This window comes from Lygodium microphyllum, chromosome 20 (assembly GCF_053477565.2).
Source record: "Lygodium microphyllum isolate KBCC chromosome 20, Lygodium_microphyllum_v1.1.10, whole genome shotgun sequence".
Lineage (NCBI taxonomy): Eukaryota > Viridiplantae > Streptophyta > Polypodiopsida > Schizaeales > Lygodiaceae > Lygodium > Lygodium microphyllum.
The window spans coordinates 38,848,493-38,920,581 of NC_141154.1; the positions used below are offsets into that span (position 1 = coordinate 38,848,493).

The 72,089-nt window shown below is 40.9% G+C and overlaps 1 protein-coding gene across 2 annotated transcripts; it reads right to left on the bottom strand.

The window, feature by feature from the left end:
• Nucleotides 1-37,028: 37,028 nt before the first annotated feature.
• Nucleotides 37,029-49,136, bottom strand: LOC148018853 (GDSL esterase/lipase At4g01130-like). Of its 2 annotated transcripts, none has more exons than XM_087701150.1 (5): nt 48,712-49,136; nt 40,483-40,701; nt 40,119-40,279; nt 39,264-39,537; nt 37,029-37,355 (listed from the first exon to the last, which is right to left on the bottom strand). In XM_087701150.1, exons 1-5 carry the CDS (start codon nt 49,037-49,039, stop codon nt 37,099-37,101), a joined length of 1,239 nt encoding a protein of 412 aa, XP_087557276.1. In that variant the 5' UTR covers nt 49,040-49,136; the 3' UTR covers nt 37,029-37,098. The 2 variants fall into 2 exon arrangements, with proteins under 2 accessions (XP_087557276.1, XP_087557277.1); XM_087701151.1 differs by having other exon boundaries at nt 37,152-37,355; nt 39,264-39,422; nt 48,712-49,126.
• Between the last annotated feature and the right edge of the window lie 22,953 nt (nt 49,137-72,089).

Sequence of the window (72,089 nt, forward strand, 5' to 3'; positions counted from 1 at the left end):
GTGTGAGCGCTTCACAAAGCATGTATTTTATGTATATTTCCATCTTCATGCTCAATAATAGCCCAATTTACAAAAATATGACAAGCTTTTAGCTTTTGAGTTTGCTTTTACAAAAATAGGAAATAAAGCTAATGGATGGTGCCCATGAAGTCTGGCACGCCCAACACAATGTCCAAATAGAAATAACATATCCGTGCGCATAGGCGCATACAAAATAATAAATAATAATCGATGCCTCAATAGACATGACAAAATATAGGCGTAGCGCCTATCAAAATATAATCCATAGGTCGAATACTTGCTAGACTCCAATGCTTTCCTCCGCCACTGCTGCTATCTCTACACATCAACTGAAGCATTCACAATCGTTAGTAAACTAATACAATTAAACCGACAAAAGTGAATACCTAGCAGTCTTCAGCTACATAAATAAATCAACTGGTTAGAAATAAATCCTAACCTTAATTTATTACGAGTGCACACTCTAAACTCATAAACGTTTATTAATTTAACATGTATTTTGCGGAATCACCCGCTATGGAATCACCCATGTACACACTAAATTAATAAAACGCCCGAAAAGGACAGGCGTCCCCATCAACTTCTCGCACAAAGAATCCACTTTGTGTATGAGCCCCGGTCATCTAAGTTTACGGAATCCACCGTAAAACCTCACGGAATCCACCGTGGAATATGCCTCCTGGCATCATTGCAAGCTCATTCTCAGCTTGATTCTTGCCTTCTCTCTTCTCACATACCTCTGGACTCGTTCTAGCGCTTATCTCCTTATGGCATAATTCATGAGGGGGTTGGCTCCATCAAGTTGTTAGTGCTCCACAGAAGGATAATGGAAGGCTTTAGTCTCGAAGTACTCCCTTGCCAACATTTCTTCTACTTCTTTCTTCTCTATGTCTCTGACTTTAGCTTTCAAACCACTACAGAGGGGGAGATATTCCGTTTTGAAGGTATCAAAACTCATTCTTCTGAGGATCGTTGTTGTGCTATCATCATAATTATGCCAGCTTCTGATAGTTTCAATAATCTATGTTGTGAATAATACTCTATCTACCAACTTCCAGTGGGTTGCTAATTGAACAAACAATAGATTTTCAGTGCACCAGGCATCCCACATGTCCTATTGTTGAGCATCCACGAACAAATTCCAACTCTTTTATTTCTTGTTTTCCTGAACCTCCACTAACTACAACTCCTGAAGCTTCTTCATGATCTCCCACTTGATGATGTCTAGAAACTTCTCAATGAATTACAAATCTTCCATGGATGGTCATTCTCTATGTTTCTTCACTTCAGTATGTTCTCGAACAATTAGCCACCAAGATGCAAGTCTTTGTCACTTCAACTGAAAGAGGAAATAGTCCACCCTATAGAGCTTGCATCATGATGGTAATTTGTTTCCGCCATTGTGGGATGAAATTCCGCCATAGGAAAGTGGCTTTGGAAATAAGAATCTATAACTCTTCAATGGAAGAAGGAACTTTGCAAACATCCATTAAATTCTTCTCTTCTTGGCAATGTCATTTCCTTCATTTTCAGCCCCTTTTGATGCTTATTGATGGCAGTTTTCCCCGGCTGCACACCAAAAACATGGAGCCCCATGAGAGACACCAAGGAAAAGGGGTTTCTACTGCAAGAAAATCTAACTTATAATATCAACAAGCTTTTGTTTCATTCTTTAGAAAACCACAACAAGGAAAAGAACAAATCTTCACGCAACATCATAGTAGATATCTCCCATAGATTTAATAGAATCGACCATAAACTTCAGCATCTTCATAGAATCCATCAAAACTAACAAAAACACAAAAGAATACACCACTTTTGAATTGAAATAACCACATATTATTCATCGTAATTGTCTTCATAGTTTTCTCTCTCAATATCTCATAGATAGATACATTATTTTTCATAAAATTGGCTATCTCTGACTCTCTCTTTCTCTCTCAATCTATAATACATCATCTCCTCACTACAATACTCAATAATCACTCAATAATAATCCTTCTTAGGTCTTGGATGCACCTTCCAAGAGATGTGTCTGATATAAAAGGTCACCACAACCAACTCAGTGACTCTTCATAGCTCATCACTGTCACTTCACTCCAGTCTTCTCTTGATTCCTCAACAGCTACTTCTTCCACTTCCTTGAGCTCTTTTGAACTTACATTCATCTCTTTCCAAGGCTAGAAAACTTTTCCAAAGTCACACATATATTCAACAAAACATTTACAGAAGCATATAGAACAAAACAAAACAGAAACAAAGCAGGAACAAAGACTCTACAGAAGCTCATCAGAGGGTTACAGAAGGTCAACAAAAAACATCAGAACCTCATAACTCATACTAAAACCATTCCAAACTATCAAAAACTATTTAATAAGCTTTCAAAAGACCTCAACCTTCATCAATCATCAATCCATGCTTCATACAAAAGAAAATTAGAACAAAATAGAACCTAAACAAAAGGTATCTAAATCAATCAGAACCTCAACAGAACCTATCACAACATCACAGAACCTCATATTTCTATTGAGAATCATCATGCGCTTCCAAAACATAATCAATATCATCCAAAACACTCTCAAACACTTCTGAAACAACTAATCATCACTCAAAATCCATCAAAAACCAACCATTCATGCCTCAAAAATAACAAAAATCAACCAAAAAATCTAGTCATTTCAGCATTCAACACGATTATACAAGACCTATAACATAGAGAGCCTCACACTCCTCATGGGTCAATAGTTTGAAATCAAGTGCTATCCATCTAGGAGATAGTTCTCTTTATACCACATCAATGCAATGCAATGCAAAGTGTATGACTTTGAGTACACAAACATCTTACTTAAAAGAAATCAACATTATGAATGTGCTCAAATATTCTTTCCATGATTTTCTTGCACTAACGACTTTGTTGCGATGCTAAGGCAGTGTTGTTGGACTATTCTATGCCACTATACCTCTTAATATTTAGAATAAGATCAAAGCCTATATGAAAAGTACAACAAACAAATCGGATTTTGAAACATATTCAGTATAGAAAACCCTCTCTCTTCCTATTGTTTAGGGTTTTGCATGCCATGGGTAGGTCAAGAGACCTTTTCGTGTATGTTTTTTTATAATGTAAGCAATAAATATAAACTAAAACATATAAACAAGGATAAATTGAGGAAAATCTTCATGCTTTATCTCCATTATACTTGCACAAACATACCCCTAATTTTTATAATTTTTTGCATATAAAAACTTTTTTTCCTATTTTTAAATCTCAAAACCATATTTTTTATATTTTTTTTATTTTCTTTATGTATGTGAGGTGCCTCCTACAACAGACCCGGAGGAGTCCTCTCAGTAGTCGACTGAAATTCATATCCATGCACATCACCATCATGTCTCCCCATGGGAAACCTTGGACTTAGTTGAACATGGGAATCTTAGTTGTATTTCATAGGGGAAGCGTGGACAAGTCACCCCTAACAGCAATCCAATGCCCACCTATGAAAGACCACTTTGTAATCAATCAAAGGTAGGAGTGAGGTTAACACCGCACTTGGTTCAAAGAGTGAGAGACGGGGGAGAGTGTAACTCAATCCCCCTACCCATAAGGCAAAATCTCAGCTCTGATCCCCTAAAACAGTGTTAAACTTGGTAACTAATGCTACCAGTATTGGGAGGGTCATGATTTAACCAGCTCTATCTAGTGTTGGAAAGTCACTCGACTTATCAAGTTCACCCATCCATAGGCATCCAATCATCAAGATTGAAGCCTCCCACTTTCCTCAATGGGTTTGCTTAGTTTTCTAATTAGCAAAGCATACTACCATACTATTTGGACATATAAAATCAGCTTCCTTTTATTACTCTGTTAAATTGGGTTTGTTAAACTCAATCTTTAGCACATAACAAACAATTTAGAAATCAAATACTTTATTTCATAATAACATCCAGAATCATCACTCCGCAAAGTGATACAATATCATCTTTCCGTAGAAAGACACCGTCCGACCTTCCAATCCCTTAGGATTGGGTTGTATGTGATTGTACTCTATCCATGGTCAATAGGGAATTTACTGGCTCAAAGCCTCTCTAAGCTTCCCTGAGCCTCCGAAGCCGTCCTATACATAACAGGGGCAGTTACCACTCAACCCTTTGTACTCTTAGGTGCTTGAGTGATCAAAAAGTAAAAACACCTATCTCCCTCAGGAGCATAGGACCCCCACCCGCATGTGAGTTATTCCACACTCTAAGAGTGTTAAGGAGCGTTGGGTTGGGGACCCCAATGTCCCTAACCACCATAATCCTCAACTCGTCCGTCTGTGCAAGCACGGAATCATAAAAACCATAATTCATCATTCACAAATCCAAAAGCAGTCATAACCATAAGACATTTTAACAGAGTTATCAATGTGATGCATGGAATCTATCCCCTCCATCAACTTTTGTGTTTCTTTCTACAAAGCAATTGATATTACTGACGTATTTTTGTAAATTTAAGTACATTTAAATTGATCCTAATCTATGTAACAAACTAGCTTATCCCTCATTAGAAAATTGTAGAATTATTAGCTTAAAAAGTAATCCTTCTTTTATGTACTAAACTTGACTATCTCCGTTCGTCCATCCATCATGATTACGGTTTATGGCCGCGTCCTCAATTTGTTGTGGGATGGCTGGTTCTTTGATTTGAATGGTTTCGGGGTTAACCTCCTCTTGCACTTCAATATTGTGTTGAGTTCCCTCAGTATAGCAGCCACTTCTTCGCGTTGGGGAGCTCTCTGAGCATGAACTCGCTCAGCATCTCGATGTCTCTTAGGAGCCATGGAAGAAGCATAGGTTCGAAGAGAGAGAGAGAGAGAGAGACGTTTAGCTGGTTGTAGCAGAGCTTCGTCACGTCAACCAGCAAATAGACTTTTGTGTCTATGTGTCTTCCTGACATGACGCTCTACCCCTGTTGATATAGTAACCGGGGGAGGGGGAGTAAAAAGATTACATTTTCTTTTTAGCATTTTTTATGACATCATCAATGATAAAGAGATTACACTTTCTTTTAGTATTTTTGATGATGTCATTGATGATGTTAGAGAGGGGCTCCGTTTTCGTAGTGCGAGGATACCAATTTAACGAATGTATGGGCGAGCATCACACGTCTCGTCATCGGGTGGCATCACTCCAAGGCTCACGACCAAAGTAGCGACCAAAGGCATAGACCTTGGCATCTTGGCCTTGGCATACTTGGCAACAGGCTACGAAGGCTTTGTTGGCGGGCAGACAAATGAGAAGCTCCCACTAGCTTGTAGGAAAATCTTCCCGAGAGGTCACCCATCCTGGCAGTGTGATTTCCTAAGGGCACCTAGCTGCCAAGTGATTATCCACTAGGCTAGCTCTTTTTGTTGTTCTATACTACAAACACAGTCTTAATAAGCCAGACTTGGGAGGGTTTCCCAAGTCTTCCTTCCATGAACTGGCATATAATACCTCATTAATAATATCAATTATCTTTATAATGAGATTCAATTTCATAATTAGAGTTATTTGTTAAAAATATGCAACATAAATCAATTTTCTTTGGAATGTATATGCATATTAAAATAAACTAAGTAATGGGGACATTACATTCTTCCCTCCTTAGAGAAATCGAGATGTCCTCATCTCGAGAGAAACTAGGGGTATTCTTTTATGAGGGTTGCCTCATCGACCCAAGTGGCATCCTCTTCAGGATAATCCTTCCATTGTACTAGGTGTTCTCTTAGGATTCAACTTCTTAGAGGTTTCTCCCTTGTATCTAGAATCTTCTCGGGTTGCATTTCCAGAATTCCTTGGGTAGGCATAACTATTTGTTCGTCATTAAGCACATGATCGGGGTTTGGTACATAAGTTTTCAGTAGGCTTACATAAAATAGATTGTGAATCTTGAGATGGGGTGGTAATTTAAGCTTGTAGGCTTGCCTTCCCATTACTTTGATTACTTCATATGGTCCACAGTACCTTGGACTAAGCTTTTTGTATTTCCCTAAGGATGATGAGCTCTTGTCGGGCCTTACCCTTAAAAACACCATGTCACCTTCCTTGAATGTTCTTATGGATCTTTCAATATCTACATAGGACTTTTGCCGATCTTGAGCAACTTGGATGTCATGTCGGATCAATTGTATTTGTTGGTCCATCTCTTCAAGCATATCCTTAGAAGCCTCTACCTTGAGAGTGGGATTTGAGAAGTTTAGAGGTGTACGACATTCTTGCCCATACAAAGCTTGAAATGGCAACATCTTGATTGTTTGTTGAAAGCCAGTGTTATAAGCAAACTCCACCAAAGATAAATGTTCAATCCACTATTTTAGTTATTTGCCACAATAAGACCTTAGAATATCTTCAATAGTCTGGTTCACCCTCTCAATTTGGCCATTAGTTTGAGATAATAAGCAGAACTGAAGCATATCTGTGTTCCAATTGCTTGGAATAGGCAAGTCCAAAACTTAGAGGTGAACCTAGAGTCTTGGTCACACTGATTATGCTCTTTGGCAATCCATGTAGCCTAAATACTTCTTTGATAAATACTTGAGCAATGTCAAATGGCTTATAAGTTGTTTTGACTGGGATCAAGTGTACAACTTTTTTCAATCTATCAATCACTACCATGATGGAATCATATCCACCAACAACAATAGATAATCCAACAACAAAATCCATAATTATTGACTCCCATTTCATTTGTGGAATGTCCAAGTGTTGTAACTCTCCAGGCATCTTGATCCTTTTTGCCTTGACTCTTTGACAAGTCAAGCACTGAGTTATGTATTTTAATACATCCCTTTTTAATCATGGCCAGTGGACAGCTCTTACGAACTGCATTGAGTGTCTTGGCATACCCCAGATGTCTTGCAATGGGGATGTCATGTGCTTCCCATAAGATCTTGGTCTTCACTTCTGATCCTTTTGGGACACAAAGGCAATCATGGTAATACAGACAATCATTGCTAGCACAATAATCCTTAATCTTAGACCTTTCTTTGTCAGAGATTTCTCCTCAAAGTACCTTATCCCATGAGTCCTTCATATTCCTTATCCTGAGAAATAGCTTGGCGTACAAGCTCAAGTACAAGGTTATCAGATATGGATACGGTTCTTAAGCTTCGAACTTCTACAACACTATTAAGAAAGGATTTTTGGCTTAAGACATCTGCAACAACATTGTTCTTCCATGGACGATATTTGATTTTAAAATCAAGTTCTTGCAGTATCTCTATCCATCTTCTTTGCCTTATCTTTAGATTAGCTTGGGTGGAGATCCACTTAAGGCTCTTATGATCTGTCACTAAAGTGAATTCCCTTCCCGATAGATAGTGTCTCCATAGTTTCAAGGGATGGATTACTATGAGTAACTCAAGCTCATGAGTGGCATAGTTGGACTCATAGGATTTCAATTTTCTAGAACTATAGGCCACTGGTCTTCCTTCTTGTGTTAGCACCCCACCGATCACAAGTCCACTTGCATCAGTGATCACCTTAAATGGTTCGCTGAAGTCAAGGAGTTTTAATACAGGTGTAGTGGTTACACCTTCTTTAATCTCATCAAAGATTTCTTAATGCTCATTGGTTTAAATGATTACTGTATTTTTCTTCAAAAGATTTGTCAAGGGTGCAGAAATGAGGGAATAATCCTTGATGAAGATTCGGTACCATCCTGTCAATCCCACGGATTTCTTTTACTATCTTGGGTATTGGCCATTCTAGGATATCTTTCACTTTGGCAGGGTCTACAAAGATTCCATTAGTGGAAACAATATATCCAGGATATTCAATCCGGTCAGTGAGAAATACGCATTTACTCATCTTGGCATAGAGCTGATTTTCACATAGCGTTACTAGGGCGATCTTTAAGTGACCTTCAATCTGTTGAGACGTTGTCATTGGGGATGCATATTTGGGCAGAGTCACAAACTTAGAATAGTATCCTTCCAAGGTTAGGCTTAATTGTTGTATAATTCATTCATCTTAATTGATTCAAAAGATGGGGGAAGATAACGTCCTTTCACAGCTTCTTTGATCTCCTTCCAAGTTTGGGAAGCTTTTATTACCCCTTTATCTTAGCAAAACTATTTCCACCAAATCTTAGCTTCTCCAGTAAGACGAAGACAAGCAGTCATGGACTGATTTGCAGCAGTAGTTTCAAAGACTAGGAAATAGTCATCCAAAGCCTCAATCCACACTTCTGCATCTTGCTCCACCTTGGGTCCTTCACCGCTAAACCTAGGTGGTGGTGTTTGCTTGAGAAGAAACTTCTTCTCTTGGAGTACCTTATATGTTTCATCAATTTGCACTAATTGGCAATTTTAATTATCACACAAGCTGAATGTTAGATTTGATTTTCCAAGAGTTAAAGTACATACTCTCTCTTAGTCAACTATAGAAATTAAGGTACTATTAATTTATCAAAAGAGAAATACAATGGAGATCGGTCATGGACTTTGTGTAATGGTACATTTACAAAGTAAGGGGGTTTCTTATCTATCTCTAAGGCTCTATAAACTAAGGGTAAAGGATGGTATCCTTTGACAAAATAGCCATTTCGGGCATGTCTTCTATGGACTAATATATGGTCAGGAGGTATAATTTGGATGACTTATTCATACAACCAACGATGTAGGGTCATTATTTCCCTATTAATTTTCACAATATCATTAACCCTCTGCCCTTCAAATAAGAAGCATTGAACTATTTTTAGTTCTTCAAGCCACTAAATTCTCTTGAGATAGATCTTGAGGTTCCCTGTATGATCAGGGTTGATCGTGAAGAAGTTTCGAGCTATTCTCCATGGCGTTCTTCTAAACCAACCCCGTTGGATTCGGGTGTAATGAGGATCTGTCATATTCTCAAGAATTGTCATCATGGATTCTCGAAACTCAATGTTCAAGGATTGACATGCAGTGGAATACATTATCTCAAAAATCAATCATATATGGTGTACTTTACCATTTATCTATCAAAGCAACTCAGTTATCAGCATAAGCTCATAACTCATGCTGTTCAAAAAATAATAACGAGACTTTATATTTATGAAAAGTATTTACAAAGATATATTGATCATATTTATGATCTACCAATACACCATCTCATGGATTCTTTCGTCATGAAAAGTATCAGGGTCTATGCTCTCATATCTTGGGGGATTCTCATGTACATGGCAAACAACATAATATGGTGGTTCCTGGGGATAACCAAAACATCTCGTACCAAAATAAGGCCTTCTTGGTACTACAACAACTCTCTCATGTGGTACTATTTGTAGCACTTTCTGATATACCCACAAGGTTTCATGTATAGGCTCATTCCCAATGTATAGTAACCGTTCAGCAAAGGTATTGACCAAAAGTTATATCTTAACTATCCTTAATCGTTCAGCCCATCGAATCATCCATAGTTCGTAATGAAGAAGGATGTTATTCCCACAATATATCCCCATGTGTGACCTATTCCGTGGCCAGAAATCTCTCATGTACCATGAGTTAGGATGAGGTTGCAATATAATTGGAGGAATAAAGATCATCTCCATTATCTCAAATATAGCCTTGCGGTATGCAAAATTATTCAACTCTAAGGCTACTTGATACATGTTCGGAAAAATATCCCGCAAACGTGTAGCTTCCTCATCTCTAAGTTCCTGTGGGCACAATGTGTATTCTAGTGTTAGTGCAAGATAGTTAACAACAATTTTCTTCAAACAAGTGTGATTATTTTATTAACTCCTTTTATACATTGACTACTTAACCTTACACTAAAAGCTCATTTGAAACCTGGCTCTGATACCACATGTGAGGTGCCTCGTCCAACAGACACGGAGGAGTCCTCTTAGTAGTCGATTGAAATTCATATCCATGCACATCACCATCCCGTCTCCCCTTGGGAAACCTTGGACTTAGTTGAACATGGAAATCTCAGTTCTATTTCATAGGGGAAGCGTGCACAAGCCACCCCTAACAACAATCTAACGCCCACCTACGAAAGACCACTTTGTAATCAATCAAAGGCAAGAGTGAGGTTAACACCACACATGGTTCAAAGAGTGTGAGAGACAGGGGAGAGTATAACTCGATCCCCCTACCCATAAGGAAAAATCTCAGCTCCGGTTCCCTAAAATGGTGTTAAACTTGGTAACTAATCCTATCAGTTTTGGAAGGGTCATGATTTAATCAGCTCTATCTAGTGTTGAAAAGTCACTCAACTTATCAGATCCACCCAGCCATAGGCATCCAATCGTCAAGATCGAAGCCTCCCACTTTCCTTGATGGGTTTTCTTAGTTTTCTAATTAGTAAAGCAAACTACCACACTGTTTGGACATATAAAATCAGCTTCCTTTTATTACTCCATTAAATTGGGTTCGTTAAACTCAATATTTAGCACATAACAAGCAATTTAGAAATCATATACTTTATTTCATAATAACATCTAGAATCGTCACTCCGTTGAGTGATACAAAACCTTATTTCCAGATAAAGACACCGTCCAACCTAAGATAAGACCTTCCAATCCCTCGGGATTGGGTTGTATGTGATCGCACTCCATCCAAGGTCAATAGGAAATTTACTCCCTCAAAGCCCCTCTAAGCTTCCCTAAGCCTCGGAGTCGTCCTACATAAAAAGGGCACTTACCACTTGGCCCTTTGCACTCTCAGGTGCTCGAGTGATCAAAAAGTAAAAACACCTATCTCCCTTAGGAGCATAGGACCCCCACCCACAAGTGAGTTATTCTACACTCCGCAGAGTGTTAAGGAGCACTAGGTTGGGGACTCCAATGAATTGCAGGGTGCCCATTCTCTTTCTATTCTCTGGTGATACCTTATTTTTTATTTAAACAAGTTCCCTTTGTATCTCTATAAGGATGCTGTAGTCAGTCCCCTTGTGGGTTGACCATCTCCCATCTAAGTAACTATAACACTCCTTTTCGGGAAGCCTATATATCCACCTGTTTTGAAGCCTTTTGGTCAGTTCCTTACATGCTCTTTCTTCCAAGGACTCCTCATCGGTTAGCTCTATAAATCCACCTTTTTCTCCTTGTTTCTCTAGTTTTTGTAATAGATCCTCTTCTTTATCAACATCCAATGGTGGGCGGCAGAGAAAGCGCGATTGAAGCAGCAGGGTTTCTTTAGTAAGGCCTTTATTTCCATGTATCTGCTCATAGAGGCTGTTCCATCTTTGGCCTAAGGGAATGATATCCCACATTTCAAGGGCATTATTCTTCTTTGCGGGCTACAGTGGTGATGGAATGTCCCCCAGTTGTCTGAGGGGGGTCCATTTTAGCAGGTTTCTCCCATGACCTAGTATAGTAATTCTCCCTTTTGCCAAAAGTATTCAATGCTAAATCTAGCTAAACAGAGGCCTCTTTGGGGATATATTCCTCTCTTTTTCCCCATATGGAAGGTCTATATGACTAGCCAAATAAAGCAAATTATCACTAATACGCATGGGTGGATCTCCCTTTACTTGTACGGTGATTTTTCCCTCTCTAAAGGTCGCCTCATTTTCTTCCTTGGATATCCGGCTATATCAAGAGGACGCTTCATTTCAAAGGCTCCCTTTCTAGTGTTAGGATTATTCATTTGACCCTGCCCTTTTCATAGATTGGTATTAGGAATATTTTTGCGCCCGCCTTTCTTACGAGAACATAGAAGAGGAACTAGAGGGGGGGTTCCTCATATTTTCTTGAATTAAAATCTACAGCAGGGACCCAGCCATGAATTGTGAGTTTTTTTTATAATAGATGCCCTTTGCCCCCCGGTACTTGTACGCCTTGGGCCAGCACAATGCCAAACCATTCTTAATAAGGTGGTTGAATGCTTGAATGCGTGCATACGGAATATCATACATTATGCATTGTTGTTTATAACATGTTTTTGTAAATTTAAGTACATTTTAACTTATTGTAATCTATGTAACATACTAGCTTATCCCTTATTAGGAAATTGTAGAGATAATAGCTTAAAAAGTAATCCTTCTTTTATGTACTAAACCTAATTATCTCTATTCGGCCATCCATCATGACTACGGTTTATGGCTGCATCCTCAATTTGTTGTGGGTTCTTTGGTTTGAATGGATTCGGGGTTGACCTCTGCTTGCGCTTCAATATCGTGTTGAATTCCCTCAGCAGCAGCCACTTCTTCGCATTGGGGAGCTCCCTAAGCATGACCTTGGTTAGCATCTCGACGTCTCTTGGGAGCCATGGAAGAAGCTGACAGATTCGAGCAGCACTCCCGCATAGGTGTGAAAAGAGAGAGAGAGAGAGAGAGGCTCGACTGGTTGCAGCACCAGAGCTTTGTCGTGTCAACCAGTAGAGAGACTTTTGTGTCTATGCGTCTTCCTGACGTGATGCTCTACCCCTATTTATATAGTAACCAAGGAGGGGGGTAAAAGGAGGACATTTTCTTTTTAGTGTTTTTGATGATGTCATCGATGATAAAGAGAGGATGCTTTTTTTTAGCATTTTTTACAACGTCATTGATGATGTCAAAGAGGGGCTCCATTTTCGTAGCGTGAGGATACCAATTTAACGAATATATGGGCGAGCACCACAAGTCTCATCATCGGGCGGCGTCACTCCAAGGCGGCGACCAAGGTATAAACCTTGGCATCTTAGCCTTGGCATACATGGCAACGGGCTATGAAGGCTTCATTGGCTCTATTGGCTGTGCGTGAGAAGCTCCCACTAGCTTCTTGTAGGAAAATATTCCTAGGAGGTCACCCATCCCGGAAGTGTTATCACCCAAGTGCACTTAACTACCAAGTGACTATCCACTAAGCTAGCTCTTTTTGTTGTTCTATACTACAAACATAGTCTTAATAAGCCAGTCTTGGGAGGGTCTCCCAAGTCTTCCTTTCATGAACTGGCATATAATACTTCATTAATAATGACAACTATCTTTATAATAAGAGTCAGTTTCATAATAATTAGAGTTACTTTTTAAGAATGTGCAGCATAAATCAATTTTATTTGGAATGTATATGCACATTAAAATAAACTAAGCAATGGAGACATTACAATTTAAAATACTGTATTTTTTATTTTTCAAATTCAAAATTTTAATGAACACTCTAATCCATCTTCATATTTAATATCATCCCATATGAACATGATTTGATAACATGAAACCAAGAAAAACATTATTTTTTCTCTTACAATATGTACTTTGGGTTTTCTAAAAATTAATAACTCATGATTACCGATACGGGTTCTATATTTTATGATTCAAAGCCCTCAAACACATCACAATCAAGCTTCAAACAAATTTACATCACATATAAACAAGATTTGCACCATGAAATGTAAAAAAGAATCCAAATTTTCATTAAAAAAGAAGGCTTACCGTCATTTTTCGTGTTTCAAATCTCAATAATTGATTTTATGATAGTGATTAGACCCACCATTGGTCTCCAACCATGCATTGATCATCACTTCTCAGCATCAACATAGTCCCACATCGATCTAGTTCAAGCCGAACAATCGAGGATATTCTCTAAATAATTCCCACATGAACTATCCATTGGAGAAGAGAGCGGGAAAAGAGAGAAAGATAGTTTTTCCATCTTCTTGATAAGCCCATCATTCTTGAAGACTAGGCTTGCGATATGAAGTGAAAAAATCAAGGAATTGGTGGGTGTGATTGGTTACCCTAGTTGTTCTTGACCTCTTTAGTCCCCCCCCCCAATCTTCATCACGTCGCCTTATAGGACATTCTTTTTTTTTCACATCGAGAAAAAAATGCCCCCCTCCCCCATTGCGTGAATTTTTGGGGGGCCTTGGGCACCAAGGGTCACAACTCTTCCCCATAAAGTCACTTGTACATTGCATTTTACCTTTGGCAACTCTAGTTTCCAACGACGAAATTGTGATATTTACATGGATGTCTTAGAGTCCCGCACTACCTTGAGCTTGTTCCACTTCATTCCACTATCTGAAAAATTTGCTAAAAACCTTAGATTACTGCAAGATCCGTCTTCAGAAGCACTTTTAAATCCTACCTCTTCGGAGGTTGCTTAAAATCGTCGAATCTGGATTCCATCACTTCTAGTGAGGTTTAATTTTTTCCTCAAATTAACAATGTTTGGTACATTTCTGGCTTCTTTTTGGGCTTAAAATCCTGCACTTATTGGCGATCATGGGATAGGGCGAGGACCATAGTTGAGAAATACATCCTCAACAAAGGCATAATTTACCAATGAATTTGCAAAGTGGTTCCATTGATGAGGAACTAGCTGACAAGTCTCTGTCTCAAAAATCTAAAGTATATCTAGGACTACACGATAATACATCCGCAAAATAGGATCCCTCACACTGTAAGTCCCATTCAAGTGATTGATCACTAATTTCAAGTTTCCTTTCATCAATAAATGGTGGATACCACCATATCGGGCTATGTTCAACCCCATGATTAAGGCCTTGTAGTCTGCCATGTTATAAGTAAAAGTGATGCTTAAATATACTCCCGTTTTCATAATGACTCTCACATGCTTAGTGGGCCCTTGTGAAGCTCTGTCAAGATACAGAGTATAGATCCATGCTTCATTGAGAGGCCATGCTATATAGATAAGCCTACTTGTACTTATGGTAGTCAAAGTCGAGCTGTGAGAGAGGGTGTATGACATGTACAATTCCTCCTTTCTCACTAAAATCAATAGGGACACTAATAAGAATCCTATGACAATGGTGGTAGTAGACCTTAATATCCCAAGTAAAAGATCCATCTTGCCACCCAGTAATAAGATAATTGTTACTCTACCAGATCACTCAACCTTGGTGATAACGATGCTCTAAATACGAATGTTCAAGATAAAGAATGATTTTTCCTATTGGCTTGGCACCTACTACAAGTTTACACTAAATCTTGGAAGACCTGCAAAGGTACCAAGTTCGACATCAACCCCTACACAAAATAGGGCTCCAACTTATTAAATTTTACTTTATTTTTAAACTATTTTCCCTATAAATCTACTAAAAGGGATGTAGATCCATACTTTCCTATGTGGACAATCTTATAAGGGCCATCTCATTTGGATTCTAACTTGCCAGGAAATAACTCATGACGAGCATCATAATATAGGACCAATTGATCCTTCACAAATTTATATCTTTTAGCACAAAGGTCATGAAGCACTTTCATCCTCTTCTTCCCTACCTCTTAATGTAACAAAGTCTGCCAATTGAATCTTATCAAGTTGTGCTAAGGAGGTCAGCCTTTCTTGCTATCCTTCCTCTTCACCCAAAAAATGGTTCAATGCAAACCTCACAGTGGGTAACTCAATCTCCAAGGGCAAGACACACTCTTTCCCATATACCAACTTAAATTAGGTGTGGCCTATCGCTCTCTTGAATGTAGTATTATAAGCCCAAACATCCACATAAATTTTCTTATCCCAGTCGCGCTTACCCTCATATACACTCTTGGCGCCCCCCCCCCCCCCATCTCGTGATGAATTTTGCTTTGTTCTCTCTTAATAAAGGTTTAAACTAGAACATCTAACTTATCTAGTTCAAGTTTTGGCTTTTTATACTTACCCAAAGTGGTTTCAGCTGGTTGGAGTGGCAAATGACCTTGAAATCACAATCTGATTGGATGAGTGACTTTCTAGCATCAAAATCTATCACCTGGACTTTGTCACATGGTTTTTGGCTTTGGAATCTAGTATTTACTTCATAACACTAAACCTTGCGCAGCATTAAATGGTGGGGGGTCAAACAAACTCCGATTGATGAACAAATACTTGTGTTGGATTCCCAATGTCGAAATGCATCTAGGAAAACTTCTACTTCTTGGTTTGTAATCATTTCATTTTGCACCAAAAATGCCTCTGTTACGGCTCTTAACCACTTTTGCTCTTGAATTCTGGCTTTAAAATCCACTATCATCCTTATAAATTTTCATTATTTTGGTCCATAAGAGCAATACATCATAATAAAATTAACCCTATTCTTTAAGCCACAATCATCAAATATCATAAAGATACTAATTCCACTTTTTGATATCATGAAGAATGGCTAGTGTTTCTGGATTACAAACATTCACTTGCATCTCATTGTCACTTAATTTGCAGCTCTAAAAGGCTATAATACCTAGACCTTAGAGTAGGCCTACACAAATATCTCTTCCACTTGTATCACATTGGATAATGATCTCCTTTAGAGAATTTTAGATAAGCTAATATGGGGGCTAAAGACAATTCATTAGGCTCTTTAAAGCTCTTGGCTAAAAGAATGCTTGTAAGAAACTAGAAAGAGATTTATATTTCTAATCTATTTGGAAAATAGTGCCATGTCACATTGACATAGGTAAAAATATGTAAGAGATATAATTTTTCATTATTCAATTATACACAAAACAATCTCTTCATATCTCCAACTTCTACAAGCTTTCATGGCTTCTTTCACCATGTCAGTCTTTCTCTCACCTATTTTCTCTCTCATCTACACTCCTCTCTCCTCCCCAATCTCCTTCATGGAAAGTGGTAATAGAGATTTGGTCTTTGGTCCCATTTAGTCATAGCCTAACCAGACTTTAATACAAGGTCACACAAGTACAAGTGATTCAGATCTTGAAGGAAATTCATGGTGGAGAGACAAAAGGTTCTTCGAGTGAAGAAGACAACTTAGTTAGAGGCTATTTATGGAGGCAAAGTTGGAGGAAACATGGAAAAATTAGCAAGTTTTCATCAAGATATAGGCTATTTTAAATGTGTTTTAGTAAAAGAAGAGGTCATTGGAGTTATTCATGGCTAAAGTCTCTATTACTTTTTGGAAAAGGCTTTGTCTCTCTTCTTCCTATTAGGCCTATTTCAAGCTTCCATGGTGGATAGCCCTTGAATCTCATTACTTACTTAGTAGAACCATAATCTCTTTCTAAAACCGGGGACATGCATTCTTTGAAGTTTGCTCAACACATAGACAACACTTGTGACCAACATTAATAGTAGTGTGAGATCTAGTTTATGCTTGGAATTCGCCATGCATTTTGCATTGATTTTCCTACTCTTATAGCTCCATCTCGAGCAAAGATCATCACACTAATGGTGCTTGTCAAGGCTTCCAACAATCATCTATTGTATATTGCTTAAGTATTTGACCTTTCTTCTTCAATCTTTGAAGCTTCTTTTCTTTGAAAACCCTAAATCATAGGAAAGTAGCCCTAGCCAACAACCTGAGGCTCTCATATTCTTTAAGATTTATCATTCCCTGGCCTTTAACCTTTCTCTACATTGGTTCTACTCTAAGAATGCACCAAGATTGCATGCGCTAAAGAGGATTCAAGCATCAAAGGGCATTATGGACCAACATTTTGAAGGTTTTATGTTTCAACCTCAAATTTTTTTTCAATGAGCTTTCAAAAGGATTGAATACTCTTTTATTGCAAGGCCTTTAAACTCTACAAGCATTGGGAGTTACCGATTAATGGACATTGAAGATGAGCATTATGAAGTTATTTGGGGCATTTATTCCAACTTGATAGCTGAAATTTCATTCATATTGGTTCATCAATCTTTGAAAGAAGTAATCCACTAATCTAATCGCTAAAATCTCTCTATAACATGCTTGATTAAGAAGCCCTCAGTGGCATGATTCTAGTGCCCCATGAAGAGATAATCATAAGTGATGCCTCCCAATAGTCTTTAGAATAACATGATTTTTTCCACCTAGATTCACTTGATTCCACCTCACAATGGAAGTTTCTAACTATAGCCCATAAGGATTGACCTGAATCCAGGTTTCTAATTTGATACTAAGATCATCTAATAGCTTAACTAGCATTTCTCTTTGAGCCATTATATTGGCAAGTCAACTCAAATCAATGCAAATCAATGCCACAATTGGTTCATAGTGCATGAGAAGCAAGCGAGAGTGATAGGCATCAACCCCTCTACCCATAAGGGATAGTCTCAACTTTGGTCTCCTAAAATGGCATTGATCAAATCCTAAGGATACACAATAGATGGTTAATCATTTGGCCTTTTCCTAATTATAGCACCTTGAAAGAAAACTCTCAACTCGCCAAGACCACTCATCCATAGGATGGACCCATTTGGGGTCTCGCCCTCTCGCTTCCCTCGAGGGTGTGTTTTAGTTATCTAATTATCCTAACACATTTACTTTGGTATGCAAAGATAGCTTCCTTGATTAGCCAATAAATATTGGTTCCTTCACATATAATCTATTGTCACAAAAAAAGACAATATCAAACATTCCTTTGAAAGTAGTTGCGAAACAATGCATTTATCTTGTGCCTTCTCTAAGGTGCAATGATAACTTGGTATTCTATTCTCTAATTTGGGACTCCTATCCAAATCTCATAGCACACAATCCACTAATCCACCCTTATCTAGCATCAAGCCCTTCTAGTAAGTCCATCCTAGGCTCATAAGGGTTAGGGCGGTCTTTGACAAACTTGAGGGATTTATGGCCAGAGCCCCCATGGCACCTTTGTTGTCTCCTGGCCTAATGTTGTCCTTCAATGAAGAGACCTCTCACATTTGGGGTTGGTCCTAACCTCTACTGTGATCAAACTAGCCCCTTATTGAAGACTTCCTGCCACTAACCTTGGAGAAGGTTTAGTGCATAACTATAAATCCGCCCAATAGGGCACAAGAGCTTTTGTATAAATACACAAGCAAGGCAATCATCCTATCATCAACAACTAGAAAAGCATTCATTTTTTCTAACAATTGATTTGAATATTGGATAAAAATTAGCATTTTCTCAAAAGATAACTTCATCAACCCAAAACAATGTCCTTCAAATACTTTGCAAAAGAAAGTACAATCCATAACTTAATGTTTCTTAGCATGCGGTCACAAAATGATACATACTATTGTCCTACTACTCAAGTAATATAATAAATAATAGGTCTCTAGTCTTTTCATTGCATCACAAGCTATTTCCCAAGCTGATTCAACACTTGATGCACAACTCAACCGTAGCTTTCTTCATATCACATAAAGCTTTCCCCTTAGAAAGGTGCAACTATTAACCATGCATTGTCACTATCTTATGGCATCATAGAATATCTACCTTTGTGTCTAGTTTGACCTAGGAATGAATAGATCCCTTGTAGACTCATCCTCAAAAACTTGCAACCTATGGATGCAATGCGATGACACTTGCAATTGAGAAATACTCATTGGTTATCAACTCTCTTTAGTTATCAAAAGGGACATAAGACCAAATCCAACTCCTAGCAATGTCATGTTTAGATATCGTACCTTCATCAAGGTGCAATTTACTTCTCATGGAAATTACAGGTCTTATTTATAGCCTAGTAGGTGCATACTAGTAGGTCAAATTCATTATCTTATAAGTCTTCATATGAGTGATACTTTGGATAACTATCATTAATTATATGAGTCTATCTTATTACCTTTGTAAGAAGATTTCTCTACTTTAAGAAAAAACAATACTTTTACTACAAATACTTCAGGAACTCTTCTATCAAAGTACATGCCTTATGTATACATCAACAACCTTTTTCTAATAAGAGATTCATTTGTAATAGTAGGGATATGCAAGGCTCAAAACACGAGTAAAATAGTTAGCATAGCTGTAGATTTGTGCTCCCAATCTAGGATTCTCTTCTTAGGTGACATTCCTTGCTCTTTGCTTTAGCACATTCATCACTCAATTGTTCCTTGTGTGAGATGTTTCAAAAGTCATGATAACTCGAAGAATTTGCATGATAATACATTAAAGCATGTCAAAAGAGGATTTTCATAGTTGAGCTACTCTCCCCCTTTTAAAAGAATTGATGAGAGCAAGCCTTGCTCCCCTCCTCTTATTAACAAATATCCCTCTTAGTTTCTCTTTCTTCCTTGTTGCTATCTCTCCCTCTATCCACCTCCCTTCCCTTCCCTATATCCTTCTATCTCTACCTTGTCTATTTCTTTCTCATTATCTCTACCATTCTCTCTCTATCTCTTCTTTCTCTCCCTCCATCCCTCCCTCCCTGTGTGTGTGTGTGTGTGTGTGTGTGTGGAACCACGTTGCATAGATCGTTCTTTCACCATAGCTACCCTTTCCTACCAAGGGGGAGGAGAATCATTGTATATCTGGAAAGGTCCCATGGGTCATAATTTGGCCTTCCGTGGACGATAATAAACTATACTCTTCTCTCTCTCTCTCTCTCTCTCTCTCTCTCTCTCTCTCTCTCTCTCTAACTCTAACTCTTCTATATGTATATATATATCTCTCTTTCTCCCCCACGTTTTATCCCACTGAAGGAAAACAATGACCATGCCCTGCTTTAGATTATTGAGGCTTTATATAGCCTTTAGAAAATAGTCCCTCCCCCCTCATCAACAATGAATGTTCTCTTCCTCTCTCTTGCGTGTCGTCTCATTGAGTTACCCTCTCTCTCTTATGGACTTTGAAGCCATTGTAGGACATACAATTGTGTGGTTGTAAGACAATGATCTACTTGAGTCCAGGGGAGGTCACACATTCGAGGTGGTGAGGGTGGCATGACTGTAGTGAAGCATGAGTTGGTGGCAATAGCCTATAGGCAAGAAGTAAGTTTTTTAACATTTAAGTTCTTGAGCCTCAGTTAATCCCCCCCTCCCCCAATCCCCATTCATATGCTGCATGGGGACATTGCACTCTCTTAGTCCAATTGTTGAAGCTTTATCCACTTGTTGATAAGAGATTGTGGTATTCATAGGCTTCTAATGCACTAAGAGAGATGCATCTTTTAGATTGATATAACATGCTTCAACATGCACTTTCAGGAATGCTAAGGCCAAGAATTATAACATAATTCTCATTGAAGATGTTGATGAAGAATAACTTGAGGATAAAACTAGACATGCTAAAATTGAAGATCATGATGAGGACATTGAGCAAGATCAATTATATGACCCATTAGATGGTTTTCCTTTTGACCCAGATGGGAATCTACCATTTGATCTGGGTGGGACTGATCTACACATTGTTGCCACTACACTTTCATCTATCTCTATGGATTCTTGGAAAAGCTCTAGGAGTCCCAATACACTTCATATGCATGGTACCATCCATGAAAGATGTTTTCATTTTGATAAAGAGTGATAGTACTCATAGTTTTATAAATAAGTCAATAGTTGATAGGTTGAAATGTCTTCCCATAGATTTACAATAGCCCATTAAGGTGCAAGTAGCCGATGGTGAAGAAGAAATTAGCACCCAAATGCATTCACAAGTTTGCATACAATGGGTTGAAAATCATGGGGCCAAAGTAAACTTGATTTCTTTAGAAATGGGGCTTATAGATTTGGTACTAGGGTGTGATTGACTAATGATATTGGGAAATATTACTGTGGATTTTTTGCAATTGTACATGGAGTTTTTCATTGATGGACAATCTATCCATGTACATGGAATCCATATCAAATGTAATTTTCACTTTATTACTACAAAAAGTAGTTCAAGAAGGAGTTCAAGTAGTGCTCTCAAATGATTGTATTACACATGAATAAAGAGGTATTAGATCAGTCCAAAGATTTAGTGAATAGTTCTGCATTGAAGACTCTTCTTGGAGAAGTATAGGGTTGTGTTTCATCTGCCTATAACACTAACTCCCAAGAGAGCAATTGAATCACCATAGTGATTTGGATCCTTACTCCAAGTCCATTAATAAGCCACCCTACAAAGCTATCAAAATGTGAGCATGAAGAGGTTACCGAGAAAACCGAGGAGCTATTAGAGATAGGATTCATTGAACCTATTTATTCACCATATGCTTCACCAATCTTGTTAGTAAAGGAGAAGGATAGATCTTTCAGGATATGCATAGATTATAGCAATCTTAACAAGATCACAGCTAAGAACATGCACCATATTCCTGGAGTGAATGATTTTCTAGATGAGCTCAAGGGAGCTAAGTACTTCACAAATATAGACTTGAGACTAGATTCGCATGAGAGAGTGTGATGAGGTGAAAACAATATTTAGGACTAATTGTTGGATATACCATTTATTGGTTGTGTTTTTTGGCCTAACTAATGCCCCAACCACTTTTTAGAGTCTAATGAACAAGATACTATAGCCATTGCTCTTCAAATTTGTCTTAGTGTTATTTGATCATATGCTTCTTTATTAGAAGCCATTGCATAATCATCTCTTGCATATGAGGAAGGTATTTGATGTGTTGAGATGCCACAAACTCTTTGCTAAGGAGACCAAGTGTTCTTTTATATAGATAATATTGGAATACTTGGAACATATTGTGAGTGGAAAAGGTATTCTTGTTGATCCTAAAAAGGTGCAGTGTATTAGAGATTGGCCAATATATGCAAACACTACCTCCCTTAGAGGATTTCTTGGTCTATCCTCACTCTATTACAGGTTCATTAAGCATTATGCAACCATTGTAGCCCCTTCGACTAATAGATTAAATAAAAAAACTTTCTTTTGGATATCATTGCAGATAAAAGCATCAATCACTTGAAGGAACTAGTTACTTCTACTAATATTCTAGTATACCCATGCTTCTCTAAGGAGCTTACTATACAATGTGATGCTAGTGGGGCAAAGGTATAGGTATTGTATTATTACATGAGTATGGTCTCATAGCTTTTGAGAGTCATAAGCTTACAAAGAAAGAGATGCCTATGAATGTATATGACCAAGAGATGTTGGCTATAGTCCATACAAGCAAGAAGTGGCACCATTATTTGTATGCCTGTCAATTTACAACCAAGAGGGATCATAGGGTCCTCAATTATTTCCTCACTCAGTAAAATTCAACTTCTAAGTAGCATAGGTGGGTAGCTACACTACAAAATTATGATCTTGACATCACACACACAAGGGGTAAGGATAATATAGTAGCTAATTCTCTTTCTAGAATATGGGCATGCAAAGTTTCATCCATTATTGAGCTTCATAGTGATTAGAAGAAAGAGCTAAATGAAGCTTATCTTTTGGATAAAGAGCTCAGCCATGTATTTCAAAAATTACAATAAGGGATTATGGAGGAAAACTCTCATTTTCAACTTAAGAATGACATCATTTGGTTCAATGCTTGGAATGCCATCCTCTATTCTTCTCACTTCAAGCTGGAAATTATAGAAGACATGCATTCTTTACCCTTGGCTAGATAGTTAGATACCTTCAAAACCTATGTTAAGATTTTCAAGAGTTTTTATCGAAAAGAATTATGTGAAATACTATGTCTCTAAGTGCATCCCATGCTAAGTAAATAAGAACACCACTCATAAGCCAGGTGATTTGTTGCAACACTTATCCATTTCTAAATGAAAGTGGACATACATAACGATGAATTTTATCACAAGCTTACCTACAACTAAGAAGGGATGGAACATTATCTATATAGTGGTGGATATACTTGCCAAGATAGTCCATTTCATTTCCACAAAGATGCAATTTACTACATCACAAGTGGCTAGTCAGTTCATGGAGCACATCTTTAAGTTATATGGATTACCTCAGGTTATTGTATATGACAATGACTCTAAGTTCATAAGTAGCTTTTGGCAAGTGGTATTTAGCTCTATGAGAATTAAGTTGACTCCATCTATAGTCTATCAGAAAGCATCAACTGTTGGGAATAAAGGGCCATTGTGCCCGCCCAGGCAGCCTTCGGGTTTATACCTTTATTGATATACCTATTTGGAAAAACATGAGTGGTACTATCTTTTTTGTACCCACAAAATGAGTCTCCATCTCTCTCCCTCTCTCCCTACATCATTGAATCTATTGAAGCCCCACACTCCATCAATCAGTTCACTTCAAACCAGTACCAGAGCTTGGCATTTCTAAAGCTTGAGAAGCTGGAGCAGTTACTGGGAAAGAGAGCTTTGGGCATTCAGCAAAGCAGTCAAGCTTGTGAAATGATGCTACCAAAATGCACCTCTTTGTCCTTTGGCTCTCCATGCTTCTTGGTAGCTCATAAGTGATCATTACTATTTGGATGCTTAGTTCTCATGCTAAGCATTGATCTTGATCATTGGAGGTGATTGCCGTTAGTTTGGTGGCTGGAAATTTCAGACAGAAAGCTAGAAAATAGGGCAAACATACTCTTCAGTGTTTAAATACTTATGGATTATGCTCATGTAGTGGCTACTTGATGCCTATTGATGTTAAATGGTTGGGGACGTATGCCTCTCATCTGAACATGCTTTTGGGATTGTCTTGAGTCCATCTTTGGCTCAGTTTTTGTAAAGAAATTAGTGGTTGTAATTAACAGCCTGAAATTTGAAGGCATCTCATGTCTTGACTTGACAATGGTCATTGCTCATGTCTGTTTGATGCAAACACATGCCTACTTGATACCAAAACATTGTGGGATGTTATGTCCATGATTAGAGATCATTTTGGTCTGGTTTTAGCAGGGATGTTATGTCCATGATTAGAGATCATTTTGGGCTGGTTTTAGCAGGGATGTTATGTCCATGGTCCCATACTTGATTTTGGGTGTTCTAGATGACATCTTGATGTCTACATTGGATGCCACGTACCTGGAAATTGTTTTGGAGATGTCTTCTGCTTGATCTGGAGCTTGAAAATCTTGCTCTTGGGCTGTGAGAAATTTGTAGACAGCAGGGTCATATCTGCAAGTGGATTTTGACATAGTTGTATGCTTTCAGTGAAGCTTCTAGGTAATCTTTTGGTATTGATATAAAGTGATACACTTGTGTAGTGATTGAATACATATCATGCTTCATTTATGAGCTGAAAATAAATCATTTTCTATAGACATTTGCTGCTATACATAGACATTCTTTGCATGGCAAATTTGTACCTACATTTGTTTGATGCTATTTGGGGATGTATGTATGCATGCTACTGATCTGAAATGCCACTATCATGTTGAAATGTGATCACTAACCAGAACTGAAGGTCTGAAAGTACACTGCAAGTTGGTTTTTTGCATCTCTTCTTGGTCACTTGTTTGACAGATTAGGGTTGTTCTCTTGCCATTTTGAGTTGCAATCATGGCTAGCAACAATGATAGTAGTAACCTGTTGCACATCAAGAAGCGTGAAGGAGCACATAACTTTGTGATTAGGCAAAAGTAGTGCTACAATGTCTTTGTGCAAAAGAAACAGGCAAAGCCTATCAAGATGAAGAGAATACGACCAGTCGATATAGCACAAGTCAACTGGGATGATCTTGATGAGCTTGCTCACTTAACCATTGAATTTTCAGTTTGTGATGCTTTGTTGTTTAACATAGAGGTTTTGGACTCTGCCTATGCTATGTGGATGAGACTTGAATAGTTGTATTCTCAAAAGAGTGCTACAAGTAAAGTTTATTGGTTGAAGAAGCTAATGGATCTCTGCATGATAGAGGGTATTGCCATGTTTGTACACCTTAATGAGTTTAATTTCATTTTTAGCCAATTGGCTGCCTAATATTGATGATAGAGTTCAAGGCTACTTTCTTGTTATGTACTTTACCTGAAAGCTAGGATACTTTCAAGACAACCATGAGCAACTCAAAAGCTATGCTGATGTACTCTGATGTAGAAATTTATCTACTTATGGAAGAGATGAATTGGCATAACAATGCATCCAACAAGTCTTCCAGTGCTTTGAATACTAGAGGCAGATCTCAGTAGAAGGGAAAATCTGACACTGAAGGACATAGCAAATCTCATGGGAAAGATGTAGAGTGCCATTATTGTGGCAAGAAGGGTCACTTCAAGTGTGACTTCTACAAATGGAAGAAAGAGAAAGGAAAAGGTAAGAAGACTCTAACAATAGTAAGGATGAGAAAAAGGACAATCAGCCACCAAAGAAGAGTAGTGTCAAGATAGTGAATGTAGTCAACCATGAGAGTGATAGGGGTAATGATGTACTTTTTGTCTCTTCTTGCTTTAGTGCATATGCTTTGGTAGTAGATGCAGATGATTACGTGTATAGTTGGATCTTGGACTCACTGTGAGTGGTGTCTTGATTACACTAGGAATATACATGGTATTGTCCACTTGGGAGACAACTATGCATGTGATATTGCAAGCATTGGCAATGTGTAGCTACAGTTTCAATATGGTTCAATCTTTACTCTTCAGAATGTCAGGCATGTACCCAAACTTAAGAAGAGATTGATTAGCATAGGACAGCTAGATGATGATGGTCTTCATTCCACCTTTGGTTATGGGAAATGGAAGATTTGTAAACAATCTAGGGTTATTTCTAGAGGGTCAAAGAGTGATATTGTGTACCTATTACATGTATCTAGTGTGCGTGACCATATTGTAGCATCCAAGTGTTTCTTTGTGGCATGGAGAGTTGGGACACATGAGTCAAACTAGAATGAAAGTGCTTTCTCATTTGAGTTATTTGCCTTATTTGTGGTATGTTGATTTTGACCACTATGATCATTATATCTATGGTAAGCATACTCAGACTTCACATGAAAAATCATTTTCATTAAAAAAATTTCCTTTAGAGTTGGCACATTCAGATGTATGACAGATGCCAGGGTTGTCTCTAGGGGGAAAGGAGTACTTTATCACTTTTGTGGATGATGCTACATGCAAAGTCTCATTGTATCATATCCGTTGTAAGGACAAGGCTTTGGATATTCAAGAAATCCCTCGCATTGTTTGAGAATATTACTGGTAAGACATTGAAATGTCTTCACTCTAACAATGGTGGGGGATATGTGTCTAAAGCCTTTCAGGACTTTTGTGACAGTAAAGGGATAAAGAGGGAGCTCAATGCCCCTCATAATCCACCCCAAAATGGAGTTACAGAGCATACGAATCGGTTTAGGATAAGGTCTGCACTATGCTATCTCATGCTGCATTACCCCATGGCTTTTGGGCAAAGGCTATTATGACAGTAGTTTACTTGTACCAAGCAGGTCTTTGGGGGGAGAGTCCCTCAGGAAGAGTGGTCGGGAAATCCACATTCATATGTTCATCTGAGAGTGTTTGGCTACAAGGCTTTTGTACATGTCCATAAGGAGGAATGTAGCAAACTTGAGCCAACTTGAGCCAAAGTCCTGTAAATGTATTTTCCTAGGATATGGTGACGAGGATGAAATGGGGTACAATTATGGATCCCAAGAAAAGGAAAATAGTATGCAATAATGATGTAATCTTCTATGAAGATCGCATGCACAAGCAGCCAGTAAAAGACAGACGAGGTCAGAATTCAGGAAAGATATACTGGTTGGATAGCAAAGTGTGGCCATTAGTAGATAGCAGCGAATACTTGTTGTAAATGACCTTGAAAATGCAAGGAATGATGTTGAAAATGGTTAGCAAGGTATTTCCCATGGTGCCCCACAATCTCAACATGAAAATATGTAGTTTGGATAGCTAGATGTGGTAGGACAACATGCTAAAATTTCAGGAGATAGCAAGTTGTAAATGCAAATTTGCAAGTCCCACAGCCTGCAAGTGTTAATGAACCTTTGCTTCGTAGGTTGACCCTACCTTCAAGGCCACCTGATAGGTTTGTTCCAAGTGCTTAGTATACTATTGATTATGTCATGGTGACTGATTGTGGTGGGTTGTCATGCTTCAAGGAAGCAATGACTAGACATGACATTAAGAAGTGGTTTAAGGCTATGCTATCAAAACTGGAATCTCTTGAAACGAATGGTACTTGGTATTTGGTGCATTTTTCTAAAGGGCAAAGATTTTTCCATGCAAGTGGGTTTATAAGATGAAAGTCACTTCTGGTTGCTCGCCAAAGTACAAAGCACGGCTGGTTGCAAAGGGGTATAAGCAGGAACATGGGATTGATTTTGATTAAATATTCTCTCTTGTAGTCGAGATGACTACTTTGAGAACCATCTTGGGCTTGGTTGCAGCTGAAGAATTGGAACTCATACAGATGGATGTAAAGACTACTTCTTACATGGTGATCTGCATGACGACATATAGCAACCTGAGGGTTTTGTGGCAAAGGGCAAAGAGAAGATGGTATGCAAACTCAAGATGAGTTTCTATGGGCTAAAACAAGCATCTTGAGATTGGTATCACAACTTTGATAAATTCATGAAGTCTCAGGGCTTTCACAGGAGTCAAGTGGATCACTGCTTATACACCAACAAGGCAACAGATTGTAGCCTGATTATCTTGGTCTTTTATGTCAATGGCATGCTAATTGTAGGCAAGGATGTTCATGCCTTGGAATCTTTGAAGCAAAATCTAAATTGACAACGTTGACATGAAGAATCTTGGTGATGCAAATCATATCCTTGGGATGTGGATACTTAGGGATAGACCAAAAGGGCTTCTCTATCTATCCCAGTAGGAGTATGTATCCAAGGTTTTGCAACATTTCAATATGGAGGGGGGAAAGCGATTGGGGTTCCATTTCCTCCATATGTGAAAGTCAATGCAAAGGACAACCCTACATCTGATGATGACAAGGCTGAAATGGACAAGATTATGTATGCTTCAACTGTTGGTAGCTTGATATATGCTATGGTTGGTTGCTACACGACCTGACATTGCCTTTGTAGTGGGACTAGTTAGCTGGTACATGGCAAATCCTGGCAAGAAGCATTGGGAAGTAGTGAAAAGTATCATGAGATACCTCAAGGGCACAAAGGATTTGTGCATCTACTTTGGAAAGCATAAGGCAACTGTCATTGGTTTTATGGATGCAAACTATGACGGACATTTGGATTGCAGGAAGTCTACTTTAGGGTATGTATTTACCTTCATGGGGACATCAATCTCTTGGATATCTAGGCAGAGTATGTGGCTGCCACTAAGGCACGCAAAGAGGCCTTATGGCTTTCACATCTAGTTGGAGAGCTTCATTTTACAAAGTTTCTTGTCCTCCACTGTGATAGTCGAAGTGCTATCATGTTAGCGCATGGAGTCTTTCTTTCATGCAAAGACAAAGCACATACAAGTCAAGTATCATTCAGGGAAGTACTTGACAGCAACAGCATTGAGCTAGTCAAGGTACTTACTAATGATAACCATGCAGACCTTCTCACAAGGGTCTTCGAACAAAGTGGTTTGCCCATTTCCTTAGGGGGGAGGTTGTTGGGAATAAAGGACCACTGTTCCTGGCACCTTCAAGTTTGTAAATTTATTGATATACCTATCTGGAAAAACCTAATAGTATGGCACTATCTTTTTCATATCCAGAAATTGTGTTTCTATCACTCTCCCTCTCTCCTTGCATCATTTCATCCATTGAAGCTCCGCACTCCATCGATCAGTTCACTTCACCACAACGAGTGGTTCGAGACCAACTTGACACTTTGATTGTGATGTGTAACATGCATGGGATTCTTTTCTATACTTGGCTGAGTTTTCGTACGATAATTTTTTCCATGCCAATATCAAAGTTTCTCCCTTTAAATCCTTGTATGGCTATAAGGTGCCATTTCCCTAGTTCTCTTCCAGCAAGAAGATTAACCCTCATGGGAAATAAGAGTTAGAGAAGATATCCAAACCCTTCTCTAGTAATGAAAAGTGAAGCATCTTAGGAAAGATCAAGAGAAAATAAAGATATTTATAGATGAGAATATGTGACCTATGAAGTTTCAAGAAGAAGAGTTGGTGTTTTTGAAAGTATCCAAGTCTCGCTACTCCACTTTGAAGGATGGCTCAAGCAATAAGCTTTCTCACAAGTTTTATGGACCATATAGGATTCTTAAGCACATAGAAGACTTGGCCTACATATCAAAACTTTCGTCTTCTACTAAGATTCATAATGTATTTTATATCAACCAATCTCAAATCTTGCTTTGGCACCACCCAAGTTGACACAGTGGATGAATATCTCCGATTGATGAAGAAGGTCGTATATAGTATATCCCTATGAAGATCATAGGTCAATGTATAGAATAAACTTTATTCTATCTATCTTTTACCAAAGTGCCACTTACATAGACTAAAAGTACTCTTTGAGAGCTTTGTCTTGATATGTGATACACCCCCGTTTTGGACCATACCTTGAAATGTTATGATAAATTTTGTCTAGGAAGGTTAGTTATTACAACAGGCTACTATTGATTGCAGACATCTTTCCATGAACACTTTATAGCTAAAAATTATTCTTAAAGACATCTAAATGTTGTACATTGTATAGCTTCTATCCTACTCTTCATCTCAACCAAAGATTAAAACAAAGTAGTACTTTGTCATGCCATACTTTTAGTCATTATAATCTTTCCATTTTTGTTTTTTGTGGACAAAAAACCTAAGGCAAGGATGGAATGTGAGAAACTTGAAAGAGGCTTGTATTTTTAGTGTATTTAGGAAATAGTGCTATGTCATACTAATATAGGTATTTAAGAGACATGTAATTTTTCATTATTCACTAATATACAAAGCAATCTCTCCAATTTCTCCAAGCTGTCATGTCTTCTCTCACCATTTTTCTCTCATTCTAGTATATCTCTCTTCTCCTTAGTCTTTCTCTCTTCTCTTTCTCTCTCATATGCACTCTTCTCTCTCCTCCCTAGTCTCCTTCATGCAATGCTTCTTTCTTCAACATATTTTTAAGAGTTATGACAATTGTGGTATAGTGTTGAGTAAATAATGTATAGAATAAGGATAGCTAAAGAGAAGTTAACTTAAAATTGTGGTATAATATTGAATGAATTATGTATAGAATGATAATAGCCCAAGAGAACCTTTAAGTGAAGTAGTTTTTCTTAGTGTAGCCCATTCCTTGATGCACTTGACCTTCTTTGGATCAAATTTAATCCCTTCTTTATTTACTATATATCCCAAGTATTCCACTTCCATTTGCATAATAGTGTACTTGCTTTCTTTAACAAAGAGTTGATGAGTTTTAAGGATATCAAATACCTTCCTTATATGTGTGAGATTGTCTTTCAAAGTTATTCTAAATAATAATGTCATTGAAGAAACCAAGACAAACTTAGAAAGGAAAGCTAGTAATATCTTATTCATGATACCTAAGCTTGAAATGTGGTGGGGGTATTAGTTAATCAAAAAGTCATTACCAAGAAAGAATAAATCGATCATTAGTTTTAAATGCTATTTTTAACTTCATCATACTCTCTTTCTTATTTGATGTTAGCCCAACCTCAAATAAATCTTTATGAACTACTTTTTTCCCTTAAGGTCATCAAGTAATCATCAACTCCTAGTATGGGATAGAGATTTTTTATGGTGATCTTCTTGAGATCACAGTAATCTATGTGCATGCAAAAAGTTCCATCTTTCTTCTTGACTAGTGAGACTCGTGAAGCATATGATGAAGAGCTAGATTCAATGATCTCATATCCAACAATTCTCTAATTTCCTTGGTAATTTTTTGCCTCTCACATTGTGAAAGATAATAGGGAGTCTTGTTGATTGGTCTTGATTGAGGTTTGAACTCTATAGGGTGATCAATCACCTTCATGTGGGAGGTAGAGCTATAGATACCTGAAAGATAACCTTATACTCTTCAAGTCGAGATTTGTGGGATAAATATTTTATTGAATTAGTATGTTGGTATGGAATTTCTTCTTGAGTTGGAGTACAAGAAATTGAGACAGCTTTGTGAACTATTTCTTCAATTGATTGGAAATTGTAGGTGATAAGCTAAAAATTTGCTCTCTTTTGTATTCCATCAACATGTGTATAGTCCTATTCTAAGAAAATTCTATGTCATTTGAGAAAAGTCCATGGCAATGTTTTGTAAATACCTTAATCATATCCCAATAGTATATGTCAATAAGACCCATATCTAAAGCTATGAGGTTAATTACTATAGTATAAGCTTCATACAATTGAAGTGGCATATTTTCACAAATTGGAGCACTAATTTCTTCATTCCCATTGATTGCTTGAATATTTATTGGGTGAGGTAAATCAATATGAAAGTATTTATGCCAATCCCTAGGGCTTACTTGTTGATGAAACTATGGGCAATCCCACTATCCACCAGAATGAAGGCAATCTTTCCATTGATGTTGCTTTGAATATTAAAAGTAGTTAGACATTTACAACCGATCTATGTATCCACAGAGATGAAAGAGGTAGAAGTAGAGTTACCGAATAGTGCACCATAATCGTGTCCACCTAGTAAATGAAACATGGCCATCAAGAGGATCAAAAGGAAACCATCAAGTCAGTCATAAAAAAGATGTGCCATTCACAAATTCTTTATCCACATGGTCATATGATGGTTAATCATCCTCCTTATCCTTCAATTCCAACATATTATTAAACTTTGGCTCCTTGTGAATACATTTACTCTTGCATTGTCTAGTGTATACTTTTTTTCACATTTAAAACATAAGTCTTTCTCCTTCATTTCTTTGAAAAGTGCTATGGGAATGAACTTGGCATTACCTTGATTATAAGGGGGCTTTGGCCTAAATTTAGGATGCATATTCTCTATTTTGGTAGCATTTGCGGGTCTAAATTTTATTCCTTGCCTTGTTGCATGATAAAGAGGGTATACATGAATCCTCTATTAGTTATTTGAGAAGTATATCCTTTGAAAGAACTCCTAAGTTTGAGCTATTTTATTGGAAACCATTGTTGTCCTCTCTTTTCATCTACCTCCACCAAGTGTGGAAAAGATCCTCCAAATGTAAGGAAGAAAAATATATCTTTTGGTTGTTACCTTGTGAAAAAATATCAAAGTATGATTCCAACTTAGAAGTTCATTCTTCTAAATATGTTCAAGATGATGATTGACCATCGTATTTGAAAAACATGAATTTGTCTCTCAACTCCCACTCATCACAAATCACTTATTGGTATGATCATAAGAGTTACCAGATCAACCTCCATTATGTAAATAGGCTTTCTTTAGTAATTTAAAGTTGGGAGTAGGTTGTAGAATCCTTTGAGCCTAGAATATGAGCATTACCAACATAACCTTACAAAGCATTTTGAAAATTTTCTTTTCCTAATGATATCTTGTGAATTGGAATTAATGGACTAAAGAGGAACATTCCTATCTCATGCTTTGTCTATCTTTTGCTTCTCTTCTATTTGATGTACCATCTATTATGTAATTTGGAAGGTGATTTGAGCATTTTACTCCTCCAACTTGTCAAATTCCTCCTTATTTTAAGCTCCAATTAGCTAAATAATATTCCGTCTTATTGACTAACTCATTACAGCTAAAAGCATGTCTTGTTTCATAAGCACATAGGGTTACATTTAGTGTGTTAATATCCTCCAAGATATTAGCATCTTTTTGTGATTTTGTGGCTTGTTTCCAATAACAATTCCTTCTTTGATTGGATAACTCCTCTAAAAAAAAACAAGAGAGGAGGAAATTGAAGAATCGAAGGGCACACAAACAAAAGCAATGGAGACTTGGCCCCCCTTCCTCAGGACTGTCCTCCTCTATTTTGTTGTGCATCATAACTTTGACCACGACTATCACCTTAGCCTCTGCCGCCGCCACCTCTGCCTCTACTATAGTAGAGTAATACACCTATTCATAATTGTTCTTACTTTGAGAATAAGAGGAATCCAAGATAAGGTTCTTCTCATTATCAACATAGAAATCAAGTTCGCAAAATCAAGGATATCATCCCTTGTATTCATAGATGACTTGAAGTTCTTGTATTCATCTCCAAGTCCATCTAAGCATGCATGCATACGTAATATCATCATCAGCAACTCCAACACTGATCGATCCAAGAGCTTCTACAATACTCTTGATCTTCAAGGCATTATCATTAATGGACAAGTTCCCTCTTTTCACTTGTTGCTAAGTTAAGCTATAGCTTTTTAGCCTTTGTATTTACTTCAAACAACCTTGCTAGATTCTTCCATGTAATAGCAAGAATATAAGATTCTTGAAAATAGCCCACCATGATATCTATGACATTGACAAACAACCAATACATGACTTTACATTCTGTTTACTCCCAATCTTTCCTAACCTTTACTTATTTTAAAGTTGCATTTTGCATATGAACTTCAAGTACTACTACCATGTCTTCTTCAATGTAATTCCAAACACCCTTGTCTTCCAAGAAATTTGTCATCATGAACTTCCATTCGACAAGATAATTATTCTTATCAAGCTTCCCTATGACAATGTAGTTGAAGTTGTTAAACATTTTGCCAACACAAAAAACTTCAATCTGCAAGCAAGCTAATACTAGGTGCACCACAACTAAGCATGCATCCTTTTTCACTAATTGTACAACAATAATCATAATCTACAATTTGTATGTAAATGCCTTGTGTGTCTCTTGTCACAAATTTTATGATGGAGAGACTTGCTTGAGTTGCTATGCCAAATGCACACCATACACACAAGAGAAAGCTCACCCAAGTACACAAGATGAAAGATGGATGCCAAAACATTTTCTTGCTAGTTTTTTCTTTTTCTTCCACACACAATACAATATACACAAAGTATAGATAAGATACAATATTAAAAAAGTCACGTATTAAGTTAAACAGTGCATAACTAACTATACTAATCAATTGGCACTATAACTATGTTAGTTGTAAGTAGATATAACAAACTAATTATAATAAGTGATAAGTCAGTGACCATATGAGAATCATAATGACCATCGATGTGCTAAGTATAGACATGCAGATCCATCTAGCGAGGCAGTCCATTATCAATACATGCATGTATTAAGCTTGCCATCTCAACATCTGTAACCCAACAAACGTATCAAGTCTTATAGATTCGAAACCTATGACCTGTGTACCTATAAGTAGTCAACACTGCCAAAACTACACTATATCCAAAACTACTATTAAGACTACTTGCAAGTCCAAAAATGGAAAATGAAATGATCTTAGATACCAAAAATCACTATGGATAAGCCCTAAAAGGGGTTGTTTGCAAAGAATGCACTATTATTCTTACTCGTCAAGTTTCACTACAAACGAAGACTACATCCCTATTAGCCTCAAGATTCTCCTATGGCTATAATCCAAGGTAAATCGATTAAGGCAGAAGAGCTTCTTACCTATTTCTTGCTTACTAGTTTCATGCTCCAAGGCCTTCACCTTAGCCTTCAATTGAGCTTTGTATAGCTATGGGACGATTTTGATACCATGAAAACAGATAAGAGGGGAGAGAGGTGAAGAATCCAAGTGCACACACAAAAGAACTAGAGACTTGAAAACACAAAGAGATAGGGCTAAAATCTTATTCTTCACTCACACAAAAGAACTAAGCCTATAACATGATAAAAGAAAAATATGAAAATACCACAACATATATACATGCAATCACTAAGTGTGAACTTGCTAAGGAAAGAAGAGATGGCACAATGAATGTGTCATAACCAAGGATGGACTATGTGGATATAATATAACTAAAGAATCACTGGTGTATCCTCATGTCAATTACCTAAGATACTAGTGAATATAATCTTGACACATCACCAAGATGTGTAGTGGATGCGAGCCCATGTAGAGCCTAACATAACATCCTCTTGAGACTTTTTTTTCATTTTTGTCCATCATAGTAAAGATCTATTTGATGCCCTCTCACTACAATTTCTATAACTCAAGCTAGACAAGTCCAAATTCAAATCTTTATAATGTATTTTGAAGTCAAAAATGTCTTCTTTTAATATATTATTTAAGATTTAAATAATAGATTGGATAGAAATGGAAATGGCTCTTGAAGGAAGAAAATGAAATAAAAAATTAAAATGAAAACGTATAAGCACATACATTGGTCAACTTTATTAATCACTTACTTATCCTACAACTTCAATATCTCAAGCAAGGAAAGAAAGCACAATGGATAAAGTTAAATCAATCCATATAAGCATCATAAATCCTATTGGCAAATAAATCTTGAGATAAAAATAGAAATTTAAGCTTCTTGATATATTGAAGCTCAAAAATGATACTTATAATGATTCAAACAATCAAATGTTTTGAAATGTGAGCTAAATATTCAAATATATCTCTCTCAAAGATAAATAAAGAGTAATGGAAAAAAAATCAAAGAATACCTCTTGTACTGTAGTTGAACACCATGGATTTGGTGAAGAACATAATGAAAGTTATTATACTATCACAGGAGGCTATTAGTGTGTGATGGCATAAGTGACAATGATACCAATTAATTAAAATAGTCATAGAAGGAATTGGCTACTAGGATTGGTTAAAGATGTTACTTATTAGAATTGATTCTCAATTATGTAGATAAGATTCCAAAGAGTCAAACATTAAGTATAGTTCGCTAATCATAGTCTAACTCAGTACTTTACAACTATGTGTGAGTAGTCTAGTATTAAGTTCTTGAGAATCTCAACACATCATCCTAATAATGGAATACTTACTACCATCAAAATAGACCCTAGAGAAAAAGAATACATATTCTTTTCCTTCTAAGTGCCTAGTTGTTTCAACATTGCAACATGTAATATCACTTGAGACTAGGTGAGCCTATAAGAAAGACTTAATCTATAGAAGACTTTGGCTTGGGGAATATTTCATATATTTTCAACATTGTGCACAAAGTTGCAAGCCTTTGTGTGGGTAATTTCAAAACAAAGCTATAGAGAATGCATTATATACTAATGGATATTGGGCATTTAGCTCAAAAATTTATCACGATAACATAACCTTTTGAAAAGACTCATTTACAATTGTAGTAAAACCTATGTACTTTTTACTAATTTTTCCTAGATCAAATATGGTTTAGCAACCAACTAGCTCAAATGGAAGAGTGTGTGCTAAGCCCTAGGTCAAGCATTTCCTTGTGTAGATAATAAGTATGCACCTTTTTTAAAAAGCGATATGAAAAGATCCTATATTGTAGCTCTCCTCTACTTGGCCATTGAGATGGATGCCTCGAGAAATTATGAAAAGTCAAGTTGGTCATCAAGGGTATTAATCATCCCTTTGTAAGAAGTCCTTGGTGTAAGCTCTCAAAATCTAGCCATTATTACTTTCTACGAATATGGTATAATAAGCCTTCTCCAATGGCTATATAACCTAAAGATAGGTTTTCTCTATGTGCTAAGTAATTGCATTTTGAGCTGCAAGATTGAAAAGTACATAAAACTTTTTCTCTACTTGAAGCCTTGGAAAAGCAAACAAAAAACGAAAAAAGTCAATTAAAAAATTAACCTTGAAGCCTTGAATGACCCACTTTCAAGTACAAAAGTCAATAGCAAGTCCTAATAAAGAAAATTGGTTGGTCAATAGCAAGACCTACTTATGCATACAAAAATCAGCAAATACAAAACTGGGTTGAAGATATTGGCCACTTAAAACACCATTGGCGATGAATTTAGAAAATGTTTCCACAGGATGTAGTCCATCCCAACTAATATACTTAGAAGGATCATCACACCTCTTAGCTTCCATCTTGGTCCCATTTATTGTTCCACTTTTACCACAACGGATAGGGCTTACATTATATTTTCCTCCTCCAACACCACAACATGCTTTGAATGGAAATTTGACACCTGAAAGAGTAAATTTATTAGATCTATAAATAGTGATCACCAAAAATAAATTAAATAAAAACGTATTCAGTTCATTTACTCTATTATTTAGAGGTTTGCCTTGGGGATCTCCAAGCAACTAGAAGGTTCCCAACCCTATGTGGCATGAGGAGGAGAAGTTTGACGTTCAAGAAATGAAGAGAGCTTCTTCTTGAAGGGTGAGTGAGGGTTATCTCTCTCTCTCTCTCTCTCTCTCTCTCTCTCTCTAACACATACATATGCATATGCTCTTTTTTAATTAAACACAAATATATTCACATTCTCTCTCTCTCTCTCTCTTTTTAAATTGAACATAAGATATAATCATATAAAGGGAAAATGTGAGTCTTTAAAAATCTCTCTCTCTCTCTCTCTCTCTCTCTCTCTCTCTCTCTCTCTCTCTCATATGAAATCTATATATACTCTAAAGAGATTCAAAAATAGATATGCAATACTAAAAAAGAGTTGATTTTTTTAAATTGAACATTTTGAATGAGATCATAATTCCAATGTTTGAATATGTTCATACAATGTATGCATACTCTAAAAGCACACACAAATGTGAAAATTGTATGTGGCTCTCTCTCTCTCTCTCTCTCTCTCTCTCTCTCTCTCTCTCTCTCTCTCTCTCTCTCTCTCTCTCTCTCTCTCATGAAATGCTTACATAATGTTAAAAGATTCACAAATGCACCTACAATATAAATAGTTTATTTTAATTGAACATGTTAGATGAGACAATACTTTTAATGGATAACATATTCATACAATGCAAGTATGCTCTAAAACCATGCATAAACGTGAAAATTTGTATATGTCACACACACACGAAATACGTCCTATTCTAAAACAATTCACAAATGCATATACACTATTCAAAAAATTGAATTTTGAAAAATTGAACATATGGAATGAGATAATAATTGTAATGATTAAACATATATATCCAATGTACACATGCTTTAAAACCACACATGCATAGACTATAAAAACACATAAATAATATATGCATACATATACATGTATATGTGTCTACATATGTGCAAATACATACACACATGTGTGCATATATGTATACATGCTTACATACACATAAGTATATATGAGATAGAGAAAAAATGGAGAGAGAGAGAGAGAGGAGAGTGAATGGGTACCGACTTATAAAATATGCACTTACATACGTGTACACACACATACATAGACAAGCACATCCACACCCAAACACACACACACACAATGTATATACATATATATACACGTGTACATATATAGACGCACATAATGTATATACACGTGTACTGTATACATACGTACATACACATATATATACATACATACATATGCACACATGAGGTGAAGAAAGATGAGAGAGATGAGCAAAAAAAAGAAACAAGAAACAATAAAAACGATAAGAGGGAGAAAGAGAACATATATTTATGAGACCACACAAATAAACACACATGTATTAAATATATGTACAAATTTACAAGACCACACAAGTAGACACACAGATTGAACAAGCATATACTTACATATACATATACACATACATATGCACATATATATATGTGTGCATGCATGCACACACACACACACACACATGCACATTAGCATAGAGAAAACAAGAAGAGACAAAAATGAAAAAATGTGTATGTGCGTGCGTGCGTGCGTGCGTGCGTGTGTGTGTGTGTGTGTGTGTGTGTGTGTGTGTGTGTGTGTGTGTGTGTGAAAAACAAATAAAACAAAGGAGCTAATGTTTGAAATATGACTAGGTGAAATGATTTAGAAAACCATTAGTGCAACAAAAATGACTTAAAAGAACCAATGCATCTAATGTGGATTATAGTGATAAGTTGTAATTCTTTGGGCTTGAAAAGGACTGGTGTATTTTACCATATTTGGATGGGTTTCGAATTGCATCCAAGTAAATGGCATTTGCATCAAAGAGTACAAGACTTTTCCATGAGAGTTGCAGCCGCAACTTGGTAACGAGTTGTTGAAGGTGAGAGTTGTGAAGGTTGATGAGGTTATTGTAGGGGGCAAGGCATCCATCTGCATCATATTGAAGTAATTGGGGAGATGTCACTGATCCTAGAAAGCCAGGAACACATCCCAGTGGAAGCACATTCATCACAATTATGTTGTGGGCACCAACTTCATGGAGCTCCTACATGATTTGCCACAACATTTGGTCACTTTTATTCATGCCCTTATGCATCATCCGAGTTTCAACAACATTTTTCCCTTGAGGCACAATATGATATTGCGATAACATTAGAACGATCTTTTTGTAAGAAGATTAAAACCCACGTAGACTTTGAATTCAAGCTAAATGGAAGCTTCTACATGATTTGTTACAACATTCGAAAACTTTTATTCATGTTCTTATGGTCATCCTAGTTTTTTTTTTTAAATTAATGCAAGGCAGATCGCAGCAGCAGGGAGGAATCAATCAGAATACCACTTAGAATTCACGCATCAACATCAACCAACTAAGCTACGGCTCGTTGATATGTATAATCTTAGATAGAGACATAATCTATCATTGATCCATGATAGAATTTGCCACAACAGTCAGTCCGTTCATAGATGATCATTTGATGCTTGAATGGATGGTTGATTTGTTGGAACGTTAGAAGTTCTTTTGCCGAATGGCTATTTTTTGGGTAGAACATTAGAACCCTCTTGGACTTGGAAATTGAAGCAAAGTGAGAGCCTTTTAAGTCGAGAGGGAGCACGCAAACGTACCAGCAAGGCTGCCTCCATGGCAGAAATGGTTGTGAGCACTTCCGAGAGGGGGTCGAAATTCGCCGTTCTGAATGCAGTGCTGATGTAATCATTGTGAGCTGTCTCGATGAAGTGGATGGCCTCTGAGAGCCCCTTGGCAGTGGGCAAGTGCTTTAAAGATCCTGCAACCAACCAGAGAAGATATGAGGAAAAGGGAGGCTTTCCACCTAATGTGTCAACCTTTAACAGGACTTATCCAGCATTTAGGTCCTGATATGTTATGAAGGCCTGCAGGATGTCTTGTATTGGAAGTTCTCTAACTAGGTCAGCCATTGTCAACACAGGCAATGCAGGGAAAAGGAGCTAAAACAATCAGGATCCTCACCTTTACTCTTGGCTTGTGCCCGGAGGGCTGCAGCCTTGAACCTTTTGTACTGATCCACCTGCACGGAGAGGGAGAACAGCCCACTGCTGTCTGTGCCATTGCCTGAGACTGTCGTGTTTCGCGCGGTGGATCCAGAGGATGCGAAACTGACCCCATGGGCGAAATTCCCCCCCACTGTCTTGAGAAAAGGGTCCAGCAAGCCATAGCCCAATCCCTGTGCTGCAGTTATACTAGAAGATAAGCGACAAGCTGAGGCTCTCGAATTTGCACACATAAGAAGAAGAAGAAGCCATTCAATTAATTCTCAAGTACTTATACAATCCAGAAAGTAAAGAGAGCTCCTACCAACGCGCCGTTGCACTCTTGCAACCAGTGCTCCCCCCACTGTCCCATGGTGTGCGCCGCTAGTTCCCCGCCAACCCCCCTGCCTTCTGTGCTGCCTCTCCCCCATCTCCCCCCAATGCGACCCCCCCCCCCTCCCGGGTCCACTCCCGCTCGACACCACGCTTTCTCCCCCCCTGCACGCATCGCCCCCACCTGGAAACCTCCCCCCCGCTTGAACCCGCGCCGTGTCCTCCTGCCTAAGGATCTGGTTCCCCGCCCCTCCGCCCTGAAACCCCCCCCCCCCCTCCACCCGTACTGTGGCCCGCGGCTCTGTACAATAGGCCTAACACACTCGCTCGCCTCGCTGCAAGCTGGACTACAGCGGTGTCCAACACCACCCCCACCGTGTAAACAAGTATCCCCCCCCCCCCCCCTTGCCATCGGCCCTCCTCCCCTCCAGTTGCTCCCTTCCTCTGCAGCAACATCCCCCCCTCCTCCAACAGCGCAGCAACGTGAGTGGTAGGTCCTCAGCAAGGACACGCAACGGAAACCTTTGGTCAGACATCGATGCATTCTACGAGTGCCCCCCAGTCAAACACCTTGCGCATCATCCTCTCTAAGGAACAGCTCTTGGCCGTCCGGGTCACAGAGTTGGAGCTGAAAGAAACAGCGATCTTTGGTCAGGTCGTTGGACACTCCCCATCGAGGGCCCAGCTGCAGGATTGGCTCCACTCCACGCTGCGCATTGGTACAGGCAGATCTTGGAGGCAGTCCTCATGGGCCGAGGGATCTTCATGGTTCGACTCCCCTCTGCGGGACACAGCCCATGAGTTAGTGGAGAGCTCGCCCTATGCCTCCACGAAGGGGGTCATCTACATGGTTCCCTGGTATAGCAGCTTCACAGTGGAGTCATTTGCGCTCCACAACAGTTTTCTCAGACACCCAGTCACCCTACTTTTCCCCGGACTGGCGGTAGAGTACCGCCAGTTAGTGGAAGACTTTAGATGGCTTTTTGGCATAGTTCTCCCTGCTTCCTTCGCGAATGCAGTGATAGCTGCAAGAGTCCCAAAGGTACGAGTGGCTGTGAAAGACACAAAAAGCATACCAAAGTTCCTGGAGATTGAGGCTGGAGGTCACTCCTTTAGGCAACAGGTCATTGTGACTGGGCAACCAGGGCAGTGCCTACGCTGCCACGACTTTGGACATCAAGTGGACATCAAGCAACAGATTGTACGAGTTTCGGGGCCAAGGCGGCTCCAACGACAGGCCCACAGGTGGACACTAACAACTTCACACGGGTCCAGAGACGACAGAGAGAGGGAGACAGCAGGGGGGGCCACAGCCAACTCCTCAGACCTAGCCTCGACAGCAAGGAGCAAGAGGGCAAGCGGTACCCCCTCGGCAAAGCACTCCGAAAAACCCCCCTGCCCGCCCCACCCGGTAGGATCACAGTCCCCCACATCCATCACCTGCACCACAGACCACCTCACCTGAGTTCCCACAGCCCCCACACCCCTCCCTCCCTGTTTCCCATGGCCCCCCCATTGACCCTCGGTCACAGCCGCCCCCCCTCCCCCCCTTGAGGGCCACCCACCCCTCCACACCCGCCACATACCTCCGACCATCCCTCCATCCCCTGACCCCCCTCTTCCTCTCCCTAGCACCTCCCCTGCCGAGCACCCCCTGATCCACATCCGGTTCAGGTGATCCCCCCCAGACCCACACTCCCTCCTCCCACAAGTGGTGATGAGCCACACACGCCTACATCCTCCTCGCGCCAACAGTGCTCCCCCTCCCACACAACCACCACCTCATCTGCCCTTGCCGCCCATCACACTTTCCCGAGACAGGCACAGCTATTGCCACAGGAGTTCTTCCGCAATGGCCCATGGTCCTACCTGAGAGTTGCGGAGCGCGGAGAGTTCCCACTACCTCTTGAGGTGGGGATATTCGTGGTTCGTAAGTCAAGAAGGGGCAAGGTCCATCTCCTAGCACCACCGGATGGACCAAACTACGCTTTTTTCTTTCAATACTCTCACTCAGAGGATTGGACGACGACACAGATAGAGGAGGAGCTGAAGAGTCAAGTGGCGGACCACACCTCCCAGTGGATGGGAGAAGAAGAACTAGCACTGTTTGCACAGCAATGGCCTGGTTACATGATGGACATTAACTGGTGGGCTGGTGCCGAGGTCCCACGCTTGAGCATTATCTTTCAAGCCCCCCCACAGTGGAGAGCTCCGTGGGATGTGATCGAGTGGCCCCTAGCACAGGCGGCCCTTTTCTACCAGTGTACAAAGTCACAACTCTCTGCATGGCTGATAAATGCATTGATAGTACCATCTGGAGCATCTATCACCCCTATGGTCCGGCCAAGGGCCACCATGGGGGATTGGAGTTCACCGTCTAGACCGGCGACAAAGCATACCTGTATGCCCCATAGTTTTTCCTCCTCATCAGCAACCTCCACACCGAACAGATGCCTATTCGGTCAGTCACAGGTTTTCCCATGAGCTTACACCTTGCATCATGGAATGTGAATAGTCTCCACTACAGTGGGGCATGTGGTTCCAAGAAGTTGATTGTTCGACAAGAGCTACAGCCTGCCCTTGCCGGACAGATCGACATCTTACTTCTACAGGAGCACAAGCTCACTCCCACCCAAGCCCAGCAGGTAGGAAAGGTACTCCCAGGCAGCTCGCACACTTACTAGGAGCACGCCATAGATGCCCACGGCAGGAGTGGAGGCGTATGCACCTCCATTGGCCCGAGTCTCACCGCCTGTGTACAAGACCACGGGATGATGGTGGCAGGGAGAGTTCTATGGATCAGATTGGATATTGGGGACTCGTGCCTTGGAGTTCTCAATGTCTATGCCCCTATGGAGGTTAGGGCACGCAGCAAGTTCTGGGTGGAGATTACGGACGGACTCCCAAATGTGGACTCCTGGATCGCTGGAGGAGACTTCAACAACCTGGAGGCTTTGGAGGACCAGCAGGGGAGAGGCAGAAACTACTAGGGCATGGCTAGGGAGGAGTAGGAAGCATGGAAGGTCTTTCTACTGGCAGTAGGAGCAAGTGATGCCTGGAGAGACCCTGCCTTCCACAGGAGGGAAAGGTTGTTGGACTTCTCTTGGGGATACAAGCAGCTAGATGGAGTCCTGCTGGAGCGGTTGGACAGGTTTTATGTGGGGGAGTGGGGAGGCTCTCGTGGAGGCCAGATTGAGCAATTGGCGGGCACCACGTTGTCCGATCATTGCCTGGTTATCCTGACCCTTGATCCCCCAGCATCTGCCCTAGACACACGATACTCCCGTATCCCTGACTCATCTATAGGAGGGAGAAGGTGACAAGACAGATAGAGCAGATTTGGACCAAGGAGGGGGGTAGGAGGGACCGGATCGCAGAGGAGGTTGCAGAGGTCCTAGCCGAGTCGAGCAGAATCTGCCAAGAGGCAGCCATACAAGCCAGGCAGCAGAGCTAGGAGGAGGAGAGAGCACTCTGGCGAGACCTTGCAGCCACGCAAAGATTATTACAGGAGGCACCAAGAGATCCCACCCTTCACGCACAGGAGGTGCAAGCACGAGCAGCCATTACTGGCCTTGAGGATAGGCGCTCGGAGTTCTCTTTCCGCACCTCAACAGCCTTCTGGGCGCGGAAGGGGGACACGATGTGCAAGTTCTTCTAGAAGCACCAGCCTCGCACCGCAGGAGAGCAGATATGCAACCTTCGGGATCAGTATGGGAGGACTCCTTCTAGCCCAGACGAGGTGATGGAGATTGCCACTGACTACTACAGGCGCCTCTTCCAACAGGAGACAGCCTCAACTAGGGGACAGCATTGTAGATAGCAGGTCTGGGATCACATCCCGTCCCTCGTCACAGAGGAGATAGGACACTCCCTCTTAGCCCCCTTCACAAAGAAAGAACTAGAAGAGACTTTCCATACACAGAATGGGCAGAAACGCCCGGGAGGGGATGGCCTCTCTAAGGCCTTCTTCAGACCTAATGGGAAGTAGTGAAGGACCCTCTACTAATGGCCTTTCAGGAGATTTTCACTTCAGGACAAATGCCAGGGAGTCTTTCGGCAGGCCTTATCAGTCTTCTTCCCAAAGGGGAAGACCGGTTGGAGCTTTCCCAATGGAGACCGATCACCTTATTGTCAGTGGCCTATAAGGCACTGGCAAAGATGATTGGTAGGCGACTACGCCCCGTGCTTCCAGACATCATCCACGACACACAGGCAGGCTTTGTCCAAGATAGGAGCATCCTAGACAATGTATTTACCTTCTTTGAGGCGACAGAGTGGGCTCAGCACAGTGGACAGAGACTGGTCGTACTACTCTTGGATTTCGAGAAAGCTTATGACAAGGTGGATTGGGATTTCCTAGAGGGCACCATGGTGAGGTTGGGTTTCCCCCAGGTTTGGATTCGCGGGGTCTCCGCACTTTACAGATCAGCCGCCACCAACAGGGTTCTCATGGGTGGTAGGCGAGGGGAGGAGTTTCAACTAGAGAGATCAGTCCGACAAAGCTACCCCCTGGGGGCATACCTGTTCCTACTCTTTGCAGAGGCGATGTCTCACTTCCTCAGGTCACGTGTGAGCGGATTACGCAGCCTCCAACTTCCAGTGAGAGAGGAGACTGAGTTATTAGACTCAGAGTAAGCAGATGATACAGCACTCTACATAGAGGACGATAAGTTGATGCTGGAGAGAGTGAGGCTAGCTCTTAAGGTGTTCTGCTCCTGCAGTAGGAGCGAAAATCAACTGGCGAAAGTCGGTTGGTTTCCTCACAGACCTGGACTCTAGCGCGAAGTAAGGCGTCCACCTGGGATTTAGATGGGTGAGCAAAGGGCAGACCATCCGATACCTAAGGTTCCAGGTGGGACTCGACATCGCTCCTGCCCAACAGTTTCTTCCTGTCCTTGATTCCATTAGGAGGAAGCTGACCTACTGGAGCACGGCTCGCCTCTCACTAGCTGGCTGAGCCCCGGTGGTTAACCAAGTCCTCCTAGCGATGGCCTGGTACATCGCCTCGTATTGGTGCTTCTCCTCATCCTACGTAGTACAGCTTCGCCACCTAGTGCGGAACTTCCTTTGGTCTGGATCTGACAGCTCTAGGGATTCCAGGGCCAAGGTGGCGTGGGCGACCATCATACGGCATCGGTCAGAGGAAGGGCTTGGGATCATAGACCCAGAGTATCAGAGTATGGCCCTCTTGGGCAAGCTAGTTGTCAGCAGCCTCACACCACGCGGGCAAACCTAGAAGGTCTTATTGCAGGAGGGTCTTCAGGAGTGTAGACCGAGGCTTGGCAGTGAGTGGAGGCCGTCCCTGAGATGGATCTTCACGTCAACCCAAATCACCCTCCCCCCCAAATCTCCTTTCCTGCACAACTTGCTCCGCGCGTGGCAGGGCCCGGAAGGCCCTAATCCAAAACCCCCCAGGTTGCTAAGAGGAGATAGACCGTCAACTGATGATTTGGAACCCCCAAGCCAAAGACCGGAAAGAGACACGGATTGGCAAGTGCCCCCACATCCAATGAGCTAGTTGGGAGGCCGGCCCAGCTCGTACCATCGGGACATGGCGGAAGGTGTACAGGATGACAGACGAGGAGATACTGCAACAAGTTTCAGGCTGCCAGAGAGGAGTGGAGTTAAGGAGAAGAGAGATAGACGCAGCAATACCTCGGGAGTGGCTTGTTCCCCCGATGCGAGAGCCGATAGAACCCGAGGAGTTATGGGCCGCTAGGGTTTCACCAGCAGGCATCCCCCTAACTACAGGTGGCAGGTAAAGTGGGCGGCACTCCACTTGGGACCTTCTTCACTGTACAAGATAGGGGGTGTCTAGCCCTTGGCAGAGGCAGCAAGATGAGGGGATAGCTGTCCTTTCATGGAGAAGGATCCGAGTGATTGACCTTCAGGGGAAGACGTGGCGGCTCGACTCTTTTGTCTTCTAGGTGAAGCATAGGGAGTGGCACCTCTGGACCTGGGAGGACAGGCCACTTGATGAGATAAAGTGGGATCCGAGAGAGTGGCTATGGCCGGCCACTGCAGTCGCTAAGAAGCCAACGAGGTTCCTAGAGTACATTGCCAGGATTGGCAGACATGTACTAATGCAGAAGGATATGGATTGGGCGCCATCACGTAGCAGACACTAGGCAGAGCACAACATCACGAAGCCTTTCCGACGGACCTTCTGGCGCCGCCTATGGGATAGCTGGAGGCCGAGGAGGGGTATTTCTTATGGCTGATAACACACGGAGGCTTGGCGGTGGAAAGTTGGCTTGCCCACATGCAGAAGGAGGAAGGTCGTAAGTGCTGCACACAGCAACCTCTGGAAACCCTGAAGCACTGCCTTTGGTCATGTAAGGAGACGCAATTCATATGGAAAGGAGCATACCGCATCCTTCGCCGTATAGCACCCAGCCTTGGATGTATCTCATGGGGAGCTTTCTGCTGGCAAACAATCAACCAAGGCCGTCACCTTCTGTATAAGGCCGGGATGCAGGACACGATATTCATTATTGAGGCAGGGTCATATGCAGTGGTCAGTTTGGAGGCTCTACCCATCCGCCAAGTACTGGAGCCCACAGCAAAGCGCTCTAAGGTATGGGAGATCATAAGGAGTCTTACTGGATGGCATATCTGAAAGGCACGGTGTCAGCAGGCTTTCGACAGAGAGAGACTTTCAGCACAAGCGACCTTACCAGAGCTATGGACCTCCATCATCCACTCCCTCCGTGGCCGATGGGATCAGATGCAGGGCGAGTCCAGGGCTCATCAGGAGCTCCGTTGTCATTTTATGCGCACTTGAAACGGCCAGGACCTGTTTTTCGTGATGCAAGCAGGTAGCCCCAGATGGCGATATACCCCCCCCTCCATGGCTTCTTGCCCCCCGACCGCCTTGAGAGTCTTGTATACATGATGTACTTGTAACTTTGCATCAGCTCCAGCTAGTCTATTGAGCATGAGCACTCCATTGTAATCAGTTTTTTTGAGTAATATAATCAGCCACATTTTACTTGCAAAAAAAAAATCCAGAAAGTAAAAGACTTGTTTGGGCAAGCATGGTTTGCTTCTCTCTCTTTCAGAAAGGATAATTGTAAGACACTTTCTGACAGTTTATTTGGAAGTCATATCGCCCGATACGGGTAGAGCCACAAATTTACCAGTTCACCGCCGGGAATCGGACCTGGCTTCTCATGTAACACACACATATGCCGTATCAGCTGTGCTGTAAATGCCACAGATCCACCAGTTCATCCCTGGAAATTGAACCGGCTTCTCACACAAATACCATGTCAGATGCTGCTCTGAATGCCACAAATCCACAACTTCATCCCTGGGAATTTAACCTGGCTTTTCCTTAACACACGCAAATGCTTTATCGGCTGCTCTGTAAAGTGCTGTTGTTCACAACTAATTAGCCCTTATGATCGGTTCCACAATCTCTCCAGGGTCACTAACAATGCCAGATTTGACAACTGTTGAGCACGGATGGTACCGGTGCGAGGCAGGAACAAGGCTTCTTAACATGCGATCCTTGTGGCAGATCGTGATTATTAATTGTATGTATTAAAGTGATTGACAGGAGCCAGAATGTCCCATGGTAAAACTGCAGAAGGGGTGCAAAAATGCCTCACCATGAATGCTAGGTCAACCTATATAATAAGGACTGTGCGAAAATGCAGCAGACATGAAACTTCATGAAGAAAATGGCGGATAAGGACTGTGCAAGTATTCAACAGGCTGCAAAATTCGTGAAGACGATGCCCGTTCCAACGAACATGACATTCCTTGTGAGAAGGACTTGCGTAGCGGTTGAAGAAGGACTGCAGAAATTACTGATCGATTTTCAGAATCTTACGGCAGGCGCAGCAGTAGCTGGGAGGAGGCGATGACTCACAGATGAAGTCGATGATGAGGCGGCCATTACTGTAACGAGCTGCAGGTTTGCGGAAGTAATCGAGGCCGTAGGGCGGGAACTCGGCGATGGAGCGCAAGGGCATGGCCTCGGCGTTCTCTCCGACGTCCACCATGGACGCTCCGAACACCACGAGGGGGGGCCTGCATGATGAGGAATGGGACGACGATGCGGATGCAGCAGCGGAAGAAGAAGAAGAGGGCGAGGCCGAGGAAGAAGAAGAGACGACAGTACGACCACAAAGGAGATGCACGAGAGAGAGATGAAGAAGAAGGAGGAGGAGGGGGCAACTTGGGTAGTTAGCCATCATCCTCTAGGTGGCCTTTCCCGCATCTTGCCTATGCCCAGCAGGTTTATATGCAAGCACTTAGCAAATCCTTTAGTCACATGCATGTCCATAATCCAACCTACTTGCTACGTTGGAACTTGGTTCTCTCTCACCTATTAAGAGCATCTTCACATGAGATCCCTCATATAACATTTGCTTTTTGAGATCTCATTCGCTATTGTTTCTTCTCTGCATTAACAAACCAATGACTCTTTTTCGGGAAAGTTTAAGTACATATTAGATTGAAAATGTTTAAGCATGTATCATATTGTAAAAGAAAGAAAAAGTTTGCAATACTTTCTATCTTTTTTGGGAAACATTAAAGTATGTATTAGGCGGTAAAAGAGAAAGCTTATAGTTAGACAAAGGAGGCTTTCGTTCTAAAAAGCCTAACCCTTGTCCGGTAGTATATCCCATGTTGCTGCAACGCTATTGGAAATCAAGAACAAGATGCAATAACAAGAAATTTGTCCTCAATGGTGGAGATTGAATTTCAATCCTCAAACTCATGTGTAAATTCTCCATGATTTTCAACTTGTTCTTAGCAACTTTAGATACATGTACTCTACTACATTTCTAGTGAATAAGGCTAAGAGTCTCCAACCATGAAATGTCAACTTTAGTATAATAAAGAAAAAATAATGCTATGTGTTTTTTCAATGTCTCATGGTATGCAATTTCTAATACATTTACTAATGACTTAACTAGCTTGACCCGTTTCCCTTCACACACATTAAAACATGCGAAGCTGTCAATGTTGTAGCAAGTGTGGAAATTTCTCATGAAACATGTTTGTGTAGGATGCTAGATAGAGCCATGTTGCATTACTAGCTCCTAGTGGGGTTTGGACATTGGGTCAAACTGCATTAGCACATCGCCACACTAGTAAGTACAATAGGCTCTTATAGGATTTCCATAGCCCTTAGATGGAAATTTTTTATTACAACCATTGAAAATGTGTGCACTCATATAGGTAGTTGGTAGTGGAAAGAAAGGGGCTTGCCAAAACAAAGTCCATAATATCTCCATCAAAGATGACCAATTAATTGCATATTTGGGTTTGCCATGAATACTTATTAATTTGCCAATCCATAACCATTACCCACCATGCTGAAATTACCACGTGGCTAAATCCATTTGCACCCAAGAAGATGAGGCTCTTACTGTTTAATGTAGGAGGTGGCTTTTTTCTTGTATCAAACTATTTTTCTATTGCTATAACAATTAATCATATGAATATATTTCCAAAATTGTATTCATTGAATGTATAAAATACTCAATGTACAATAATGAGATGATCCTATGCACATGCCAACCTATTTGCTTATCCTTGCAAGGCATTAGTTACGTCACAAAAGAATATTTCATTGCTTTGCTTTCTTATATGAAAAGTGACAATTCTAAGACCAATTTTTCATTAGTTCGTGTTTTATACTTTTCTAATCAAGAAGTGTAAGTGGTAAGAAACCCCTTATTAAACATTCCTCTCATTCCATTGATCTCTCTCTCTCTCTCTCTCTCTCTCTCTCTCTCTCTCTCTCTCTCTCTCTCTCTCTCTCTCTCTCTCTCTCTCTCTCTCTCTCTCTCTCTCTCTCTCTCTCTCTCTCTCTCTCTCTCTCTCTCTCTCTCTCTCTCTCTCTCTCGTATGAAGAAAATATCCCCTAACCCATACAACATTTGAAGAAAATAATCTATTACGTGTTTTATTTCAACATAGAAACAACCACATTGATTGATGACAAAAAATATACAAAAATGAATTGTCATTATTGATGATTGAGAGGTTCCATACCTTGACCATTTGAACCCATATTAATTACATATAGCTCACCCTACATGTTAGAATAGAAAAGGAATAGCTCTAGCTTTATTGCCATCATATTCTAATAATTCACATTTCCATACTAGGTTATACAGTGTGATATTACCAATCATATGATGTTAAGGGTGACTTGAGTATACATAGATGACCAAGGCCTCTAAAATCATAGTCTCAAAGAAACCTTGCTACTTAGAATAAAAGAATGTGTGTGTGTAAAAGATTTTTTATATGTTTGATAGAGGCATGTATATGTGCACATGTATACACATGTATGTGTGCACATGCATGCACATTTAAGAGAATATATAAGCATTATTTATGAGGAAGTATTGTCATGGCTATGCAAGTGGTAGAGATAGCTTATGCAATTGGATGAAATCTTAATAATTGTTCAAAGCAAATACATGTCTGGCCTTGTAATAGAAATATATGTGTCATTGAAGCCCATAGTAAGACTTTTTGTGTGAACCTATGTTGTTAAGAGGTATTTACTAGCTAATGTGAGGTAGCCCATATGAGATATTTATTAGCTAGAGGGTTCTCCTCTATGTGCCAAGGTATGTTCTAAAGGGAAAAAAGGCTCTCTACTAAGTGAAAAATTGACTAATATGTCTATCATTTTTAAGCATGAGATTACTCATGTGTACACGAGCGATTTCCATTGGTGATTATATAATATACACATTGTCCAATGTTAGCATTTATATGTGTAAAGAGTTATCATCACATCACTCTTTTTATTAGCCAAGTGTGCTTTATCCTCTAACCTTTTTTTTTGGCAATAACCAATGCTTAATCATTTATATTTTTTGTACTTTGAAAAATGATTTATTTATACTAATTCACACACTGACTTTATTTATTTAATCTAAGACTCCATTCATGTGTAGAGACAGACAAGGATACATTTGCAAAGCTAGGCTGAGTATTATATCAATTTTGAAATATTTTATATTTGTTTATTGGTTTTATGAGCTCTATTTATTAGATGCATATAGATTGATGCATTTATTTTTATAGTGTTGTCTATTTTATTCATGTCTATTATTTATGAGATGTAACACTATTAGGATTAGACCAGTATTTAGGCTTAACGTTAGATTATCTATTTGATACCCCCCCTCCCCCAGAAACGATCAACAACCTCAGTGTGATTAAACAAGCAAATAGCTTGTTGTAGATTTGTAAAGAGGGCTACTTTTGGGCAAAAGATCGATCAAATTACTTCATACATGCATTGAGGAGAGCTCTCTCAATCAAAGGGGAGATTGTACCTAATCTTATGTATGCACTCTCTCTTGCATTTTGCATTTTGTATGCTTCATTCTTTCTTGTAATTTCTACTAAATTTTATATATTCATGTTCTAAGCTATGGTAAGAGATCTAAATATTGGTATTAGAGCATTGGTTTGACTAGAGTAGCAGATGTTTTTAACCAAGACTTCATCCCATGCATGAAGAGCATCATCATCATTGGTATTAAAAAGTGTGTTTTTGACTATTGGTCCAAGCTCTTGTCCATTAGTCTATTGATTAAGACTTCTCTTCCTTCAAATTTCCTAGGAGTTTTCATATTCTTACAAGCGGGTTCCTATCAAAGAGAGTAGTACTCCCTCTTCCTTGAAATTTATGCCATTTCCTGTGAGCTAAGGAGGTAAGACTATCTCTTTTAAAAAGAACATGGCTTCAATTTAATAAGGTAAGGACTTTCTTCTTAGGCTATTTATGAGTCAATTGCCTTGAGACACCAAATCGAATACATGTCCATGTCTTATACAAATACAATGGAGATCCAATAACCTGCTAATAAAGAAAAGCATCAAATGGATCTCCTACATGTTTAATTGTAAACCTCTACCCTATCTCAACTTGAGTACAGATGTGCTTCTAGACTAGCATCTAAAAATGTTGAAGGATCTCCCCAATGTACTTATAGTGTTACAAAACAATACCCCCCTCAATTGTAGTAAACTTTATGCCAAGATAGTCACACAAGTAGCCATAGATCTTGTAGTAAACTCTATGCCAAGATAGTCACACAAGTAGCCAAGATCTATGGCATCAATGCATGCTATAATTCATTGTTTGAGGCTACAATCTCTCTCATGAGGTCTAATCAATGGTGTTGAGAAATATAAAATGGGTTAAGTCAATCCTATGACTATATGAAATAGAAAAGAGGTTGTATGTAAAGTGTCCTAAAGTCAAAGTATCTATCCATTGTGGGAGATACTCAGTGGGTGTGTACTAAGAGATGAGAAGAAGAAGAAGAAGAAGAAGAAGGATTGAGACTCCATATCTTGTGCAATCTCGCTTCCTGCACATCAAATCGAATCCTTTCAGTTGGTATTAGAGCAAAAGCATGCAAGAGTCAAGAATTGAATTGAGGAGCATGATGAATCAAGGTCCATATCGGATTCAATCTTGTTTTCTACTATTAAATTAGATAGAAATCCTTATCTAATCAACTCAAAATAGGTGTATGGATTGCAAGAGCTATTGGAGCTTGGATTTGGGATTCTATTGTAGGCTTTGAATACATTTGAGAAGCCATTAAAGGTTTGAAATCATGAATGACAGTAATGGTTTGGTTTGCTTCTTGTGTCAATTTGAGACGTGTTTATATTGGGAGCATGATTGCAGCTTAAGCTCGGGGCTTGCTTGAACTACGAGCTTGCTTGTGCCCATAAGCACATGGGTACCTTGTGAATTGAGCATGGGGCTTACTTGTTTGATAGGTAGAGGGGTTGTATCAAATAGACAGAGAAGAGAAATAAGAGATTAATCCATGGCATCATGAGAGAGCTTGAAGCTCAAACACTTAACAAAACATGACAAAATTACATCCTTTGCAAGATTAATGCCATCGAGTGCAACTCAAATACTTGCACAGTTCCACTATCCTTAGTCAATGGCATAGCTATAAAGGATTAGCTTTTTTTAATAAAAAGAGGCTTTTAAGACTTGTCTCAAATGTTAAATTAACCCTCCCCCTCACTCTATCTTCTTTCACACTTACAAGGCATTGAAGTAGTTCAGACACTTTGTGTTCATACTAGAAGATGTAATTTGGTTATTTTGGAATTGCTTTCACACTAAAGATGAGTTGAATTGGTTTCGATTGGACCACTTCACAATTTTTGTGTTTACATTGTAGAGATAGAATTAATTGTTTCAAGGATCAAAAGGTTAGTTTCTATGTAACTTCCAGGTACCAATTTGGAGGGCAAAATTTATTAGAAGAGGTCCAAAAACATTACTATAGTGTGATCTTGTCCTAAACTTCATTCTTTTGGCACAAAAATTTGTAGAAATATAGTAGGAAAAATTGTCCATGTTTGGCACATATTTTGATGCTTTTTGGGCGATAGGGCTCAAGGGGTTCACTATATGTATATCCTCTACATCACCTGCATTTAAGACATATTTGTAAATATCCTTATTTGTGAAATTTCCTTGAATAAAATACAACCCTTTTCTATTCAATCTGTAAATAACCCCTTTATATTACACCTTTTTGTATGTAAAAAATGTGTATTTTTAAAATATCTTATTTTGAACCCACGTGATATACACATATATTCATGAGTGACCTCCCTAAGCCATATGGGAATTGTTTGAGCCCTATTTTCTGTCTTTTAGACACTTTATACCTAGAGGCAGGGAGAGATCCTTTTCTAGAGGTAGGGGTTGGTCTAGTCCTCATAAAGATGTTGCTTGTCATCACTATTGTGGATTGTTTGGCCATTTTGAGAAGGAATGATATTATAAGTAGAATGCAATGTATGGATATCATGGAAGGACTCAGTATGGTCATTATGTAGGTGGTTATGGATGCATAGGCTATGGTTCTAGAGGTGGTTCATCACCTAGAGGTCCTCTTTTTGCTATGGAGCATGTACTTGGCATCATGACATATGCCCCTAGAGAGAAGGATTGGTTTTTGAACTCAAGAGGTACAAATCATATGACACACCATGTAGAATGGTTTGAGAGGAAGGGGATAGAGAATAAGCTTGGAGATGTTTGGTATGTGTCTACCATCATTAAGACTTTGGTATCATTTTGGACAAATGGTTGATAAAGGACTACAAGTAAGATTCAATAAACATGGTTACTTCATTGAAGAGTTTAGAAATGGAATTGAAACAAATGCAATCTAGATATGGTGTTCATGGTTTCCTATAGTTTGACTATGTTAACTATGGGAGCTCTCACTCAACCGCCAAGACCCACGGACCGTTTATCGCTTCAAGCATTCCAAGCGAGCTCTAATGGCTACCTCTCACATAGTAGATGCACCTTCTAACCTACGAATGTAGTGAGCTTACCTCAATGCCGAAATGAGTTGCCTTCTCCTTCACGCACACAGGTAGCTCCATGATCCTTGATGCTAGCTCAAGCACCCTGTTCTAACCTACGAATGTAGTGAGCTTACCTCAATGCCGAAATGAGTTGCCTTCTCCTTCACGCACACAGGTAGCTCCACGATCCTTGATGCTAGCTCAAGCACCCTGAAGCCTCCTCCATCAAGCTCCATCCACCATGGCCGTGCTTGTGTAAGCAAGGAGAAGATAGGAGAAGAAGAGAAGTGGAGATGGTGAAGAGCTTCACCCTCTTGATCCCTCACTCCCACACACTCACTCCCTCACACTCTCACACTCCCTCCCTCAAGAGCATACAAATAAGCAAAGAGAAGGGAAGAAATGAAGAACAGAGGTCTCTTATTAGCCACACACCAAAGAATGAGCTTCCATTTACTTTTTGAACTTTATATATACAAGCCCTAAAATTCTATGGGCGCCCATCCTTTTTACATGGTCGGCCTTGGCCTAGGCCATTTTTCCCATTGTCCTCCTATCTTCCTAGCTTCCTTCCTACCGCCCATCTACCTTTACAAATTGCACAGGTGAGAGCTTGACACTCTTAAAATAAAGCTTGGCGCTCTTTTGCAAGAGTTTTTAGAGTTTTTAGAGGCGCCTTCTCTTTAAAATTTCAATTTCACCTCCGCTTAGTCTTTTAAGGGCCGCCTTTGTGCCCTTGCTCTTTTTCTGTTCTTTTTCTGCTTTTTGCTTCATTTTTCCATCATCTTGAACTGAGGTTAACATTACCCCCTTCCGAGACGTGTGCCAGTCCCATGGCATTGCAAGGTCTCTTTTGTGGAAGGGTGGATTCTGAGCCAGGGCTGGGGGACTCATGCGATTGGGAAGCTTCAAGAATGATTGGGGTGGAGAATTAAGGGGCGTAGAGTGGATGATGGGGGCCTCCGAAGTTGATGGGTCGCAGCATCCTGTTATACCTGGAAAGAGAAGATGCTCGACCTAATGGGGGTGTCTACCTTGCCATGCAGTGTTTGGTGCTCATGCTGGTGGAACAGGGAGTTGGATCTAACCCTAGGTAATCCTGGGTGATGTCCCACACTTGAGAACCCTGTTCGTGTAAGGGGAGGTGCAATGTGTGTAGCTTAGGGTGACAAGTATAACCCGAGGCTGGTGTTAGCTCCTTAGGTGTGTCTTTCCCTTGGGGTGCCCTAAGCACGAAGTGGGGAGGCAAAAAGGGCTGGGGGTTAGGAATGGAGCCAGCCAACTAAGGTCACCGAATGTGCCTAACTTAAGGACCCCTAGGTGTAGGGGCTGTGAGCCATGTGCCGCGACTTGTGTGCGGATATGTTTTTCTTTCTTTCTTTCTTTCTTCTTCTTCTCTTTTTTTTTTTTGTGGGGTTCAGTAGTAGGGAATTGTTAGTCCTCGTCCTCAGGATGGGGTGGTGAAGGAGATTTAATGGAATGGCTCAAAAATCTCTAGCTCTGCATGAAATTCTTAAGGTTCAAGCGGACCTGGAGGGGAGTGGTGGAGAGGAACGGATGGCTGCAGCGAGTGTACTGGCTGTCGCTTATATCTTCAAGAATAGCGAGGCAGAAAAAAGGGAGGAGGCTGGCTCGCATCATTAGGCGGGTCATCCCGCAGCTATCAATTGTGTTAGGATAAAAAAAGAGTGGGTGAAGGCCGCGTTCGGTCAGGGTGGGGTCCTGCCTAAGTAGGATTTTAGGAGCCTAAGATAGTTGCAAGTGGTAATGAAGGCAGGATCCGGGCAGGAGGAGAAATCAGCAATAAAGTGTGTCATGGTAGCATCTAAGCTGTCGGAGGTGAAGGTGAGGGCCTGGGCTAAGGTGGTGGTACAAGGGCTATATATGACAGGGAAGTCGTAACGGCCATGGGTGTTTGCATCGAAGTCTACTCTTATTCTACGAGGGTATGCCATGTAGGTAGGGTTGTTCCTCTCTGAAGGGAGAGTGTTACAGAAGACCATCCTCTGCCATAGTGGTTGGCACTCGTATCCAGGCATGGATCGAGGAACTTCAAAAACTTTATTCTGCTAGTATTCCACATACTTGGTGCCCCAGAGGGTGGGATTCTTCTCTCTTTCCTTCAGCAAATGTTGGCTTAGCTGGCTTCCGACGTTGATCACCTCGTCCACTATTTTACGGGGAAGGACTCTGCACAGGGCATTGGGGATGAGGAAGTTGAAGTTGAAGGGCTGCTTCTCCTTTTCTTGTCTCTCCCAGATTATGAGATCCACAGGAAAATTGGCCGGCATGTCATTTGGGTATGGCGGGAGGGGTACAGCTAGCTGGGCCATAAGGTTAGCCCTCAATCTTTGTCGAGCTTCTTCCACCAATTTCCTCCTCTTCTCCTCAGGGTAGTTTTCCTTTCCGCGGATGCATCTACTGGCTGCCACCCACTGCCCTTCAAGATGGGGTGAAGGGGGTTGTGGAACCACTTCTTCTTCGAATCTGCCTAGTTCAATTTATAGTTCAGCCTCACTCCCTGGGTGCTCTTGTACCTCTTCTATGAACCCCAGAGCATCAATCTCCTGGAGGGTTAGGCCGACCGATAGCAGGTATCTACGTTGTTCCTCTGGGCTTAGCCCAATTGCAATGGGTTGGGAGGGCATGTGTAGCCCTGCTCGCAGAGCTCTGCGCGCTATGCTCAACTTCTTTTTTACCGCCTCCAAGGACCCCCCTTCCTCCACATGAGTAGCATCCATTAGGGTATTCAAGAAGATTCATTGTTGATGAGTATTGAAGACCACTTGGGCTACCTCTGCTCTGCCTTTTGCTAGAACTTTCTCTTTTTCCACAAGAGCCAGGTGATGTGCCAAGGTCTTCACTCTTTGCTCATTTTGGCCTACCCTCTCTTCGGCTCTCTTCTTCATTTCCTCCATGCCTTCTCCCTATTTTTGCACCAAGGCCATGAGCCTTCGCTCCTGGTCTTCCAATTCCTTGCTCATTCTCTCCTGCTCCTCTCTTTCGAGGCTCAGCCTTTCGGTCATAGTTTCCATTTCTCGGTGGTGTTGCTCCTCTTCTCGCTTCCTTCCTTCCTCCCCTGCGGTAAACTCTTTCATGCCCCGTTCAATCTGACCTATTTTTGCTGCTAGATCCTTGTGTTGCATGATCAGAAGCTTATACTCTCCTTGCATCTTCTCGAGCTCTTGATTTTCATCTATGAGATGTCATCGCCAACTTTGCTCCTTTTCTTCTTTCGTTTTTAGTTCCCATTTCAAGTTGAGAATTTTCTTTTGTTGCGTAGCCATTTACCTTGTCTTTTCGAGCTGCAAGGCTGCTACCGCTTCCCTTTCCGCTTCCAACTCGGCCACCACTATCCCCCTTTACTCCCTTGCCCTCTCTAACCGAGAGAGCAATTCATCAACGTACTCATCATGGGTTGCGGGTGGTGTAATAGTGGTGGGGATTGGGGTGGTCGAGGCTTCCATTTTTTGGCGTTTTGGCTCTTGCCTAGACTCTGCATCTATAGTTGGCCTTTTTTGCCCGGTGACTGTGGTCTCCCCGCTCTTTCCTTGTGCTAGTTCCTTTTTGATAAATTATTGCATCCATGCCACAAAACTGTTCACAACGGTGTTGGCTGGGATGCTTGGGGTGACAGTGGTTGCATCACTGGCGTGCATCGCTGGCGGGCACCAAGAGGGGCAGGATGGGATGGATGGGAGCCTTACCCTTGCCTTCAATGACCATGGATGGCATGGCTTTGGGTACTCGAGTGCTTGAGCCGGGTCTATCTTCCCTAGGCGGACTTAAAGCCCGTAGGCCATCGAGTCGGCTCTGGTTGTTCTATGGACCGGCGAGTTGCTTCGGCCATGTCTTCCTCCTCTTGTCTCCTCAACTCTGCCTCCTCTTCCATATCTCTTCTTTCTCTCTCTTCTTTTGTTTTCCTTGCTTTCTCTGCCAACTTTTTAGCTTCTTCCTTCTCCTTCTATTTCCACTCCGTCGCCTCTCTTAGGGATTCCTTTTTGGCTCTTTCTAGATCTTCTTTTTCCTTTTTCCTGCCCGCCTTTTGTTTCTTCTTCTGAGTTGCCTTCCCAGTGGACTCCTTTGTTTTTCTTCGTCCGGGTTGAGCCTCCCATTCCTCCTTCTCTGTCTTGGTTTCTATCCTGTCACTCGATTGCTCGTCCTTTTGATGGGTCAACGACCTATCTGGGGTCTCATCTGCTCCTTCGTTTCCTTGCTGGGCTTCTTTCACAGCCTCTTGGATGATGGCCGTCAGTATGCTTCCATATTCGATGAAGGAGGCTTTCGAGAAAGGTTTCTTCCTCTTCGTATTCTTAGATGCTAGGGATTCTCCGCCTGCCTATCTGTTGCCCAGGGCTAGTGCTTTGGCTGCTTGGTTTATTGTCTTGTGCACAGCCATTCCAATCCACCTCATCCAAGGTGCGGGCTACCACATTCTCCAACATAGGTACATTGATTTGGTGCATGAGGGAATTATAGCATTGGCTAGAGAAAAGGGAGTGCACCAACTTTGCCTGCATGCAGATCTCAGCATCGGGGATATCATGTATGCTGATGCCGTTGTTTGTCAACTTTTCTTCCCTCTTCATCTTTAGCAGAGCATACACGTCCCTCTTACGTTTTTTCTCCACCTTAGGTTCTAGCCCTAGTGCCTTCTCTACCAAGGCCTAGTTTAGTGGTACTTGCACCTGTTGGGCATTGTCCCCCCTTCCCACCGTCACCGTTCCGCATCCTTGGTCGGGGTTGTACGTTCTCAAGAATTCTACACACTTCGTGTGGTCAGGTTCCTGTGCAAACTTCTCTAGGTACTTGTGGAGGTTACACTGTTCCACTATTCTCCTTGTAGCATGCTCCTTGGCCACCACCTTCTCAAGGTTGTGAATGCTGACTATAAGCCCGATTTTCCAGGCTGATGCCGTACTGCACTCTCTCTTCCTCCGTGAAAGGAAGTCGATGAGCACGATCTTGCTGCGACATCTTTCGTTCATGTCATAAATCATCATTCCCATTAGTACTTGTGAAAGAGTTACTTGTTGAAAAGAAAGGCTTTGTGTTCATTGAATGGCATTGTCCCCCCTTCCCCCCCTCACCGTTCCGCATCCTTGGTCGGGGTTGTACGTTCTCAAGAATTCTACACACTTCGTGTGGTCAGGTTCCTGTGCAAACTTCTCTAGGTACTTGTGGAGGTTACACTGTTCCACTATTCTCCTTGCAGCATGCTCCTTGGCCATCACCTTCTCAAGGTTGTGAATGCTAACTATAAGCCCAATTTTCCAGGCTGATGCCGTACTGCGCTCTCTCTTCCTCCGTGAAGGGAAGTCGACGAGTGCGATCTTGCTGTGACATCTTTCATTCATGTCATAAATCATCATTCCCATTAGTACTTGCGAAAGAGTTACTTGTTGAAAAGAAAGACTTTGTGTTCGTTGAATGAAAACATTTAAGCTCCAACATAAACTTTCCTTTCAGACTTTTCCGCACTTTAATTCAACTTTTTCGTGACATTTTTCCTCACCGGCAAACTAATAGTTCCTTTTCTTCCCGTGTTTTAATGTTGACTGAGGTTTTCAGTGCGGTGTCTCTTTTCCTCACGTATTTATGTATCTGCTTGATTTTGATTGGTTCCCTTCCTTATCTTACCTTACTTTACCCCCCTTCCCTTCCGGATTTGGGGAGAATCCTTTCGAGGATTGAAATCTAGTAAGCCCCGGGCTGTTAGCTTACGGTTGAGTGTTTACCTTTGCATAAGCCAAGCGTAGAAGTCTGGATTGTACTCTAGCTGAGCATCACAGTCCAGATTGAAGAGTTGGGTACCTACGTGTATAATGTAAGTAAAAACATCTGTCAGGATGTCACCAGAATCAATGTGACTAGCAATATGTAACCCTTCCTCTGTCAAGAGGCGGTCAAGGTAAGGGTGTCCTTTGATGTGCTCTTCTAGGGGTTGGTCACGAATAGTAGCTAATACCCTATATGAGGTGGAAGCGACATAAGTCGGGTCATATTCCGATGTCTTGATGGCTCGGCACTGCTCAGCATTGGTCATTATTTGGCATCCCTTGAGTTCCCATTGCAATTGAAGGGCGTACCAGCTCCGTAGGAATGGGAATTCGGTCTCAGCAAGCCTTTTTAACTTCTCTAATTCTCGATCAATGATGGCAAAAGAGGTTCACTTATCGTATGACATGATGAGACGATGTTTGATGGCTTGCTTTGTAGATATCTCAGTGTGGAGCAACTCTACAATAGCTGAGTGGGGTGCTTTGACGAATGCAAATTCCAGTGTGTCCCATGAACAAGGCATTGTATGAATTTCTGTTGCAAAGGACTCTTGCAAGAGGTTCAAGTCCAAGCAGTCATAACTCAGAGCTAACGACATGAATGTGGCATCTAAGCATCTAAGGTAAGAAATGACGTTGTCCCCCGTGTCCTTGGCTAGATCCGTGGCCAATGACAAGAATGATTTCCGCTCATAGGAGGGTCTAAGGCCTGCGGTGTGGTTGAGGTTTGACCGAACTAGAGAGTTGGATAGCAGATAGTTGCAGGCTCAGTTGTTCCTAAGATTGCGGTTGGGTTGCTTGCCCGGTGGGCTCAGAAGACTGGATAGTGATTGGGACATCCCTACTTGGGGGTGTGGCCTCATGCGCCTTGCTTAAGTCATGTGAGATTGGTTTGGGAACAACAAGCTGAAGTTTGGGCTAGTAGATTTGGTCGATCTGCATGTGCATAATCCGTTGCAAGTCAACGTGCTTGGTGACTCGATTCCTTTGCGGCATTAGGCCTTGACCAATTGCATGGTGGGGTACGATTACTTGTGGGGTTGAGACTTAATTGGTGCTCTGGGTTGCTTTAGACTTAGGGATCCATATCCGGGCATTACCACCATAGTAACCTTGTGCTTGCAATTGTCAAGATTGTGGGAGAGAAGGAAGGAGTCTCACTTGTAGCTTTCCTGCTTGCACAATGGGGGAATACAAACAAAGGTAGAGGTTGAAAACAGTTTTCCTCTTCTTAGTTGTGTAAGCCAAAAGAACTCTCATACAAAGAAATAGAAGAACCCTATATATGGGTCTCAAACCAAACTCAACTAACTAAGGTGGCATACTAACTGAGCCACGAACTAGAGTAGATAAGGATAGTTGTCATCTAGCTATTATTCATGGGCGGTGTACCAACCGCATCTGCAACAACTGACAAGTCGGTGACATAAATGCACAACGGTCACCCTGGCATATCACGAGTGGAGCTCGATATCTTAACACTCCCCCTCGAGCTCAATCCCAATTCCTGCACACCAAGGAGGTCTCTGAACTTGCGCAACTTCTCTGTGCCCAAGGCCTTCGTAAATATGTCAGCTACCCGATCCTCTGTGCTAACATAAACTAGATCAATAAGACCTAGTAAAACCCTCTCCCGCACATAGTGATAATGCACCTCAATGTGCTTTTTTCTAGCATGATAGACTGGGTTATTTGCCAAGTTTATACTACTCATGTTGTCACAATGAATGACAACTGGCCCATCTGTAGGCTGATGCATATCATAAAGTAGCTTATGCAACCAAGCTACCTCACATGCAGCCATTGCTGCGCCCCTGTACTCAGCCTCTGTGCTCGACAAGGCAACTGTAGGCTGTTTCTTGCTGCTCCAAGTGACTGCAGCACTCCCAAAAGAGAACACATATCCACTGGTAGATCGTCTATCAAAAATACTACCAGCCCAATCAGCATCAGTGTATCCGTGCAACTGTATCTGAACCCCAGTCTCATAAAATAGTCCATACTGCAATGTGGACTTCACATACCTGAGTATGCGTCTAGCCGCATCCAAATGCGGTTTCCTTGGAGCCTGCATAAACTGACTTACCAATCCAACAGCATAGCTCAAATCTGGCCTGGTAATAGTCATATAAATCAAACTTCCTACTATGCGTCTGTACATAGTAGGGTCTTCGAGAAGCTCACCTGCATCTGCGCTCAGCTTCACATTCTGCTCCAAAGGAACTGAAATAGGCTTACAGCCTGTCATCCCATATTTGGACAGCATGTCCAATCCATACTGCCTCTGCAAGAGCTGTATCCCACTTGGTGATCTAATCACCTCAATGCCCAAGAAATAACGCAGCTCTCCCAAATCCTTCATCTCAAACTTCTGCTTCAATAGCATTTTCACATGAAGGATATCTTCATCACTATCACCTGTCATAATCAAATCATCAACATAAATGACAAGTAGCATAATACCTTTCTCTGTTTTTCTCACATAAAGTGAGAAATCTGCCTTGGAAATCTGAAAGCCAATAGTGACAATATACTGTCCTATCTTGTCAGACCATGCTCTAGGTGCTTGCTTCAAGCCATACAAGGCTTTCTTCAACCTGCAAACAAACTCAGGATGAACAGCATGCACATAACCTGGTGGTTGCTCCATATATACCTCTTCTTGCAAATCACCATGCAAGAAGGCATTCTTTACATCCATCTGATGTAAAGACCATCCCTTTGATGTAGCCATAGCAATGACTGGTCTTACGGTTGCCATCCTTGCAACCGGACTGAATGTTTCTTCATAATCAATGCCATATGTTTGTGCATACCCCTTGACTACTAATCTTGCCTTGTATCTGTTCACAGAACCATCTGCATTGTGCTTCACCTTATAAACCCACTTACAGCCAATTGCATTCTTACCTTTAGGCAAAGGTACCAATTCCCATGTAGCATTTGCTTCCAAGGCATCCATTTCTTCATCCATGGCTTTCTCCCATTTTTCTTTTCCCATGGCTTGCTCAAAAGAAGTGGGTTCTGGTTCCTATATCACTTTGACCATATAGGCATAGTGAATGGCTGTAAATCCATCATATTTCAGCCTATCCACAGGATACCTAGCTCTGGTGGACCTGCGCAAAGTAGGTTCACTCCCAGGTGCTCTCAAAACATCCCTGGTCTTCCTTACTCCAGGTGTAACAATAGAATGAATACCCAACTCATCATCAATGCTCTGTTTTGAGCCACTGGATTCACCATCCACATAAGAATGACCTGCATTCACATCAAACATGGGCTGATCTACCTTCTCTTTTCCTTTTCGTGATACCTGAATACCACTATCTGCATTGCTTTGAGAGGATTCTCCCGATCTCAATGTGCCTGTCCATGGCGAAGGATGTGAACCACTGCTAGAGGACGCTCCAGGTCCACTAATATTTTGTGACTGCTACTGTGAATCCTGTGCAGCATTACTATTTTGTGCATCTACATCATCAATCACATTTACTGGTTTATACCAGCTACTCATCTCATCAAAAACAACATCTCTGCTCACTGTAAACTTACGAGTAGAAGGGTTATAGCATCTATACCCTTTCTGTTGCAAAGAGTAACCACTAAAGATGCACTTATCAGCTTTTGGACCCAACTTGGATCTCAACTCATCTGGCACATGAACATAGGCAATGCAACCAAAAATCTTCAAATGAGAAATATCTGGTTTCCTACCAGTATACCTCTCCTCTGGAGTCATCCCATGTATTGCTGCAGTGGGAGTCCTGTTCATTATGTAGACTGCTGTAGCAACTGCTTCAGCCCAGTAAAAATCTCGCAAGTCTTTTTCATTGAGCATGGCACGAGATACCTCTCCAATATGCCTGTTTTTCCTTTCTGCAATTCCATTTTGTTGTGGGGTATGACTGCATGAATATTACTGCTTTATGCCATGCTCCTGTAGGAACCTTGCAAACTCATTTGAGAGGTACTCTCCCCCTCCATCTGACCTTAGGCATTTTATCTGCAGGCTTGTTTCTTTTTCAACCATAGCTTTAAGAGTTTTGAAATGCCCAAAAACTTCACTTTTCTTTTTCATAAAATACACCCAAACTTTTCTGCTATAGTCATAAATAAAAGTGACAAAATAATGACAGCCTCCAAGAGATGCAGCTTTAGTAGTCCACACATCAGAGTGGATTAATTCCAATGGCTTCTTACTCTCTTGAACATGTCTAGGAAACGGTTTCCTTGCCTGTTTTCCAAACTGACAGGCTTCACATACCTTATGCATTTCTACAACCTTGAATTTAGGCAATCTTGCAACAATATTTTGGGTCTGCATTGATTTAAGTCGCTGTACATTAACATGACCAATGCGTTTATGCTAGATATCAATATCTGCAACTACACCGGTCCCATGTGCAAACATTGCTGCACTCAATTCAGGCATGTCTGCATCCAACGTAAACATTCTGCCCTTCTTCTTTCCTTTTGCTATCAAGCGACCTTTATTTTTCATATCCTCAACAAAGCATCCATGAGGATTAAATCTGACCTGCAAGCCCTGCTCAACCATTTGACCAACAGAAACCAGATTCTTAGTGATATTTGGGACATGAAATACATCGAACATGTATTTCTTTTTCCCATCCTGCATAGACAAATGAATTTTTCCAATCTGCACAATAGGATGTGCAGTATCATCATCAGTCTCCACAAATCCTGGTTTTTCCATTTTCCTTACATCCTCCATCCATTCTGCATGACCTGTCATGTGATTTGATGCACCTGAGTCAACATACCATACATCGTTGCTTTCTTCTGCACTTGTCACAGAATTGTTCATGTGTTGCACCATAAACAAATGCTCATTTCTGTCATCACCCTGTCTACTAGAAGATGCATAATTCCCTTGTTGCAATTTTTCATTCATGATGTCATTCTGCTTTTTATAGCAGTCCTTAGCCATATGACCCATTTTACCACAGTAGTAGCATTCAACATTGCTGTTTGCATTTTGGCCTCTTTGCCATCCACCACGACCTCTTTGGCTCCCCCTGCCTCTAGAGTTACCACGTCTCCTCCATAGGACTAGTTTTCTTGAGTTTGCTGCATATTCTGATTTCTACTACGGCCTCCAGATCGGCCTCCTCTACCTCTGCCTCTACCTCTTCTAGCATTTGAGTAGAAGACAGCTTCTTTTGAAGTTCCTCCTGAAGAAGATGCACCACCATTTCTCTACTCCTCAGAAATTAGAAGAGCAATCAACTCCTCAAAATCAAAAAATCTTTCACGGACGGAAATGGATGTTCGAAACTGTGCATAATCCTTTCCTAGACCATTCAAGGTCACATAAACTAAATCATCATCTTCCACTGGTGACCCAATGGAAGCAAGTGCATGTGCAATCTTCTTCACCTTCATGTGGTAGTCATTGATGCTCATACTTTCTCTTTGCACATTGTGCAACTCTTGCTTGAGCTGCATTTTCTTGGATTGCGTATTTGTGCTATACATTTTTGACAAAGTATCCCATGCCTCCTTTGGCGTACTTGCATCCTGAATATGCAAATCATAGAGTCTGAAATGCTGATAGACAGCCAATACATAACTTTCGTGGCTCTCTCATGCCATGCCTTAAATGCCTGCATTTGCTGTTGATTGGGAACATCAGGAAGAACTGGTTCTTCTTCATTTCTTGCAACAAATTCCCAATATCCTTTTCCCATAAGAAAATTCGTCATTCTAAACTTCCATGCTTTGAAGTTGTTCTTGTCAAGCTTTTCAGTGACAATTGTGAGAGAGAATCAGACGCCATTACAGAAAACTGCAAAAAATTCCGTCACTGCAAAGAACACAGCTTCAGCCTCACAAGGGCAAATCTGCAAAACTGACAAAAGTGGTATTTGACCACACAGTCACTTCCTAGTGACGATTTTGCATCAACAGGCAACAAGGATGATTCTGTAACTCCCAATGTCTCTGCGCACAGGCATACGATGTAATTTCTATAGTAACTTTTCACCGACCTGTAGAACAGTGGTCGCATAGTATAAAACTGGGCCTTTTCCTGAGTGCGTGCAGAAAACTTCCGCCTCCAAAACAGGCCCCGAAATGGCCTCAAATCAAAAAAACAGGGTCACCAAGGGCTAAAGCCCTATCCCGCAGCATATACTACCCTCTTGCTTCACTGCAAAGGGCGTCTCAACCTGAGACAATGCACTCTTGCACTTTCTGGCTGTGCTACCTGCAGAGACTTGCTCCCAAAATAGAAGAATGAAAGCAACACTGGTCCTCTTACTAGAACACCGCGAACTTGGCTTGCTTTCTTGAGCTCCTTACCACGAACAAGGCTCTGATACCATGTCAAGATTGTGGGAGAGAAGGAATGAGTCTCACTTGTAGCTTTCTTGCTTGCACAATGAGGGAATACAAACAAAGGTGGAGGCTGAAAACAGTTTTCCTCTTCTTAGTTGTGTAAGCCAAAAGAACTCTCATACAAAGAAATAGAAGAACCCTATATATGGGTCTCAAACCAAACTCAACTAACTAAGGTGGCATACTAACTGAGCCACGAACTAGAGTAGATAAGGATAGCTGTCATCTAGCTATTATTCATGGGCGGTGTACCAACCGCATTTGCAACTAACAAGTCGGTGACATAAATGCACAATGGTCACCTTGGCATATCACGAGTGGAGCTCGATATCTCAACAGCAATAGGGTCTTAGGAACCCAGCGCGGCTTGACTACCCATCATTGTGTGTAGCTTTGTTTTGGTCTTCTAAGTTTTGGGGCTGTGTTGTGAGCCTTGCAAAGGCGTGGCCGATTGCATTTGGGTGGTAGGGTCCAACATTTAGGCATCCACCTTAAGTGATATTCATGGGCATCGACTGTGGTTTCAGTCTGTTTTTGCTGGCATAGAGGCCTACAAGGGTACGACAAATCACAACACTCCTCCTTGGACTTGGCTGGCTATGTGTTTCCCAGTGGTGTTGCGGGTTTGGTGGGGGTCACGTAGCCCTTGCTGAAGGCTACCACTATGCAGACATTGCCAATGGCTAAGTGGATACATTGCAACTCATAATCAACATTGCAGTGAGCTTGCTTTTTAAAGGTTCGACCCAGCAGAGATTTTGTGCCTGCATTTTCCATGTTCGCTAACACATAAAATGTCATTGGTATGCTCGCAAACTCGATAGAAATAGTGACCCTGCATTTCCCATAGGAGTGCGTATGAGGGTCCCCCATACGGGCTCAGTTTTGGCGATAGTGGGCTGTCGTTGTGGTTTGCTAATATGGGTCCAATGATCATGGGTTAAGACATTGAAGTTTGCTCCATCATCAACTAAAGCGTTGACAATGCATGTTTGCTTGGCAGTGATTGTGATGCGGAGGTAGGCAGGTTCTACGATTTCCTCATTTTCCTCATCAATCTTCGTGATTGTGGCTACCTGTACTTTGATCGGTGGTTCTAACATAGGTGGCTCATGCAGCAAGGGGTGCGTGGGGGGATAATACTTCTTCTTGATGCGACTGCCATTAAAGAAGCCTACACCCTCACCTTCCAAAATCTCAAGTTCGACATTACCGGTTTGGCTGATGACACGAACCTTGAAGGGCCCTAGACCTCTAAACTTCATTTTCTGCTTATGCCCCTTAACGGAGTACAGGAGCACTAAGTGTTAGAATATCAAGCTCATACTACTCTCCTGCTAGTATGTATGACCGACATTAGTCTTGTCCAGCTGTATCAGCAAGTGTGGGACATTAAATAAGTCGGTGGTCTTAGACCCAGTGTGAATGGTCCTACGGACCTTAGTACTATTGTATACACTTGCTCTTTGTGTGTGGTTATGAGAGAATGAATGAATGAAGAAGATGAGAGCATGCTTGCTCCTCACTCCATCTCTACCTCTCTCAATCTCAACATGGTATCAAAGCACCCATGACTGGGCTCTGTGGAGTGCATACGGGAAGAAGACCTGAAGATTGAACTGTCAGGGTTGAAGAGAACAAAGGACTGATTGTCATTTTCCTCCATTGCTCTAACACAAGGTAGGCATTTGTTCATGTCAGACTCTATGCTTCATGGCAGCAGTGAAGACTTATCTAGGAGTCTTTGGGAGCATCCTTGAGCACATTTGAGTGTTCATCATCATCATTATCATCAATAGTAGCTGCTGGAATCAGATCTACAGGCTGCGTGAACTGCACCTATTTTCAGGCTGAATACATCTGCTATACTTCATGCTAGTACTTGGTCAAACACTGATCTCTGGCTTATAAACAAGCCTTGGCAAGGTTTCTAAAGACTTGTGGCATGCTAATGCCTGACTGGGAATGAGATATGAACTGTGAAAATTGATTGCAGATCTGAAATCTGTCCAAAACTGCTGTGTACAGTGAATATTCAGCAAGTACTTGATAGTAAGTAAAAGATTGAGGCTTCCGGGCATGCTCAAAAGGGTCTGTTGAGCATATACATATTTGTGAAGACATATGCATTAACTAATATGGTATGGACTGAAGTTATTGACTGAAATGCTCAGTTCTGGGAAGTCATTGACAGGCTGAAATCTGTCATTGAATGCGGGCAGCAAGCACCATCTTCTACTGCAGCATGTTATGACACTGTTGATCTCTAACAACTGTGTGCTATTGGGAATATATTTGGGAATGCTTGGAGCATTGAATCAGGCATTGAGCATGATTAAAAACTGAAATCTGAAGCTGAAATTGAATGCATTTACAGTGTCTTGGCTGGGTACAAACTGTAATTGCAATGTATGCAACTGGCTATTGAAGACATCTTGTTTATGGGTGCCCATATGGTCATGTAGTGACCTTGACACTTTAAAGTGGATGGTTGGCATGTTTTTGAGCTAGTTTGGAGCTAAAAAGGCTTGACATAACTGAACATTTGCTGAATGCAATCTATGAGTAGGAATTTTGACACCTATACTTGCTGATTATGCACTATTTTGTGCCCATATGGTTATGCTTGGACTGCTACATGTACTAGCAGTTGTCTATGAAGGTTTGGGACATGTATGACATGTGTATGACTTAGTTTTGGCTTTGAATAAGCTGCTGGTCACTAACACTTTACAGTTTTCAGACTGTATGTATTTATCCTGGTAGTGAGGTTGTAGGAGTTTAAGCTGAAGCAACTCCAAAGCATTAGTCTTGACCGTTATACTTTATGAGTTAGATCACTGATTTGTGGACTATTTTCAGCTATCATTAGGCTGAAATACCCTGATTTTTTACTGCAATTAATTGCAGAAAACTGTCATAAACAGTTGAGGATTGAACTTGGTTAGTCATACTTGTTGGCTTGCAGGTAGTCAGGCAAAGTTTAGAACATGGCAAATGCAGAAAGGACAGACAACATAACCCAGATAGTGGGGGAAAAGCTTGACAGTAACAATTATGCCACATGGAAGTTCCACATGGAGAACTTCTTAATAGGGAAAGGCTATTGGGAGTTGGTGATTGGAGCGGAAGCTGAACCTGAGCTCCCAGATCGACCTACGGCTGATCAGAGATGATTACACTGAGATTGGACAGAAAGAGCTCATAGAGTCTTGCATTGGCTCTCTTTATGTATCTTAGATGCCATGGTAATGCAGATAATGAACTGCAGCTCTCCTAAGGATGCATGGGACATTTTGGTCAAGTATTATGGCACAACCACAAGTGCCAGGAAGATACAGTTGAAGCAGAAGTTCAACAACATGGAGAGGAAGAGCAGATCTATACAGGATTATGTCACGGAGGTTAAGACCATTGCGGATCAGTTGGCATCAGTTGGTTCAAAGGTTGAAGATGAAGACATGGTTGCTGTGACCTTGAATGGCTTGGGGCTTGAGTATAAGTCTTTTGACACTTCTGTGTCCGTGCGGGCTGAAATGCCTGATTTCAATGAGCTGGTTGCATTGCTTATCCTTGAAGAGGTTAAGCTTCTAGTAGTTCTAAAAACAAGGATGCAGTTTTCTATTCCAATCAACGCGGCCGTGGAAACCGTGGTAGAGGCTATGGATTTGGTAGAGGAGGCCAGCAAAATGCATCCTATGGCAATAACAACCAGCAGGTATCGAATGCAAGAGGTGGTGGAAACTTTAGAGGCAGGGGGAGATCTAGCCCTAGAGGTAGAGGCTCCTGGCAACAGCAACATCCATCCGCCGACAATCCGAACAGGGATAAAGATTGTCATTACTGCCGGAAGTATGGGCATATTTCCAAGGACTGCTGGAAGAAGTAGGGCAATTAGAAAGGCAAACAACATGGGCATTTTGCTACATCTAGTCAGGCAGATGATACTTCAGGAGATAGATTGTTTGCCATGCAGTATGTAAAAGATAGAGTTGCTGAAAAATGCACTGATGATGCAGTTTGGTACATTGATTCAGGGGCATCGAACCATATGACTCCTCATGGTGATTGGTTCACTGATATGGTGGCTGAAAAAAGTGGCTATGTCTGTACAGGTGATGACACGCAGCATAGCATTGAGCATAAAGGCAAAGTGCCTCTTGTGGTTCATGATGGCAAAAAGAAAAATTTGCATGATGTATTGCATGTTCCTTTGATTACGAAGAACCTACTGTCTGTTGGTCAGATGACGGAGCAGAACTTGCAAGTTAGATTCAACAAGCATGGTTGCTTTATTGAAGAGTTTGGTAATGGATGCAAGTTGATAGCTCGTGGTCACAAGAATGGCAGAATGTTTACTCTTGATGCTACCTTGCCAGAGCTGAATTCAACTATGTTTGCCCATGGTTTTGGCACTATCAGAGACTTGGAAATTTGGCACAAGAGAGTGGGCCATGTAAATTTGCAAAGGCTGCAAATTATGTAGAAAAAATAGCTTGTTACATGTTTACCCAAGTTCCAATATTCAGATATTGGTCATGTATGTGATGCTTGCCAGTTTGGTAAGCAGTCAAGGTTGCCATTTGTTAGGCATGTAAGGCAGAGTACACGTCCGCTGCAGTTAGTGCACTTTGATGTTTGGGGGCCAGCCCATAATGCATCCATGGGAGGCTCGAAGTATTATGTGATATTCATTGATAATTACAGTCGCTATACTTGGGTTTACATTCTGAAGACAAAGGATGAGGTGTTTGCTATTTTT

What these genes read in the sequence shown, in the direction of transcription:
- LOC148018853 (XM_087701150.1), bottom strand. Translation starts at nt 49,039, where the DNA reads ATGATGGCTAACTACCCAAGTTGCCCCCTCCTCCTCCTTCTTCTTCAT. An exon ending in CCTCATCATCGACTTCATCT is followed by an intron (nt 40,702 to 48,711) that starts GTGAGTCATCGC and finishes GTATAACTGCAG; the next exon opens with CACAGGGATTGGGCTATGGC. An exon ending in CCATGGAGGCAGCCTTGCTG is followed by an intron (nt 39,538 to 40,118) that starts GTACGTTTGCGT and finishes CAAATCATGTAG; the next exon opens with GAGCTCCATGAAGTTGGTGC.